The following is a 72089-nucleotide window of genomic DNA, read 5'->3' as shown; positions in this document are numbered from 1 at the left end:
TAGTCATTTTGTAGTACAGAACTTGAGTATTGCTGAAAAAGGACATTTTGTCGAAGCTTTTTTTTTGCACTTCTGTCTTACACCTTGGTATTCTTAACAATTGTCCTGATGAGTGCAAGATGAAAACCTTGGACAACATGTCTTTTTTTCAGCAATACTCAAATAATCCCAGACCCAGTAATTTCAGATTACGGACCACAGTTTGGCGATGAATACTTTAAAGAGTACGTTGCATTGTTATGGATTTGTTCACACTACCAGCTCTTGAAGATACCCTCAAGCAGCCGACAGTGAAGCTGGAAGAGGTGTGTATGGTGAAAGCATTGCTGGAGTAGAACGATGATGTGCAAATTACATTTCTGAGCTATTGTTCAATACTGCTCCAAAGTGGTTTAGCTCCATGTGAACCCCTAATGGGACAAAGGCTGAGAACTCAACTCCCTACCCTCACATGCACAGGGCAGGATTTTACATCCTGTGGGCGGGTGCAAGGCTGATCTGATCAGGAGTAAAACAGTGCACGATGATGCTGGGCGAGGGTCCCAACGTCATTGCGCATTCACATGGTATTTCAATCTGCCAGCGCTCATGAGAGTCAGCAGCGCGTCCACTGACAATTAAGAGGCTATTAAGGCCATTAAACTAGCAAGTAATTACACTTGGCAGGTGGGCAAATAGGCCAGGTGGCCTTTGTATGTTTGAGGAAATCTCATCCATGGGTGGGATGAGGTTTCCAACAGTAATTTAAAAACAAGTAAAAATTTTGGAACGTCATTTTTAGTGTTTCCTGTTCATGTGACTGAGTCACATTTGGGGATATGTTTCCCCTTATATGTAAAACCTTAAAATTTCATTTTAAAATTCCATAGCCCTCTGAGGCAGCTCTGTGCCTTCAGGGACCTTCCAGTGTGCCCTCCACCACACACATGCTGACTTTAGTGCTCACTCCCCCAACACTCCGCCAGCGCTGAGCCTCTCAGTGCGTGTTTCGTGCTGGCTGTTAATTGGCCAGCTAGCATGAAATCGCGGCTGGAGCCCAATCATGGGCGGCGGTCTGTTTTGCGGCCGTTCCCAGGCACGTCTGCTGTGCCCACCCAACGAGGGGAATATCCTGCCCGCACTCTCATGCCACACGTACAAACGGATGACTTGGACCAAGCCGGAGAGCAGGCGAATGAGTATTGTTCCAGCCAGATGTGGATCTATGACCAACATCACAAATCACACAACCTCCAACCAGGAATGCGAGTTTGGACTTGAGACCAAGCTCACTATGGACAAGTCATTTAGCAGACACCACATCCACAGTCTTACCTCGTCCAAGCAGAGTACAGTACAGTGAGACAGAACAGATGTGCTCTTGTTCCTATAGAGAAGGAGCCTCCTACCCCACAGAAGCAGTTAACCACTTAATCTAACCAATCTGAGGTGCTGCCTTCACCCACCATTCCAACTGAGAGGTAAACCTGAGTCATCTACCAATCCCCCTTCTGCCCAGCAGAGTCTGAGAGACCACGAGCAGGATTCTCACCAAAGGAGAAGGAAGACCTGTTCTGTTAGACTGGTGAAATCGCCACAGTGGTTGTTCATATCATAAGAACGCAGGAAAGAGAAAGACCTAAGGGTAGAAAACAAGATTAAGGACTGCAACACAGTCGGGTTTAAAGCTGTGGTTTATTAGATCCTCACTTTATAGACATGGGAATCAGAGACTTGGAGGGATGTAGGGTAATATGTTATTTTAGATATTGGGTTGTCAATGGGTTAATTCTAATTGTATAATATGCAAATCATAAACTGAGTACATTATCATATGAAATAACGCAACATCACATTATTGGGCATCTTATACAGCCTCGTGGAGGATGTAAGCCAGAGCAGTGAGATCTGTTCCAATAAAGCTCCTATCTACCTCTGCAGACTCATTAAGTATTTTTGTATCAGTCTAACAATACCAAGAATATTGTATCCAGAACAAAGGGATATAACCTAGGCCATTTCTGAGGGAGATTGGGAAGGTAGTGGAAATCCGGAATTCTCTCCTCCAAAATGTTTCCATCCTGAGAGACATAGATTATTGTTGGGAAGAGTTGTCACAGGGTCGGAAGGCGTCAGGACAGGAATGTATCACAGGACAGGAAGCAAATACAGGGAAATGGGATTCAGGTACAAATCAGCCACAGTCTAACTGTTTGTGTGAATCGGTTAAAGGGCTATGTGCTTTGCAGCCTGTTGCCCATACTGCAGCCAAGAAGTGTTTGGTGAGGATTGTGGGTGCATGAAATGGACAATGGAACACAGAGGCTTAATGCATCTTGATAAGCGCAGAAGAAAAAGAGATGAGACACACACATGAGGTTGGCTATGGGCCATACAGCCTGGAATCGGGGTTAATTTGCAGACTGACATGGTCATGTGGGGTAGTAAAATGTGACATTAATGTAAATATTAATGACCATTAAAAATTGAGAAGTCATTGGCATGTAGATTGTAATTTCATGGATCTTTCACCCTGGCCTCACAATCATTTGCAATTTTAAATGGGCAAGTTTTGGCATCATTTTATTATGAAGTAAATAATTTAATGGATGTTGGCACCTCACAAAACAGAAGAAGGCTCTTGGGAAGAGCTAGCCAATTAATCTCACTCAGCCCGCAAAATTCTCCTTTTTCACGCCTTCTCTGCTGAGGAGTGTTATTATTCCTGGGAAAAGGGTGATTTTACATGGTGGTGGCCGTGTGAGAATGCTAAGGTTGTCTCACTTCATGTTGAACAGAATCTATCTCAAATGATTACAGTCCTGTTACTCATTTTAACAGCAAAACAGCCAGACAAGGATATTAACTGGCCATCACCTTCAATATGACAGGTGTGACTGCAATGACTGCAGTGTGGATGAGAAAAAGTGTCAAAGAATACCAGCGCTTGGAAATTAATGGAATTCTAATCAATCGCTTTGCAGGCAAGAGAGCGTGAAGAGAAATCTAGTCTTCAAGTAAAACAGAGTGAGCCGACAAGGGAAAATTATACCAGTAAGGGGGACAGAATTAAACCCATATTTTAAAATTATACACTTCAGCTGCACTGGGCCCGAAGCTCTGGAATTCCCTCCCTAAATCTCTCTGCCTCACTTTCTCTCCTTTAAGTTGTTTTTTTCCACCCCACTTCCTTGACCAAACTATTGGTCATCGGTCCTAATATATCCTTAAGTGGCTTGGCATCAGTCGCTCCTGTGAAGCACCTTGAGATGTTTTATTATATTAAAGGTGCTGTATAAATACAAGCCCTTTTTTCTCCTTCTTTCTTGAGGTAGAAAGTGAGAAAAGAGGATTTATTTGAGGAGAAACCGAAAAATGAATTGTATGGAGTCAAACACTAGGAGGGGCTTCAGTACAAGGGGATTTGGCCCTCCACCTGTGTGGGATTGCTTTGTGCTTGATTTTGTTCTGTGTGTTTTCTGCTTTATTTCAGATAACTTCTGCTACAGGGACCGATCTAGTGAACAAATTTGTTTGCAGTCCAGTGCGTGATTTTAATGAAGTACAGCATCCTGCAGCCTGAAAGACAATTAGAAACTGAATGAAAAGGGAAGTGATATGTGGGTTGGAAAAAAGAACATTGTAAAATCGATAAGGGATCATCTTGTGGCGTAGCTGTGATCTAGAATGCAATTTCCCTTTAATTATGATATTAAATAACAGATGCTCTGCCCATTATCATGTTGCTGGGATCTTGCTGTGCACAAATTGGCTGCTGAGTTCCCTATTATAAGGCGCTATAGAAATGTAAACACTTTCATTCTTTATCTTTCAGCATGACTTGAGCTGCTGCTGATGTCTTCTGCCAGTTCTCCACCAGCTGTTGCCACATCTGGGGTGTATCCAGCTCCTGGCAGCACTCAGTAATAATCACAGTCATTTTCTCCACATCTCCTGGGCTGGACTTTGCCTGGGGCAGAGGGGTGGGGGTGTGACCCTGTGGAACTTGTGCTGGGAGCTGCTGAGGTCCCAACCTGCCATAGATACGGTGAACAGGAGCGGGTCCTTGGCTCAGTGCTGACAACCCCGTGCCTGAAGCAGGAGAGTCCAGGTTCCAAACCAGGCAATGGAGACTGGAGCTCCGGCACGAACTCTGAGTTAACATCCGACAGGGTTCCCTTATCCATCGGGTGCAGGAGAATGCCCTCATCATACAGTTAGTGGGAGCCCATGAAACCTTCCCACTGTATAGGATTTAACCCTCCTCCCAGAGACTCGGGAAGAGATAATCCCTGCCATAGAAGGAGTGTTCAGACTGTTAATCAGTCTGAGAATCCTTTCTCCACCACACACTGTTCTTTAAGGGTAAAGAGAAAGATACAAAAACAAGGCTAACACCATCTTGCCAGAATGTTAATCAGCCTCTGAGTCCTTCCACTGGAGATGAAGATACAGCAAAATAACAAAACCAAACTGAATAATGTGACCTAAATATACCAAACAAGGGTGCATTATTGAGTTAATCCAACATGCTGTTTGGTGATGTTTAAGCAAGACTCTGTTTACCTGTCTGACCACAAAATCTTATGCCAGGAGCCTCACCTCTGGTTCGAGTCCCACAGCAGCTCCTGTGAATTGGCATCAATCCATAATAGGCTAATTGCACAAAGGTTGAACTGGAATGGGTCCCATTCCATACTTCTGTGAATGGGTCTTTATTGACGCCTGTAACATACAGTTTGAAAAGGAGTGCAGTGCCCAGAACTACAGTCTCAGTAAAGTATCCCTTATAACCACTGGAAGGGAGGTCAGCAGAGCTAGTTAGTCTTTCCATGGAACATAGTGACAGTTTCACACGAGGGGACCTGTCATAAAAAATTTCACAACACTTTATTAGACTGTTTAAACGTAAATCTAACCTCCCCGAGGCACAGAGGTGCCTCAGAGAGATTTCTGCGCTCTTTCGTGGCCATGCGTGAAACAGCGGACTCCCAGCTCAGACAACACCCCCTCCCCCGCCTGCACAGGGAGCGTTCAGTGCTTCCGGGCATGCGTCACACTGGGCAGGCTATCATTAGGCCCGCCCTTGAAAATGGCAGCGCCAAGCCAAGCCGATCGGGGGCACCGATCAGCTCCATGCCTGCCCCCGCACAACCATAGAATGGTTAGAGAACAGAAGGAGGCCATTCAGTCCACTGTGTCAGTGCCAACTCTCGAGCAATTCAGCTAGTCCCACTCCCCCCACCCCCCCCACTTACTCCGTAGCCCTGCAAAATATTTCCTCCTCAAGTTAACTATCCAATTCCCTTTTGAAAGCCTCGATTGAATTTGCCTTCACCACTCTCTTGGGCATTGCACTGCAGATCCTAACCACTCACACCTGAGAGTGCCGGAGTTCAGCGCATCGGGAGTTAAGCGGAGGAAGGGAAAGAGGTGTTTGGTTGCTTTTGCCTAAATATTTTCAGCCTCCAGGAATTGATTCTTGCTCTACTACAGGAGAAGAAGCTGGTTAATTGGTGAGTATCTGGTAAGTGATTAAGGTTTATTCTATTCCTAAGGCTCAAAATCGTATATTTTGAGTGAGAGGTGAGTGGGAGAGGATAAAAGACGTGGATTGAGAGACCTACCTGCAGTGAGATCAGTGGCGGAGTGACATCACACACCACAACGTGATGCGAGTGCAGGGAAAGCAGCTGATTAGTGAGTAGGATTAGTGAGTATTTCTGGTCTTTAATGTAAAAGTCAGGCTTTTAGTTTGTGCTTAGGTCTCTGGTCTTTTTTTTCTCTCTTTTTCTTCAAAATAACTTGTTAAGTATAAGGTCAATACTGGTGTAAAAAAATTAATTACAATTAAGTGTAAAGAGCGGGGGAATCTTCAACTGTAAAGAGCAGGGGTACTAGTATAATTAATTAATTAATTAATTAAAATACGACAGTGATGGCAGGATGGGTGATGTGTTGCTGCTGCAGTATGTGGGAGCTGCTGGACACCAAGGTCACCTGGCGCTCTTCGGATCCGAGTTGAGGAGCTGGAGTCCGAGCTGCAGACATTGTGCTACATCAGGGAGGGGGAAGGTTACCTGGACACTTTTCTCCAGGAGGCAGTCAGACCCCGTAGATTAGGTCATTCAACTTTGGTCTGTGATCAGGGACAGGAGGGTGTGACTGCAGGTGAAGCAGGTACGGGGGCCCGGCGGGGGGGTGGGGGGTGGTGGGGGGTAGTGTTCAAGGAGCCTCGGCCCCTGCAACTGTCCAACAGTTACGAGGTTCTTGCAAGCTGTGTGGATGAGAGTGGGACTGCAGAGAGGATGAGCAAACTGATCACGGCATTCTGGTACAGGGGGGCATTCAAGTGGGGGGAGGAAATAGGAATGTAATAGTGGTAGGGGTCAGTATAATTAGGGGAATAGATGCGATTCTCTGCCGCTGTGAGCATGAGTCCCAAAGGCTGTGTTTCCTGTCCGGTGCCAGGGTTAAGGACATTTCCTCAGGGCTGGAGAGGAACTTGGAGTGGGAGGGGAGGGATCCAGTTGTCGTCCACATTGGTACCGACGACATTGATAGGACTAGAAAGGAGGTTCTGCTGAAAGAATTTGAACAGTTAGGAGCTAAATTAAAAAACAGAACCTCCAAGGTAATAATCTCAGGATTACTACCTGAGCCACGGTCAAACTGGCATAGGGTAAATAAAGTCAAGGAGTTAAATGCGTGGCTCAGAGATTGGTGTGGGAGTAATGGGTTTCAGTTCATGGGCCACTGGCACCAGTACTGGGGTAGAAGGGAGCTGTTCTGGTGGGATGGGTTTCACTTGAAACATGCTGGGACCAGTGTCCTGGTGAATTGAATAAATAGGACTGTAGAGAGGGCTTTAAACTAAATAGAGGGGTTGGGGGAGGGTTTTGGACAGGGGATAAGTAGACTTACAAAGCAAAATTAAATGCAGCATTGTAGGGCAGCTATTTAGGTAATAATGCCCACAGTGTGACAGGCAGGGACAGAGTGTACAAACATAAAAAAAAAGCAGTAGATAGGGTCAAAGGGGAGAAAAATGAGAAAAAAGGCAAAATTAATGCCTCTTTACTTAAATGTAAGTAGTATTCAGAACAAATAAAATAAATTAACGGCACAAATAGACGTTAATGGGTATGATCTTATAGCTTTACGGAGACATGGTTACAAGGAGACCAAAGCTGGGAACTAAATATTCCGGGGTATGTGACTTTTCGAAAGGACAGACAGGAAGGAAAGGGTGGTGGGGTGGCTTTGTTAGTACGAGATGGAATAAATACAATAGCAAGAAATGATCTTGGATCGGAAGATGTAGAATCCATATGGGTGGAGGAAAGAAATAACAAGAAGAAGAAGACACTGGTGGGAGCAGTCTCTAGCCCCCCTTAACAGTAGCTATACTGTCGGGCAGAGAATAAATCAGGAGATAATGAGGGCATGTCAAAAGGGCAGTACATTAATCATGGGTGACTTTAATCTTCAAGTAGAATGGGAACACCAAATTGGCAGAGGTAGCCACAATCAAGAATTCATAGGATATATTCAGGACAGTTTCATAGAACACTATGTTGTGGATCCAACCAGGGATCAGGCTATTTTTGATCTGGTAATGTGTAATGAGGCAGGTTCAATAAATGATCTCAGAGTAAAAGAACCCAAAGGAAACAGTGACTATAACAGGGTAGAATTTAACATTCAGTTTGAGAGTGAGAAACTTGATATGGAAACGTCTGCGCTAAACTTAACTAAGGGTAATTACAATGGAATGAGGGCAGAGTTGGCTGCAGTGGACTGGGAAAGGAGTTTAGCAGAAAAAAACAGTATGAACAATGGTAGATGTTTAAGAAAATAGTTCATGACTCACAACAAAGATATATCCCAGTGACAAAGAAGGATTCTAGGAAGGGGATGAACCAACCATGGTTTAAGCAAGAAATTAAAGGATAGAATCAAATGGAAAGAAAGAGCACACAATGTGGCAAAGATTAGTGGCAAGCTAGAGGATTGGGAAAGTTTTAAAAACCAACAAAAGATGACCAAAAATTAATGAAGAGGGAGAAAATAAACTTTGGGGGTAAACTATCAAGTAATATAAAATGGACAGTAAGAGCTTCTTCAAATATATAAAAAGGAAGAGAGAGACCAAAGTGAACATTGGCCCCTTAGAGAAGGAGGCTGTGGAAATAATAATGGGGAGCCGGAAATGGCAGAGGAGTCGAATAAATACTTTGCATCAGTCTTCACAGTAGAAGACACTAATAGCATCCCAAAAATACTAAATAATCAAGGAGCAAAAAGAGTGGAGGAAATAAATACAATAACTATCACCAGAGAAAAAGTACCAGGGAAACTAATGGGGCTAAAGGCCGATAAGTCCTCTGGACCTCATGGGTTGCATCCTAGGATATTAAAGGAAGTAGCTACAGAGATAGTGGATGCACTGGTAGTAATCTTCCAAGAATACTTAAATTCTGGAAAAGTCTCAGAGGATTGGAAAATTGCCAATGTAACACCCCTATTCAAAAAGGAGAGAGGCAAAAACAGGTAACTATAGGCCAGTTAGCTTAACATCCATCATCGGGCAAATGTTAGAGTCTATTATAAAGGATGTAAGAGCAGAGCATTTAGAAATACATAATATAATCAAACAAAGTCATCATGGCTTCTTAAACAGGAAATGATGCCTGACAAATTTATTAGAATTCTTTGAGATAGTAACAAGCAGGATAGATAAAGGGGAGCCAGTAGATGTAATATATTTTGATTTCTAAAAGGCGTTCGATAAGGTACCGCACATAAGGCTACTTATTAAGATAAGAGCCCATGGTGTTGGATGTAGTATATTAGCATGGATAGAGGATTGGCTAACTAATAGAAGACAAGAGATTTGGGATAAAGGGGACATTTTCAGGATGTCAACCTGTAACTAGTGGAGTGCCACAGGGATCAGTGCTGGGGCCACAATTATTTATAATATATATTAATGACTTGGATGAGGGAAGCGAATGTACTATCGTCAAGTTTGCAGGTGACACAAAAATAGATGGGAAGGCAAGTGGTGAGGGAAACACAGAAGCTAGGATTTTATGCCCCTCTCGTGGGGCAGGACCTGCTGTGGGCGAGACAGTGCCCAGCCAGAGGCCCATTGACTTGCGGTGGGATCGGAAGATCCCAGCAGTGGGCGGGTGTGGAAAATCTCACCCAAAGGGTCTACAGATGGACATAGAGAGGGTTAAGTGAGTGGACAAAAACTTGGCAGGTGGAACCATAATGTTGGAAAATGTGAGGTTATGCACTTTGGCAGGAAGAGTAGAGGAGCTGAATATTAAGTAAATGGAGAAAGACTGCAGAAAGCTGCAACACCGAAGGATTTGGGGATCCTCGTGCATAAATCACAAAAAGCTAGCATACAAGCTCAGCAGGTAATAAAGAAGGCAAATGGAATGTTGGCCTTTATTTCAAAGGGAATGGAGTATAAAAATAGGGAAGTCTTGCTAAAACTATTCAAGATACCTAGAGTACTGTGAACAGTTTTGGTCCCCTTAACTAAGGAAAAATATACTGGCATTGGAGGCAGTCCAGAGAATGTTCAATAGGTTGATCCCGGGTATGGAGGGATTTTCTTATGAGGGGAGGTTGAGTAGGTTGGGCCTGTACTCATTGGAGTTTAGAAGAATGAGAGGCAACCTAATTGAAACATATAAGATTCTTAGGGGGCTTGACAGGTTATATGCTGAGAGGTTGTTTCCCCTTGTGGGAGAGCCTAGGATCAGAGGGCATAATCTGAGAGTAAGGGGATGTTCGTTTAAAACAGAGATGAGGAGGAATTTCTTCTCTCAGGGGGTAGTGAATCTGCGGAATTCTTTACCACAGAGGGCTGTAGAGGCTGGGTCATTAAGTATATTCAAGGCTGAGATAGACAGATTTTTAATCAGTAGGGGAATCAAGGGTTATCAGGAGAAGGCAGGAAAGTGGAATTGAAGATTATCAGATCAGCCATGATCTCATTGAATGGTGGAGCAGAATCGATGGGCTGAATGGCCTACATCTACTTCTTTGTCTTATGGCGTTATGGTCACTGCGTGAAAAAGCTTTTCCTCATGACAGCTTTGGTTCTTTTGCCAATCACCTCAAATTGGCGTCCTCTGGTTCTCGACCCTTCCGACAATGGGGACAGTTTCTCTCTATCTACGCTATCCAGACCCCTCAGGATTTTGAATACGTCTATCAAAACTCATCTCAACCTTCTCTTCTCCAACGATAACAATCCTAACTTATCTCATCTATCTTTTCTGTATCCTCTCTATGCCAGTAGTATAGGAAATGAGGTGGAGATTATCTCAGCCCTTCACGATTTGCCTGAATCAGTGAGTGGGCTTTGCATCTGCTCGTGGGGGAAAAAAACCTCTCAACAGCAGTAACAACAACTTGCATTTTTAATGCATCTTTAATGCAGTAAAGTGGCCCTAGGCACTTCACGGGAACAATTATCAAACAGCAATTCACAGCAAGACAAAGGTAACATCAAGGCAGCTGATCAAAAGTTCAGAGAGGCGAAGACACGAAGGGATTTGAAGACAAAGATGTTTCGCTCCCTGAGTAGGGCGAAACCTTGGGGTGATGTGCTGAAGCCAGATTTGGTGAAGGGCGGCTAAGGCAGTTGTGTGCCAAGTCCACTCAAGTTTGTGTCCCTTGGGCTTGAGGGAGTGAAGGGACACTAATCCCTAACAGGGATTGATTGGGGGCTGTGAAGATTTCGCTGAGAGGATGAGGACATTGAAGGAATGATTGAGTAAATCAACGGGTGTCGAATATTGCGGTAAATGAAGGTCCGATGCATAGGCAGTTGAGAATTTTACGAGGTTGACTATTCTCACAAACTATCCCAATGCTCTTCCAGCTGACTTTACATCTTCCGCCCTCCATAAACTTCACATTATCCAAAACCCTGCTGCCTGTGTCCCAAATCCCGTTCGCCCACCATCGCTTGCTGACCCATATTGCCTCGCAGTCTGGCAATGTCCCGATTTTAAAATTTTCATCTTTGTTTTCAAATCCCCCGACCCCATGCCCTTGCCCCTCTGAGTAAGAGTGAATGTGGGTAAGATTGGGATCCAGATGCTAGAGGTGAAAGAGTCAAATGCTTTCAAGACATGGATAAAGAGTTGAAGGAATGAGTTAAAAATAATAGTTTTCAACTTACAAACAATACAGGACTCACTAGGTTCATTCCCTCTCCTTCAGGAACCATGACCACTCAATCTGGGCCATGGTGACAAAGAATCTTTGACAAAGAGGTTGAGCTATCTCCACAATCCCAATGCTTTCAGTGAACAGCCATGGCCCTGACAGGAGATTGAGCTACACAGACAGCAGTGGCTCACCAATCCAGCCTGCTACGACCATCACATCTCACTGGGTCTTTGACAATTGGATTTTCCCTTTGTATTTATAAAGGCAATTGTTATCAGACAATCACTCAATACAGAGGGAGGCTATTGGGCTCACTATTTCAACTCTTTGAAAGAGCTATCCATTAATCCCACTCTTCCTGCCCTTTCCTCATAGGCCTACAATGTTTTTCTTTAAGTATTTATCCAATTAACTTTAAAAAAGAGGAACTTGTATTTATATTGCAGCTTTCACAAATCTCCAAAGTGTCTTATAGTGAATTAAATGCTTTTTGAGGTGTAGTTGCTGTTATAATGCTGGAACTACAGCAGCCAATTTGTGCACAGCAAGCTCCCACAAAAGCCAATGACATCATGACCAGATGGTCTGTTTTAAATAATTAAAACATAATTAAAACAGTCTATCTGGTGACAGACTGTCCACCAATATCCATTACAAACCCACCGACTCCCACAGCTACCTCGACTACAGCTCCTCACACCCCGCTTCCTGTAAGGACTCCATCCCGTTCTCTCAGTTCCTTCGCCTCCGTCGCATCTGTTCCGATGATGCTACCTTCAAAAACAGTTCCTCTGACATGTCCTCCTTCTTCCTTAACCGAGGTTTTCCACCCACGGTCGTTGACAGGGCCCTCAACCGTGTCCGGCCCATCTCCCGCACATCTGCCCTCACGCCTTCTCCTCCCTCCCAGAAGCATGATAGGGTCCCCCTTGTCCTCACTTATCACCCCACCAGCCTCCGCATTCAAAGGATCACCGTCCGCCATTTCCGCCAACTCCAGCATGATGCCACTACCAAACGCATCTTCCCTTCACCCCCCTGATGGCATTCCATAGGGATCATTCCCTCCGGGACACCCTGGTCCACTCCTCCATCACCCCCTACTCCTCAACCCCCTCCTATGGCACCACCCCATGCCCATGCAAAAGATGTAACACCTGCCCCTTCACTTCCTCTCTCCTCATTGTCCAAGGGCCCAAACATTCCTTTCAAGTGAAGCAACTTGCATTTCCCCCAACTTAGTCTACTGCATTCGTTGCTCCCAATGCGGTTTCCTCTACATTGGAGAGACCAAACGTAAACTGGGCGACCGCTTTACAGAACACCTGCGGTCTGTCCGCAAGAATGCCCCAAACCTCCCTGTCGCTTGCCATTTCAACACTCCACCCTGGTCTCTTGCCCACATGTCTGTCCTTGGCTTGCTGCATTGTTCCAGTGAAGCCCAACGCAAACTGGAGGAACAACACCTCATCTTCCGACTAGGCACTTTACAGCCTTCCGGACTGAATATTGAATTCAACAACTTTAGGTCCTGAACTCCCTCCTCCATCCCCACCCCCTTTCTGTTTCTTCCCCCTTCCTTTTGTTTTTGTTCCAATAAATTATATAGATTTTTCTTTTTCCCACCTATTTCCATTATTTTAAAATATTTTTAATTCTTTTATGCTCCCCCCACCCCCACTAGAGCTATTCCTTGAGTGCCCTACCATCCATTCTTAATTAGCACATTCGTTTAGATAATATCACCAACTTCAACACCTATGTGTTCTTTTGTTCTGTTGTCTGTGACATATTTTGATGATCTGCTTCTATCACTGCTTGCTTGTCCCTACAACCACAACCCCCCTCCACTTCTCTCCCCCCACCCAACCCACAACACCCCCCCACACCCGACACACACACACCTTAAACCAGCTTATATTTCACCCCTTTCCTGTTTCTACTTAGTTCTACTTAGTTCTGTCGAAGGGGCATGAGGACTCGAAACATCAACTCTTTTCTTCTCCGCCGATGCTGCCAGACCTGCTGAGTTTTTCCAGATAATTCTGGTTTTGTTTTGGATTTCCAGCATCCGCAGTTTTTTTGTTTTTATCTCTGTTTTAAATAATGCTGGTTGGAGAACAAATATTGGCCATGACTCCAGGGAGAACTCCCCTGCTCTTATTGAAATAATGCCACGGGGTCATTTAATTCCACATGAAAGGACAGGTGGGGTCTCAGATTCACATCTCATCCAAGTAACAGCTCCTGCTCAGTACACTGTCAACCTAGATCTTGTGTTTATGTCTCTGTAGTAGGGACTTGAACACATGACATTCTCACACAGCGTTGACAGCGCTACCTGACTGAGACATTGCTGACCAATCCCTAAGGCTCTGATGTAGGGACAATAATCAGAGTCGGACTGCCATTCCGCTCCTGGTTATTCATCCTATTAAGAAGCTGCTCCTTTCTAGCCCAACCTTCCAACTCAGGCCGGGCGAGAATAGTGTAGCAGGTTCCCGAAGCCTTCCGTCAAGGGCAGCTGAGACAGAGGTAAGCAAGCCTCGCTCTCTTTTTTACAGCACTAGCTGCTGTAAAGCAGGTGGGTTTAAAGGTCCAGCCACTTTCAAAAGCCATGGAGAAGGTAAGTGTGTAAGGTAAGTGGGTAGGGTGGGGGGTGGGGGGGTGGTGGGGTGGTAGGGCTGGGTGGTCAGTTGGGGGGAGGTGGTCAGTGGGCAGGTTGGTCATTGGTTGGGGGAGTTGGGGATAGTCAAGGAGTGGGGAGGGCAATCAGGGGGGTGGGGTTGTAGTCAGGGGGTAGGAGAAGGCACTCAGGGAGCAGGGCATTGGGGTGAGGTAGGGCCGCACAGAGGGGATAGAGAGGGCAGTTGGGGGTTGGGGAGGGCAGAATCACAGAATTTTAATGGCACAGAAAGAGGTCATTTGGCCCATCATATGTGCACCAGCTCTCCAAATGATCATTATGACCTAGTGCCATTGCCCTGCCTTTTCCCCTGTACACCTGCACATTGTTTCTATTCAAGTAATCATCTAATGCCCTCATGAATGCCTCGATTGAAGCTGCCTCCACCACATTTCCAGGCAGTGCATTCCACTCTTGTGTGAAAAGGTTTTATCTCACGTCACATTTGCTACCTTTGCAAATCACTTTAAATCTGCGCCCTCGCGTTCTTGATCCTTTCATGAGCAGGAACAGTTTCTCCCTATCTACTCTATCCAGCCCCCTCACGATTTTGAACGTCTCTATCAAATCTCCTCTTAGCCTTCTCCTCGCCAAGGAGAACAGTCCCAACCTCTCCAATCTATCCTCATAGCTAAAGTTTCTCATCCTGGAACCATTCTTGTAAACCTCTTCTGCGCTCTCTCCAATGTGTTCACATCCTTCCTTTAATGTGGTGCCCAGGACTGTACACAATATTCTAGCTGAGGTCTAATATAAATTCAGCATAACCTCCCTGCTCTTGTGCTCTGTGCCCCTATTAAAAAAGCCCAGGAAATTATAACTCCTCTATCCAAGAAGGGAGGGAAGCAGAAAACAGGAAACTATAGGCCAGCTAGCTTGGCGTCTGTCATGGGGAAGTTGTTAGGGTCGATCATTGAGGAGGTTATAGCTGGGCACTTAGAGAAACTCAAGGTAATCAGGAGGAGCCAGCATGGTTTTGTGAAAGGAAAAACATGTTTATGCAACTTATTGGTGTTTTTTGAAGGAGTAACATAGACAGAGGATGAAGGGGAGCCTGTGGACCTGCTGTACTTGGATTTCCAGAAGGCATTTGATAAGGTGCCACATCAAAGGTTATTACTGAAAAAGAAGCACATGGTGTGGTGGGTAACATATTAGCATGGATAGTAGATTGGCTGGCTGGGAGAAAGCAGAGAGTATGCATAAATGGGTCTTTTTCTGACTGGCAAGATATGAAGAGTGGAGTCCCACAGGGGTCTGTGCTGGGGCCTCAACTTTTTACGATTTACACCAATGACTTAGATGAGGGGAGTGAAGACATGGTAGCTAAATTTGCAGATGACACAAAGACATGTAGGAAAGTGTGTTGTGAAGAGGGCATGAGGAGATTGCAGTTGGATATAGATAGGCTGAGTGAGTGGGGAAAGATCTGGAAAATAGAGTTTAATGTGGGAAAATGTGAAGTTGTTCACTTTGGCAGGAAGAACAAAAAAGCAGAGTATTACTTAAACAGAAAACAGCTGCAGAATTCTGAGGTGCAGAGGGATCTGGGTGTTCTAGTACATGAGTCACAAAAAGGTTAGTATGCAGATACAGCAAGTAATTAAGAAGGCTAATGGAAAGCTGTCCTTTATTATGTGAGGGGTTGAACATAAAAATAAGGATGTTATGCTTCAGTTATACAGGGCATTGGTGAGACTGCATCTCGAATACTGTGTGTAGTTTTGGTCTCCTTATTTAAGGAAGGATATAAATGTATTGGAGGTGGTTCAGAGGAGGTTTACTAGATTGATACCTGGAATGAGTGGGTTGTTTTATGAGGAAAGGTTGAACAGACTGGGCTTGTTTCCACTGGAGTTGAGAAGAGTGAGGGGTGATTTGATTGAAGTTTATAAGATCCTGAACGGCCTTGACAAGGTGGATGTGGAAAGGATGTTTCCTCTTGTGGGTGAGTCCAGAACTAGGGCGCACTGTTTTAAAATGAGGGGTCGCCCTTTTAGGACAGAGATGAGGAGAAATTTTTTTCTCTCAGAGGGTTGTGTGGCTTTGGAACTCTCTGCCTCAGAAGGTGGAGGAGGCGGGGTCATTGAATATTCAGTGGGGTGTATGATGGGTGAGCAATTAGATTGTGTCTGCTCCTGCTACTGAATTTCTATCACATTGTCATTATATTTTTTCTTCTTGCATGTTTTAGGAAAGAGCTCTGGAGCAGATGAATAGATGAATTGCTGAAAAAAGACATTTTGTCGAAGCTTTTCATCTTGCACTCATCAGGACAATCGCAAGGGGTAGCAACAATTTTACACTGTATGAGGAGGGAGATTGGTTGGTTAGTGGACTCAGTTTGGTAGAGGCATTGCCACGGAGAATGCATCAGTTAATGCTGACTGACAGTTAACTGCCAAGCGTTGTTTGAAATTTAAACCAAGCAGCTTGACTCTGATTGGTCAAGGCATTGCCCTGAGGAATGAACCACTGAATGGCTACCACTTATTTTATCTAGCTGAAACAGATACAATGTGTGTACATGTTCTTTCTGGGCTTAGGCTGATAAATGGCAAGTAACTACCTGGCACTTGTGTGGTGTGGCTATGACCATGTCCAACAAGATTGAATCTAACCATCTCCCCCTGATGTTCAATGCCCTTACCATCACTGAATCCCCCACTATTAACATTCTGGGGGTTACCATTGACCAGAAACTGAACAATCCTCCTTTTTCTATTGTGTAGTATCATTATTCTGTTTCTTTCATGACCTAGAGACATAGTGGACAGGTCTACACTTGTCATCTCTCTGCATTTGAAATAAAACTGCACCCAGATAATGCATCTGCTGCTGCCCTGCTTGGTAATTCTGGGTCAAAGTGTGCCAAAATTTCAGAAGCGATTAAAAGTTGTTTAATTCTTTCGAAAACATTTTGGTCCACATTCCAGTATCACTGTTGACACTGTCTCAACAACTGCCTCAAAGCCTTGCTGACCTCTGCTAAATGTGGTAGGAACTTGCCTATTTGGTTGACCATCCTGAGGAATCTCTGAAGCTTAGTTATGTTCCTGGGTTGTGGAAATTCTCTGATCACTGGTTTTTATTGTGGATCAACTGTGATTCCAGTGGTTTATACCATGTGACCTAGAAACTTGATCATAAATTTGGCAAATTTGCCTTTTTCATTCATTAGGCCTACATCCTGTAAGACCCTCAGGACTGCTCTGACTCTGCGATCATGCTCATCTCTCGTGGAGCCATATATAACTATATCGTCCATATGGCATATCACTCCTTCCATGCCTCTAGAGTGTGACACATTGTTTCCTGGAAAATTTCTGGAGTGGACACTATTCTAAAGGGCAAAACAATAATGACCGAATGGCATTATTAATGTGGTCAGCAAATTGGATTCTTTGTCCAGAGGCAACTACCAAAGTCCACTGTGCGCATCCAATTTGTTAAATAAAGTCCTTTTGGCTGGTTTGGCAAGGCTCTCATCCACTGAGGCCATCGAGTGGATCTCACATTCCACTGATTAGTTGAGTTAAATCCATACAGGTTCTTATGGAGCCGTTTGGTTTTGGGAACGTAAACATTCCTGAAGACCATTTTGTTGCCTTAATTACCAGTGAGATAACCCCTTGCTGCTGCATCTTTTCAATTTAAGTCTTGACTTTGTCCAAGAGTGGATGAGGTACTTTCCCCGGTGTGAAGAAGCAACCTGGTTTAGCGTCAGCTGGTAGGGTAATGTGCTACTCGGCCTTTAACTTCCTTGGGCATGTAAACAATTTTGGAAATTCATTTCAAAATATACGCCTGTAGTTCACATCAGCAACTCCACCCCTTTACAGATTCATTTCAAGTTTAGGCACATCTTTCTGCTTAGTCGAGAGCACTCACGGAGGGGTTTGAGGATTTCTCGGGCTTTATATTTCAGCTTTGCCATGAGTTGGACTTTCACTTTTAAAGCTCTCCTACCTGAACCTTGTAATTTGATAGATGTGGGTTGCAATGTAACCTGTTAGAACCATTTGACTTCATCTAATAAAACACAAACCCCTTGCTCCTGGGTTCAGTTTAAACTCTGTGGGGTGTCCATCCACTTTGGGTTTCATACTCTAATACTTGTTTTAAGCATCATTTACCTCCTCCAGGAAGGTCACTTCCTTTGCTTGTGGTTCTTCCGCTTCCTGTATGTCGCTCTGTTTTAAAATTTTCTCCCTCTTTTTACAAGTTATCAGCATTTTCGAGCAACAAACATTTTAAAGTGGCCTCCTTTTCCACAGTTATGGAATTCTGCCATCACCACCGTCCCCAACCATGCCCCCCACCCCCCCACCCAACCACACAGACCAATCCCAATGGACATCCTTCTCACTTGTGTGGTTTGTTCCTGCTACACTGAAGACATATTAAAATGCCAGGTTGGCATCTTTTTCACCATTTTGGCGGGCTTAGGCTTTGGTGCAGTTTCTCTCTTATGGCCAACAAACTGCTCTCACTTGACCTTCTCCATGTGACCTCTCCTTCCCTGCGAACAAACACACAATTCTGTTTCATTAATTCTGTTTGCCTTGCAATCCTCACTGCTTTTATTAGTTTTAAATCCTCCCTAGTCTGTAGGGCATCTGATAATGCTTCAACTCGGACCCTGACTACAAATCTGTCATGAAACAGCTCATCCTTTAAGGTTCCATAATCACAGTTTCCTGCCAGCCTTTAGAGATCATTGATGAACAAATACAGGCTTTTGCCTGGTCTTTGCTTTCTTTTATTAAATTTAGCCCTCTTGATTATTAAATTCTGATGGATGCTGGAATAAGAATCAAAACCTTGCTGCATTTCTTCTTAAGAAGTTGAAGTCTCAACAACCCGCTCCCTGCTTTGCTATCATGTCATCAGCAATAGATCCAACTGCATAAAGTAGTGTACTGACCTGGTCTTTTTTAAAATCTTTGTTTGTAATCCTTAAGCAGTTCTGTATCTTGTGAACCTTTTTCTCCATTTGTCCCAGTTCTGGGGCTGTTGCAAGCCTACTCCACTCTGAAATGGTTCCGGGCTCATAGGCCAGGATTTTTCAGTCAGTGTGCAGGGGTGGGCCCGACACACCAGTGCCTTAAATGATGTGCGATGATGTCAGGTGTGCGTCCCGACTTCATCGCGCTAACTCACCATGTTTTGTTCGGCGGGTGCGCACCAGAGTCAGCTGCACGCCTGTCGATATTTAGAAAGCCTATTAAGGTCATTAAGGAAGTAATTCAGGTCAACTTTGTGCTGCCCGTCCAACCTTACAGTCGGCGGAGGTGGGGTTGGTGGGGGGGGGTGCAGGGGAAAAGGCCAAGCAGCCTTCACGTTTTTTAGGAAACCTCATCCACGAGCAGGATGGGGTTTCCTAAAGCTTTTATGAATTAAATTATAAAAATTTCTGAAATACAAAATCATGTCCCATCTCATGTGACACAGTCACACGAGGGGACATGTTAAATTAACAATTTTTCCGTTCATTTATTTATTTCAAAAGTGCTTCAGTCTCCCTGACGCAGCTCGAAAGAGCATTGGCCCCGACTCTCCCTCCTCCCTACCCGCAACCCTCCCCCCCCACCCCCCACACCCCCACAACCCGCACAGGTAGTGCCGAGCGCTACCGCTCGTGTCTTACGTTGGGCGGGCCTTAGTTGGCCCACCCGGGTAAAATGGCGGTGCGGAGCCGATCACGGGTGGCGGTCGGTTCCGTGACCACTCCCACCCGCTCCCGCTGAGCTCGCCCGGCACGGGAATAATCCAGGCCGTAATGTGGATTCCATGCTTCCACTGAACACTGGAACTGTTCCCCTGTTCCCCCTGTGGCTCGCTGCTTCAGGTCTGTGTTCACTGCTGGTCTGCTCTCCGAATCTGTGTCTCAGCTTACATCTGCTCCTCACGCAATGCTCCAACATCTTGCTGAGTCATTTCCTTCTTATGTCCTTCTTTCAAGCATCGCTTTCCTTTAAAGTGCAAAATAGATTCACAAGGATGATACCAGAACAGAGAGGCTATACCCAATGGGAAAGACTAAACAGGCTGGGGCTCTTTTCTCTAGAAAAGAGAAGGCTAAGGGGTGACCTGACAGAGGTCTTCAAAATTATGAAGGGGGTTTGATGATGTTTCCACTTCTAGGGAAGACCCCTGGAGCCCCATACATATAAAACAGTCTCTGATAAATCCACTCGGGAATTCAGGAGAAACTTCTTCAGCCAGAGAGTGGTGAGTATGTGGAACTCACTCCCACAGGGAGCAGTTGAGGTGAATAGTGCAGATACATTTAAGGGGAAGCGAAGCAAGCCAATGAGAAAGGAATGGGTGGAAATGCTCATAGGGTGAGAAGAAGGGTGGGAGGAAGTTCATGTGGAGCTTAAACACCAGCATGGAGCAGCTGGGCCAAATGGCCTGTTTCTATGCTGTACATTCAAGGTAAATAAGGCACTATCACACTGATAAATAGTTTGATAGAAGGCAGGTGAAAAGGAGCTGTACTCCTGACATAATCAGTGTCACCCTCCTTAAGCTGCCGGGACAAGCAGCAAAGTAGCTTAACTCTATTCTTTTTCCACACAGCTTGGCTGTAAGTTTCACCAGCTCTATCAAAGGGAATAAAAGTTTAGCTAATTACAGAGGGTTTGCCGGCAGCCCTGTTAAATAGATTGTGCACCAATCAGGATCACAGTCTGACTATTTTGAAAGGGATCTCTTTCTTGATATTTTCTAATGATTTATTTACACTTTCCAGTCCAAACTAATTGAACATATATTGCTAACTTGGCATAGGTAAGAGATCACAGCAGATCATTTTATTTTGCTGCTACATCTACAGAATGAGAGGAAAATTTGGTTGCTTTTGAAGTTCACACATTTCTTCATGTATTTTATGCATGATTCTTTTGTGATTAATCGTTTAATGTCTTTCATCTCAGGGGAAAATGAACTCTTGTCCATTGAGGCTTTTCATGTGCATTGACTTGCCTCAAAAATTGAAAGATTGCTTGTGGAAAGAATCAGGAATATTTAGTTAGAAAAAATGGAAGAACAAAGTAACTCAAGCCATTTCCATTCCAAGTCATCAGTACAAACTGTTAATTTCTGAGATACACTGAGATCAAATCATCTCTCACACAGCAGAACTGCAAAAAAGGAGATAAATATCTATTTTTATTCACTCTCAGAATGGTGGTGAGCTGCCTTCTTGAACCACTGCAGTCGTGTTTTGTATTCAATACCTTTATTTATGAAGCTCAAGACCCCATATGCTTTGTTGACTACTCTTTCGATATTTCCATTGTCTACCATCCTGCAGTCTGAAAAATAACCATTGAACATGACTTGCTGTTTTCTGTCCTTAAACCAATTCTATATCTTAGCTGACACTGACTCTCCTATTCCACAAGCATCCATTTTATTAACCAGCCTTTTATGTGATACTTTGTCAAACGCTTCCTTAAATCCACATTCCATCCATCAATCTTCTTTGTTATTTCATCAAAACATTCAATTAGATTAGTGAAGCTAGATCAGCCTTTTACAAATCCATGCCAGCTCTCCTTAATTACCTCGAACGTCTCCAAGTGTCTGTTCATTCTTTTCTCTGATTATTGTTTCGAAAACATTACCAATCATTGATGTAAAAAATATATGGCTGTGATTGCTGGGACTATTCTTACACCTTTCCTTCAATAGGAGATGGGGGTGGTGGGGGTCACATTGGCCACTCTCAATCATCTGGCATTTCCCCAATTTCTAGGGAAGACTGGTAGATGAAGAGAAGAGCTCCCTCTATCTCCAGCCCCACCTTCCTTTAGCAATCTGGGATGTAAGCCACACTGACCAGGCGACTTATCCACTCTGCAGCACAGCCAACCTTTTCCAGTATATCCTGCCTCGCAAATTTCTCCCCATTTATTACCTCTCCATCTGCACTTCTACCAAGATTTTGTCAGACTCCTCTCCTTGGGTAATCACCGATACAGAGCAGACTAGGGAGCACTACGAAGAATACAAAGACAAATTTACAACGCGGGAATGTAAACACACAAACTCTGATGAATTGGGTTGGTGAGCTACCGGCACAGAGAGCAGCGTGGGAATATGTGGCAATAATGGAAAAGTGGCTTAAAAATGACTCCAGCTGCTCCTCAAGTGTGGAACTCCTGAGCTCGAGCAGCTGGAGTAATTTCCGAACGCTCAGCTCCCCATGGTACGTGAAGTATCCTGAAGTTCCCAGAAGGCACAGAAATTGTAAACAACAGTCTCAGGTGCCCATCCCATAATCTAAAAAACTCCCTCTGTTAGAATATAATTAATAACTTGTTTAAATATCCATTTTATTTAATGCCATTAGACCTGTTCCGTGCCAATACTCATTATTAATTCGCTTACTGTTATACTTACCCCAATTGAAATTTTTAACTTCCCAGCTCTTAGTTTAGGGGAGATTAAAAGATGAAAAAGTGAGAAGTACTCACTAAGTATTTACCTGCCTTCCTGTGGCATCACACTTTTGTTTTTGAACGCAGTCTGTCTGCTCCCAACCCTTGGAGGGGAACTTTCAGGTGGTGGTGTTCCAATGCATCTGCTGCCCTTGTCCTTCTAGTTAGTAGAGGTTGTGGGTTTGGAAGGTGCTGCCTAAGGAGCCTTGGTGAGATCCTGCAGTACATCTTGTATATGGTACACACTGCTGCCACTGTGCGTCGGTGGTGAAGGGAGTGAATGTTTGTGGATGGGGTGCCAATCAAGCGGGCTGCTTTGTCTATATGGTGTCAAGCTTCTTGAGTGTTGCTGGAGCTGCACTCATCCAGGCAAGTGGAGAGTATTCCATCACACTCCTGACTTGTTTAAGGTTTGAATCAATAATCAATTGTATCTTGATGTTCATTAATGATGAGTCTGTACATGACAAAAACTGACACATAAAAACTTCACACAACAAACACACTCATGCACCCTCTCACTCGCACACAGACACACTCGCACACACCCTCATACGCTGGCTGTCATGTACACATGCTCGCAAATTTCCACTGTGGGTTACTTCATGGAATTAATAAGGCATAAAAATAACAACTTAACCGGCTCCCAATTTTATGCCAGAATTTGCTAAGATAACCATTCATTTGATGTTATTACTTCAGCCAGCTTGGCTCCCTCCTGCTGAATCAGGTCCCACTCCAGTGAGAGTTTCACTGTCGAGGTGCAGCCTCTTGAATGAGGTGTTAAATCGACGTCCCATCTGCTCTCGTGTGGATTTAAATGATCCCAGGACCAAATAGGTAAATTTCTGTAAATCTCAATGTTAGGAATGTTAAAAAAGAGAAGCAAACAGAAATCAAACAGGAGAGTGAGAAAGAAAGAGGGCAAAATAAAAAGATAAAACAGAAAGAGGAAGAAACAAAGGAATGCAAGGAGGGAGGGGGATGGTGTAGTGGTATTGTCACTGGGCTAGTATTCCAGAGATGGCTGGCTAATGCTCTGGGAACCCAGGTTTGAATCCCACCACAGCAGATGGTGAAATTTGAATTCAATAAAAATCTGGAATTAAAATTCTGATGATGACCATGAAATCATTGCTGATTGTTGTAAAAACTCATCTGGTTCACTAACGTCCTTACCTGGTCCAGCCCACATGTGACTCCAGATCCATGGCAATGTGGTTGATCAGGGTCTCTGCAGTGGTTCAGGCTCTCTGATCAAGGGCAATAAATGTTGGCCTAGCCGGTGAAGCCCACATCCCATCAAAAAAATAAAGAGAAACAGAACGAGAGAGAGAAAAAAATTAGTGAGGAAAGATATATGAGGGAGAGAGCAAAAGAATTCTCTCAAGATTGTGATGGATTGTGGCTCGGTGCTATGTACAGCTTCAGGTTGGGTTTGACACCAACTTGAGGAATGCATTTGGCTCCATTTTACTCACAATAACATTAAGAAATGAGTTAAACATAATAATCTGTTGAATTCACAACACAAGCGGCCATTCAGAGTCACTAACTGGAGGAGAGAATGGAGGTCTCTGATGCTCATGGCTCCAGAACTTGTCCACTTGTCATAAAGCAGCCATTCATCCTTGAGGTTTAGCTTTGAACCTCAGAGCTGTTTACACACAACAATCCGAACAAAAGCATTTCCTGATTCAGAGGATAACTGTTTGCAACAGATGCCCAACCGCCATGAAGATTAGATATAAAAATACCGGATCGATCGCAGGGAAGAGAAGATGCTGGTAGCAAGTGGGATCAGCACACAAGTCGATGTCAGTTATAATTACTTTCTAACTCAACAGCATATCAGAAGCTGTAAGCTTTATCACAAATCTGTTTATAAAGAACCCCAGGTATAAGAGGAGCGGTGATAGACTGGACTAAAACTGGACCAGGAGCTTTGTTTAAAAAACAAACCAATTGTCAATGGACAAGATGATGTTATTCAACTATTGGAAGATATCAATGGCCTGAAACTCAGACATGGGGATGGGGGCTGGGGGCAAGAGTGGAGGGGCAGGGAGTGGAGGCATGCAGTGGGTAAGGGGTGCAGGGAGAGGTATAAAGGAGTGGAGAGCAGGCAGGCAGCAGGGTAGAGCAAGCAAGGAGGAGGATGGGAAACAGAGGGTATGCAGAAGGGTAGGGAACAGTGGGTCATGCAGAGTCTGGGGCACACAGGGAGAGGGAGGGGGAGGATGGGCACAGGGGATGGGCACTATTACCGCAGGTCAATGGGAGCCATTGCTGGCTTGCAAGCTTTGCAAAGAAGAATATGGACCCAGATATCATTTATTCATTCACAGGATGCGAGCGTCACTGGATGGACCAGCATTTATTTTCCATCTTGAACTGTCCTTGAGAAGGTGGTAGTGAGCTGCCTTCTTGAACCGCTGCAGTCCATGTGGTGTAGGTACACCCACAGTGCTGTTAGGGAGGGAGTTCCAGGATTTTGATCCAGTGACAGTGAAGGAACAGCCGATATATTTCCAAGTCAGAATGGTAAGTGACTTAGAGGGGAACTTCCAGGTGGTGGTGTTCCCATCTATCTGCTGCCCTTGACTTTCTAGATGGTAGAGGCCACAGGTTTGGAAGGTGCTGTCTAAGGAGCATTGGTGAGTTGCTGCAATGCATCCTGTAGATGGTACACATTGCTGCTAATGTGCATCGGTGGTGGAGGGAGTGAATGTTTGTGGATGGGGTGCCAATCAAGTGGGCTGCTTTATCCTGGATGGTGTCAAGCTTCTTGAGCGTTGTGGGAGCTGCACTCATCCAGGCAAGTGGGGAGTATTCAATCACACTCCTGACTTGTGCCTTGTAGATGGTAGACAGGCTTTGGGGAGTCAGGAGGTGAGTTACTCATTGCAAGATTCCCAGCCTCTGGCCTGGTCTTGTAGCCACAGTATTTATATGGCTAGTCCAGTTCAGTTTCTGGTCAATGGTAACCAGTGGGATGTTGAATGTATGGAGTTGATGATGGTAATGCTGAATGCAAATAATTGCCAAAAGAGCCAGAGGAGAAATAAGGTGAAATATGTTCAAACAGAGGGATATAGATGAGAGGATATTTCACCTCATGGGGGAATCTAGAGCTAAGGCGCACAGATTGAAAATAAGGGGTCTGTTGTTTAAGATGGAGATGGGGAGGGAGTTTCTTCTCTCAGAAGATTGTTAATCTTTGGAATGACCTTCTCCAGAGAGCAGCAGAGGCTGGGTCAGTCAATAGATACAAAGCTGAGTTAGACAGATTTTTCATTGACAAAGGATTCACGGATTATGGGGGACAGACAGGGAAGTGGAGTTCAGGCCATGATCTTATTGAACAGCGGGGCAGGCTCGAGGGGTCGAATGGCCTACTCCTGCTCCTAATTGCTATGTCCTTAAAGCCCATGTAACGGCCGGGATTTTCCAGTCCCATCTGTGGCGGGAATCATTGTGAGCCGGGCGGAAAATTTGCCAGACCAGCCAAAGGTCCATTCAGGTTCCACGTGGTATTCGAGGGTGAAGCTCTGAGGGGGTTTGTATAAGAAATCGGCTCCTTCAAGAAACACTGGGCCCTAATTCGAATAAATTATTTCCCGTGGTTTAGATGATTCGGTCCTGTGTTCCTGACACCCGCGGAGCTGCCTTCATCAATAGGACATGTTTCACGAGTGCATTTTCTGCCCCCATATTGGGACCTCAGCTGACCAATCACTGCCCGTTAAACAGGCACTGCATTGGCCAATTTCCAGGTCAGGAGAAGTTACCCTCCTGAGCTCATCCAAAACTCTGCTGCCCTTATGCCCACATCACTCTGGCCTATCCTGACTGGCTAATGGACTGCCAACAGCTCCGCCTGAAAATTCTCATCCTTATTTTCAAATCCTTCCATTGGGTCCCGCCCCTCCCCATCTCTGTAATCTCCTCCAGTCCCACACCCTCCGATATCTGCGCTCCTCCAAGGCTGGCCTCCAATTGCCCCACTATTGCTGGCTGTTGTTGTGGCTGAAGCTGCCTGGGTACTAATCCCTAAAACTTTCTCCCCAGACCTCTCATCGGAAGGAGGCCATTTGGCTCATTAAGTCTGCACTGGCTCTTACGAAAAGCAATCCAGTTGGTCATATTGCCCCAATCCTTCCCCACACCCGCATAACTTTTCCTCCTTCAAGTATTTATCTCATTTCCTAATGAGGGCTGCTATTCAATCACTTCCACGCAGTGAATTCCAAACTCTGACAACGTGAAGACATTTTTCCTTCGGTCACCAGTTTTTGTTTTGCAAATCGCTTTAAGTCTGTGCCCCCTGGGATTGACTCTCCAGCCACTGGAAACAGTTTATCCAAACCCTTCATGATGGATGAGTTAAGGATGTGCATTGACACGTGGAATTGTGATATAGTAGCCATCACTGAGATGTGGTTGAGGAAGCGGCAGGATTGGCAGCTCAACATTCCGGGATATAGAATCTTCAGGCGAGACAGGGGAGGGGGTAAAAGAGGAGGAGGTGTTGCATTATTAGTTAAGGAGTCTGTTACTGCAGTAAGGAGAGATGATATCTTGGAGGGGGCATTGAATGAAGCTTTGTGGGTAGAGCATAGGAATAAAAAAGGGGCAGCCACATTGTTAGGTGTTTATTATAGACCCCCAGATAGTCAGTGGGAAATTGAAGAGCAAATATGTGTACAATTCGCGGAGGTGTGTAAAAACAATAACAGCATAATTATATTAGGTGATTTCAACTTTCCCAACATTAATTGGGATAGACATAATATTAAGGGCTTGGATGGAGTGGATTTCTTGAAATATGTACAGGAGAACCTTTTAGGTCAATATGTAGAGGGTCCAACAAGGGACGGTGCTTTGCTGGACCTAATTCTGGGGAATGAAGCCAGACAGGTGGCTGAGGGGATGGTGGGAGAGCATTTTAGTGATAGTGACCACAACATGGTACAGTTTAAGTTTGTTATGGATAAAGAAATAGACAAGTTGCAAAAAAATGTTTTGGATTGGGGGAGAGTGGATTTTAGTAAAATAAGGCAGGATCTGGCCAAGGTAGACTGGGAACAGTTACTTGTGGGGAAATCTACAGAGGAGCAGTGGAGGGAGTTCAAAAAGGAAATGGGGAGGGTACAGGCTCAACATGTTCCCTCTAGGGTGATAGGAAGGAGTCACAAGCCCAGAGAACCATGGATGACCAGAGATATTCAGGTTACGATGAGAAGGAAAAGAGAGGCTTTTAGCAGATACAAGGGGAACAAATCAGCAGAGGTATTAGTGGAGTACAGACAGTGCAGGATGGAGCTTAAGAAGGCAATTAGGAGAGCAAAGAGGGGATATGAGAAAGCTCTGGCTGGTAAAAGTAGGGAAAATCCCAATATATTCTATAAGTATATCAATGGGAAGAGGGTAACCAGGGAACGAGTAGGGCCCATAAGGGACCAAAGGGGCAATCTTTGGGTGGAGCCAGAGGACATCGCTAGAGTGTTGAATGAATCCTTCACATCCGTCTTCACCCAAGAGAATGAGGATGAAGGTATCAAACTCGGGAAGAGAGACTGTGAGGTTCTTAAGCAAACTGATATAGGGAGTGACAAGGTGGAAGTGTTGGCAGGCTTAAAAGTGGATAAATCTCCCGGTCCAGATGATTTGTGCCCCAGACTGCTGAGGGAGGCAAGGGAGGAGATCACAGTGGCTCTGACCCAAATGTTTAATTCCTCTCTGGCCAAGGGGGAGGTGCCAGAGGACTGGAGAACAGCTAATGTGGTTCCACTATTTAAGAAGGGTTGTAGAGATAAGCCAGGGAACTACAGGCCAGTGAGTCTCACGTCAGTGGTAGGGAAACTATTGGAGAAAGTTCTGAAGGAGAGTATCTATCTCCACTTGGAGAGGCAAGGTTTGATCAGGGATAGTCAGCATGGCTTTGTCAGAGGGAGGTCATGCCTAACAAATTTGATTGAATTTTATGAGGAGGTGACCAGGTGTGTAGATGAGGGTAGTGCGGTTGATGTAGTTTATATGGATTTCAGCAGAGCCTTTGACAGGTTCCCACATGGGAGACTTATAAAGAAGGCAAATGCACATGGGATACAGGGTAATTTGATAAGGTGGATTCAAAATTGGCTTAGTTGTAAGAGACAGAGGGTGATGACAGAAGGATGCTTTAGTGACTGGAAGCCAGTGTCCAGCAGCGTACCACAGGGATCTGTGCTGGGTCCCCTATTATTTGTCATTTATATAAACAAAATAGATGACTATGTGGGGGGAGGATTAGTAAGTTTGCAGATGACACAAAGATTGGCCGGTTGGTTAACAGTGAGGTTGAGTGTCTTGGGCTACAGGAAGATATAGACGGGATGGTCAAATGGGCAGATAAGTGGCAGATGGAATTTAACCCTGAAAAGTGTGAGGTGATACACTTTGGAAGGAGTAATTTGACAAGGAAGTATTCAATGAACGGCATGACACTAGGAAGTTCTGAAGAACAAAGGGACCTTGGCGTGTGTGTCCATAGATCTCTGAAGGCAGAGGGGAATGTTAGTGAGGTGGTGAAAAAGGCATATGGGACACTTGCCTTTATCAATCAAGGCATAGATTACAAAAGTAGGGAGGTCAAGTTGGAGTTGGTGAGGCCACAGCTGGAGCACTGTGTGCAGTTCTGGTCACCACATTATAGGAAGGATGTGATTGCACTGGAGGGGGTGCAGAGGAGATTCACCAGGATGTTGCCTGGGATGAAACATTTAAGTTATGAAGAGAGGTTGGATAGACTTGGGTTGTTTTCATTGGAGCAGAGAAGACTGAGGGGCGACCTGATCGTACAAGATTATGAGGGGCATGGACAGGGTGGATAGGGAGCAGCTGTTCCCCTTAGTTGTAGGGTCAGTCACGAGGGGGCATAAGTTCAAGGTGAGGGGCAGGAGGTTTAGGGGGGATGTGAGGAAAATCTTTTTTACCCAGAGGGTGGTGACGGTCTGGAATGCGCTGCCTGGGAGGGTGGTGGAGGTTGCCTCACATCCTTTAAAAAGTACCTGGATGAGCACTTGGCACATCATAACATTCAAGGCTATGGGCCAAGTGCTGGTAAATGGGATTAGGTAGGTAGGTCAGGCGTTTCTATGTTTCAATAAGATCACCTCTTATTTTCCTAAAGTTCAATGAGTGAAGACCCAACCTGTTTAACCTCTCTTCATAAGATAACCCCCTCATCCAGGGAATGAGTCGCGTGAACCTTCTCTGAACTGCTTCTAACACAATTATATCCTTTTTCAAATAAGGAGACCTAAACTGTACCCAGTATTCTAGGTGTGGTCTCACTAAGGATCTGTACAGCTGCAGTAAGACTTCCCTACTTTTATATTCCATCCCCTGGCAATAAACACCAACATTCCAATCGCGTTCCTAATCACCTGCTGAACACCCAGATCTCACCGAGTTCTGCAATCTCTCTCCATTTAAATAGTATGTTGCTTCTCTACTCTTCTAGCCAAAGTGAACAAGTTCACATTTAACCACATTATACTCCATCTGCCAGATTTTATCCTGTCTATATCCCTTTACAGACTGTCTACATCCTCTTGACTACTTTCCTGCCCATCTTGGTGTTATAAGACCATATGAACTAGGAGCAGGAGTAGGCAATTCAGCCCCTCGAGCCTGCCCCACCAGTCAATACGATCATGGCTGATCTCATTTCGGCCTCAACTCCTATTTCCCGCCCTCTCCCATAACCTTTCAACCCGTTACTAATTAAAAATCTGTCTTTCTCCTCCTTAAATTTATTCAGCGTCGCAGCATCCACTGCACTCCGAGGTAGTGAATTCCACAGATTCACGACCCTTTGAAAAAAGTAATTCCTCCTCATCTCTGATTTAAATCTACCACCCCTTAGCCTAAAACTATGGCCTCTTGTTCTGGAATGCCCCACAAGGGGAAACATCTGCTCCACGTCTACTTTGTCTATCCCCCTTAGCATCTTATATATCTCAATTTTTTCTCCTCTCATCCTTCTAAACTCCAGCGAGTATAGGCCTAAACTGTTCAATCTCTCCTCATAAGACAAGCCCCACATCTCTGGAATCAACCTAGTGAACCTTCGCTGAACCGCCTCCAGTGCAACTACATCCTTCCTCAAGTAAGGGGACCAAAACTGTGCACAGTACTCCAGGTGGGCAAATTTAGCTCCCGTACATTCAGTCCCTTCATTCAAGTCATTGATATAAGTTGTAAATAGTTGAGGACCCAGCATTAATCCCTGTTGCACTCCACTAGTAATAGTTTGCCTCCCTGAAAAGGATCCACTTATCCCTAATCTCTGCTTCCTGTTAGCTAACCAATCCCCTCTATCCATGCTAATATGTTACTCCCTACACCATGAGCTCTTATTTTGTATAGTAACCTTTGATGTGGCACCTTGTCAAATGCCTCTTGAAAATCTAAGTACGCCACATCTACAGATTCCCCTTGATCCATCTTGCTTGCTATTTCCTCAAAGAACCCTAAGTAATTAGTTAAATATGATTTCCCTTTCACAAAGCCATGTTGACTCTGGCTCGCATTATATTTTTCTAAGTATCCTGCTATAACATCTTTAATAATGGCCTCTAGCAATTTCCCTATGACAGATGTTAGGCTAACCGGCCTGCAATTCTCTGCTTTCTGTCCCCCTCCTTTCTTGAATGAAGATGTTACATTTGCTATTTTCTAATCCGCTGGGACCCTTCCAGAATCTAAGGAATTTTGGCAGATTATAACCAATGCATCTACTATCTCTGCAGTCACTTCTTTTAAGACCCTAGGGTGCAGGCCATCTGGTCCTGGGGACTTGTCAGCCTTTGGGTTGAATAGTTTTCCCAGCACCGTTTCCAGAGTGATGGTGATTGTTTTCAGTTCCACCTTCCCTTTCACCTCTTGATTTTTGAGTGGCTTTAGGAAGTTTTTTAAGACTTCTACAGTGAAGACAGGCACAAAATATCTGTTCAACACCTCCATTTCCTTTTCTCCATTATTAATTCCCTAGACTCACTCTCTAGAGGACTAACATTAGCTTTAGTTACTCTTTTCCTTTTTAAATACTTGTGGACACTCTTACTACCTGGTTTTATAATTCTAGCTAACTTTACCTCATACTCTAATTTCTGCCTCTTGGTTTTTTTTTAGTTATTCTTTGCTGGTTCTTAAAATCTGTCCAATCTTCTGATGACCAATAACCTTTGCAGAATTTTAATGTTTCTTTCAATCTGATACTATTCTTAACTTCCTTTTTCAGCCACAAATGACGATCCTTCTCAAAGTCTTTCTTTCTCACTGGGATAAATCTTCGCTAAAAGTTATTACATATTTCTTCAAGGTTTGCCACTTCATCTCTACTGCCTACCTTTTAACCTAGTTTCCAAGTTCACTTTAGCCAACTCTGCCTTCCTACCCTTAAAATTATCTTTATTTAGGTTTCAAACACTAGTCTTAGACCCACACTTCTCACCTTCAAACTGAATATGAAATTTTATTCTATTATGATTGCTGTTACCTAGGGCTCCTTTACCATGAATAATTGATTAATACTGTCTCGTTGCATATTACCAGATCTAGTATAGCCTGCTCCCTGGTTGGTGCTAGAACGTTCTGCTCTAAGAAATTGTCCCAAATTCAGTCTATCAACTCATTTTCCAAGCTACATTTTCCAATCTGACTCATCCAATCTACACATAGATTATAGTTACCCATGATTACTGCAATATCTTTCCAACACACTTCATTTATTTCTTCCTGTGTACTCTGTCCTATAGCGTAACTACAGTTAGGGAGCCAATAAATTACTCCCGTAAGTGACCTCTTAACTTTCCTATTTCTTATCTCTACTCAAACTGATTCTACACCTTGCTCTTTCAAGCTAAGGTATCTCTCACTACTTTATTAATGTGATCCTTAATTAACAGAGCTACCCCACCACTTTTTCATAGCTTCCTGTCTTTCCAAAATGTGAAATCCCCTTCAATATTCAGGTCCCATCCTTGGTCACCTTACAATCATATATCTGTAATCGCTATCAGATCATACATATTTATTTCGATATGTGCTAACAATTCATCCATTTTGTTACGCATGCTGCTTGCAGATACAGAGCCGTTAATTCTGTCTTTTTACCATTTTTGCAATCTCTGGCCTTCTCTGCTGATGCATTCTCAAGTTTGTACTCTCTGTCCCTTCCTGCCACACTCTGATTATCTTTACCCAAATCGCTACTTTGCTCTGGTACCTTGTTATTCCCCTATGATTTACCACATCTCCTCTCACATGATCCCTTCCCCACACTATTTAATTTAAAGCCCTCTCTCCTGCCCTAGTTACATAACTCACCAGAACACCGGTCCCAGCACAGTTCAGGTGTAGACATCCCAACGATATAGCCCCCCACTTTCCCCAGTACTGGTGTTGGTCCCCCATGAATTTCTCCCTCATCTTATTTACCCTTGCCAATTTAATAATTATTGCCTTTGAGGTTCTGCTTTTAAATTTAGCCCCATAATCCTGAAGCAGAACCTCTTTCGCAGTCCTATTTGTCGTTGGTACTTACACGACCACTGGATCCTGACCCTCCCACTGGAAGTCTTTCTCCAGCCCAGAGCAGCTGTCCCAAACTCTGGCACCGGGCAGGCAACACACTCTTGACTGCAGTGAACTGTGTTTATCCCTCTCACTATACTGTCACGTACTGCCACTTCATTCCTATTAATTCCCCAGCAGCTTGGGTGGCTTCCTGTACCACATTCCGGTGCCATGGTCAGTGCGTTCATCCACCCTGCACCCCCACTCTCGTTCATACAAACTGCGAGAACCTCAGACCTGTTGGACAATTGCAACTGCCCTCAACTACCCTCTGTTACCTCATCAAAAAAAACTCAATCAACTTAGTCAAAGACAACTTGTCCGAACAAATCCATGCTGGCTCTCCTTTATTGCTCCATGCTTATCCTAGTGGCTCTTAATTTTCTCCTAGATTATTGTTTCTAAAATCTTCTCCACTAACCGGTGTTAAACTGACTGCCCTGTAATCCCCAGATATATTCTTCTCCCCTTTATTGAATAACGGTATAACATTTGCAGTTCTCCAGCTCTCTGTTGCCATTCCTGTGTCTAAAGAGAATCGGAAGATTGTGGCCACATTCTTTGTCATTTCTACATTTACTTCCCTCAGGAACCTATGGTGCATTCCATCTGCTCCTATTGATTTTTTCACTAAGCACATCGAGCCTTTCTAGCACTTCAACTTTATCACTAATGTCAGCCATTATCCCGACAATCACCTTGTTTACCGTAGCTTTGGCAAGGTCCTCTTCCTTGTCAAAATGCAATGTAATAATTCAGTATCTCAGGTTGGTATCTGTCATACACTCTTTTTCTGTTTTATCCTACTCACCTTCACCATCATACAGGTAACTGTAGCTTTGGTTGTCCTTCATTTCTCCCCGGTGGGAATGTACCTTGATTCTACCAAACCATCTCATCTTTACAGGTTGCCCCTTTCTGCTTGCTAATCTTTGACTCCAATTTACTTGGGCCAGATCCCTCTTCAATTCACTGTAATGAATCCTTCTCCAGTTGAGGTTTGTTATTCTCTCCACCTTTAAACCTTTGGCCAAACTATTGGTCACTTATCTTAATATCCCCTTCTGTGTCTCGGAGCCAAATTTTATTTGATGGCACTCATGTGAAGCACTTTGGGACATTTTACTACACTAAAAACACTAGATAAGCACAGTTGTTGTTTACATTGATAGACCATAATCACGCTATTAATGGAGAGGGCTTTTGTCTGGTTTCAAATTTGGCTTTCTTCCCAACCTCTATCTCTGTCTCTCAGCACACCGCCAATCTCAACCTGTAATTTAAATCGAAATAAAATGACCAGATCATAACACATTACAAAGAGGAGCGAGTACTTCACCTGTGTATGTGACAGTCATTTATTTATCAGCCACAGATTCTGTATGATGTGTTCACAAAGCACACTCCAACATAATAGCTTTCTTCATGACAAAACAGTTTGAATTCTGCAAGGAAGGTTATTGCATTCACTACCCATCAGAGAAGGTTAACAGGTTGTAACAGGAGCGTGGTATTAGCACGCACAGTCAGGCACTGGTTTTGAACAAAAGCAGGTAAACAAGTTTAAAGGAAAGATTAATTTCTCTTTAGTTTTTCTGCTCTACATTATTGCCTGTTCTGTGATTCCCTAGAGCGAGTGCTCACTATTTGTGGGTGGGTCTAGACTTGGAGGAGAGGGGTTTTTAACCTTTCCCGCCCAGCAAACTACCCACTTTCCCTATTGATGAAGTCCCTGATACCTTCCATCCCCACTCCTTGCCACTCCCATTTCCATGCTCGCCATGATGCTCACGTACATAAGATACAGGAACAGGAGTCCTGCTTGACAAATTAAGAAGGTCATGGGTGATCTACATCTATTGCACTTTCCCAATCAATCCCCATATCCCTTCAATTCCTTAGATTTTTCAGCACTGTCGATTTCAGTCTTGAATATAAATCATCGACTAAAGCATCCACAATGCTGTAGGGTCGAGAATTCCATAGATTCCCACTCAATAACTAACGAAGTTTCTCATCATCTCAGTCATAAATGGTCAACCCCTTATTCCGAGTCTACAACCCTTTACTCTGGACTCTCCAGCCAGGGGAAACAATCTCTCAGCATCTACCCGGTCAAGCCCTCTAAGAATCTTATTGGTTTCAAGAGATCACCTCTCATTCTTCTAAACTCCAGAGAATATTGGGCCTGTTCTACTCAACCTCTCCTCATGGGATAGTCTCTCATTCCAGGAATAAGTCTGGTGAACTTTGGTTTCACTCCCTCTAAGGCAAATATAGCCTTTCTCAGGTACAGGGACTAAAACTATACACAGTATTCCAGATGTGGTCTAACCAAGGCTCTATGTAATTGCAGTAAGGCTTGCTTACTCCAACCCTCTTTGCCTTCCTAATTGCTTGATACCTGCATGTTAATTTTCTGAGGTTTGTGTGCAATTCCCTCCGAATACAGCTCAGAACTGCCTGAGTTTCTGAAGGAATGCAACTATTTACCCCCATCCCCCACCTCCACTAACCCCCACCCAACGCAGCACTCCCACCCCCATTAACCCCCCACCCAACGCAGCACTCCCACCCTCATTAACCCCCCACCCAACGCAGCACTCCCACCCCCATTAACCCCCCACCCAACGCAGCACTCCCACCCCCATTAACCCCCCACCCAACGCAGCACTCCCACCCCCATTAACCCCTCACCCAACTCAACACTCCCACCCCCATTACCCCACACCCGGCCCCACCCCCCCCACCCCCCCATCGAACTCAGCACCTCCACACCACACCCCCACTACTTCCCACCCTTCTTCCTGGCCAATCCAAGTGCCAAGGGGAGTTTGCTGTTAGCAACATGTTGAGACCTACCAATTAAAATCAGGTGGCAAGAATCCCACAGAAATCAAAATGCAAAATCTCCCTACCGCACCCCCTGCCCCTCCCCCAACCGCCCGCCCCCCTGCCCTGCCCCTCCCCCCGCCCCCCACCCCCTGCCCTGCTCCTCCCCACCCCCTCCCACACTTGACACCCAGTTTGAATCACTGGACAGCACCAGGGCCAGGAAGCTTTAGCTGATTTCCTGTCGACCAAGCCAAGGGTTGCCTGAGGCCAGTTTATCGCACCCCTCCCCCCACCCACGTTGCACCTTCCTCCTTAATCTGGTTTAATTCCACACTCTGGTTAAACTCATCAAACTGCCAGAGAATTCCAGAGAGGAGACCCAATCTTAAACCAGGTGGATTTTCAACCCAGGGGAGAGATTTGACCATTTTGAGCAGGAAGGGACAGGAAAATGGGAATCTGTTGCTGAGATAAATTCACCTCTTAACACAGAAAAAACTGCAAATACCAGAAAGATATAAAAAAAAACTTCAGTCTTTGACCTGTGTCACAATAAAATGATATATATATTCCAACTGAGCACACATAAATTCTTATAATTCCCTCTCACCCCACAACACATGCATCGAAGGAACAAACATCATCATTTAACACAATGTATTTAGCTTAAAGTTACAGTACACCTTTATACGTGCTTGTCATAATGGTTTGAGAACTCATAAAATAAACCCCTACACAAAAGGGGTGAACGATACACTCACATTAAACACAGGATGGTACAGACCGCACTAAGCATTTCTCCATCAGGAAGCCGGCTTTCAGACTTGATGATTGCTGCAGAGTTAATCCTACTTTCCTGTAACGAGTTTCACCTCGAGACAGACACTAGCCCTCGTATAATAAATACTTCCAAGTTCGCAGTTTCTTTCCTTTGAGTTTAGAAGAGAGGAATAAGTAAACTTCTGTTCCTGCTCACATCTGGTTTGTTGGGTGTTGTTAGGTTTTCTGAGGGAAGCCCGGATGAGACTCGGACTGTGGGTCAGGAAGGAGGTCACACTGCGGACAGGTCCATTCGATTACCAAACTCTGTGCTCTTTTCCCAGGTGTTTAGCTTTGTGGGGGTAGTGATGGCTCGATTTCCATTCATCTACAGGGTTGAGAGGAAAGGAACATCATTTCCGAGTAGCGGGCACAAGGTGTTTTCTCTTCCACCTGTTATCCCTTTTTTCCGTGACCTCCTCCAGCCCTCTGGGAACTCTGTGTTCCCCTAATTCTGACCTCCTCCACACCCACTTTCTCAGTTCATCATAAAGCTCTGCTCTCTGAACAACCAAGTCCCATTCCCCCAACGCCTCCTGCACTCGCTGACCTACAATAGCCCCTGCTCTGGCAATACCTCGGCTTCAAAACTCTCATGCTTGTATTCAAACCCCTCCCTAACTCTGTAACCTCCTCTGGCACTGCTACCCTCCAAAGAGTTCAACGCTCCTCCGTCTCTGGACTCTTGTACATCCTCGATTTAAATCATTCCCCCATTGGCGGCCACAGTTTCAGTTGCCTGGACCCTAAGCTCTGCAGTTCACTCCCTAAACCTCTCCCTCCCCCACTTTAAAATTCTCCTTAAAGTCTAGCCGTTTGACCAAGTGTTTAGTTACCTGTCCTCATATCTCTTTATATGGATCTGTGTCAAATTCTGTTTGATAGTTGCTCCTGTGAAGCCCTTTCGTTTTACTGCATTAAAGGAGGTATATAAATGATAGCTGTTGCTGTCGGAGATTCTATAAGGTTTTCTGTTTCTGTTGCAAATAAATTCACATTTTGTTGTAAGACAATCCAGTGAGAATAGGACCGTTTAAAAGTAAACAAAGGCTTGTCGACAGATAGAAATAGGAAAGTGAGGCAGCCATTCAGTTCTTCAAGGTTGTTTCAGGTTAATTTAACCATTCACCATTCTGTCAGGTTATAGTTGATCGTTAGCTCAAACCCAGCTATCAGCCTTGGTTCCATGTGCCATCAGCTCTCTCTCAGACAAGCACCTACATCTCTAGCCACTGTTATTGATGGGAAGACTTGAGAAGTCTTTGAACGCTTCCCATTTCTCAATAGCTGCTTTTCTCAAAAGGTTACCAGAGGAAATCCAACGTACAATCGGCTGTGATTCTGGTCACAGGTGTTCAGCTTTGTGTGATGGATCGATTTCCATTCAGAGCCTTCCACAAACTGTGCAGCTGGGTTTCTGACAACAGAGATCTCCAGAACAGGACAAAAGCTTTAGTCTACAATGCTGTTATTACCAGCCTTCTAGCTGGCACTGAGGCTTGGAGACTTTCCACTAGAGGTGGCTCCACCGGATACTCAAAGTCAAGTGAGAAGACAGGTGAACAGACGCAAGCATCCTCCGTCAAACCAAGGTCCCCAGTATCACAGCCGTGATCATGTGACATCAGCTCAGCTGCTCTGGATACAGCGTCCGCCTGCCACAAATCAGCTCCTGTAGCAGATCCTCTTTCCACAACTTAAGGGATGGCACCCGGTCACAAGGAGGACAGGGAAACCGTTTCACAGATGCTCTGAAGGCCTCACTGAAAAGGGGGAAAGATTGACATTGGTGCACGTCAGGAACTTGCTATAAAGCGTGTCATGTGGTGGCACCTAGTGCTTAAGCTGCAACACAGTCAGAAACCAACCGCATTAACCCTGCTGCAGAGAAGCAACAGAAGTAGAAGGAGAGAGAGAGCAAAACCCCAGCTCGAGAATCCCCCTTTCCTCAGGGCAACTCTTGCTCTCTCTGCCCGATGACCTGTGGCTCCAGGCTTGGCCAGCTGAATCACCTGAGCACATAAAGACATCATCCTCATTTCAATGAACTGATGACAACGATGACCAGATGCCTTGCCATCTTGATTTACTACCCATTAAAAATCTATCAATCTCAGCCCTGAAACTTCCAGTTGGGCCCCCCAGCATCCATAACCTTTTGGGGGAAGAGGTTCCAGATTTCCACTCCCCTTTGGGTGAAGAAGTGGCTCCTGATTTCACTCCCGATTGGCCTGGCTCGAATTTTGAGATGCTACCTCCAACTCACACATTCCTTAGGATTTTCTCACCAGGGGAAATTAATTTGCCTTATTCGTAGGCGGATAAATGACAAATTATGACATTTAGGTTTCCTGTACAACACTTATGCAGAGCCATCACAAGCTCCCTTATGGCACTAGGCTGCTCAATGTCCACCCTTTCTTGAGAAGATTATAGCTTTCACTGAGTGCAGGGGATTAGAAAGATTAACCTCTGACAATGTGAGATGTGCTAACATAGCTTTCTATTTCGATGTCAGTAGTCTGAGGGGGTATGACTAAAAATCTAGGTCGAGAAATAATTTACCTCAACGTTTAACATTCAAGCCACCATTAATACTCTCAGGGTCGAGGTTACTTGCATAAACAGCTGAGAGATATTGGAACCTTTTTAATATTAATGAAGATAATAAACATTTGAAAAATAATGGGAAGGTTGAAGGGTGAGGCAGTTAAGATAAACCTCGTTAGGGGTCAAAATATAAAATTCTGATGAGCTGGCAGGGTAGATGCTGAGAAGCTGTCTCCTCTGGCTGGAGATTGAGTCGAGCGCTTGGCGGGCAGATCATTGTTTCCGAATAAAGGCTCAGCAATTTAGGACAGAGATGAAGAGAAATTTCTTCACTCAAATGGTTGTCAACATTTTTAATTCTCTTCCCCAGAGACTGTCAATGCTCAGTATTTGAGTATTCTGAGGGCTCAGGTCAATAGGTTGTTGGTCAGTAAGGGAATCAAGGGATACAGGGATCAGGTGGGGAAGTTGGTTTGTGGTAAAGGTCAGTCATGATCGTATTGAATGGTGGAACAAGCTCAAGGGGCCGAATGGTCTACTCCAGCTCCTATTTCTTAGGTTCTTATAAAATACAGGCCTCAGTGGGAGAATTGTGTCCAATTCCAGACACCGGTTTGAGGGAGGATGTCAGGTGTCCCAGTGCATGGGGACACAAACACTTTTTTTGTTCATTCATGGGATGTGGGCTTTGCTGGCTATCCCAGCATTTATTACCCTCCCTAGTTGCCCTTGAGAAGGTGGTAGTGAGCTGCCTTCTTGAACCGCTGCAGTCCATGTGGTGTAGGTACACCCACAGTGCTGTTAGGGAGGGACTTCCAGGATTTTGACCCAGCGACAGTGAAGGAACGGTGATATATTTCCAATTCAGGATGGTCTTGAGGTTCTTTCAGGCAAGTGGAGAGTATTCCTCCACACTCCAGACTTGTGCCCTGTAAATGGTGGACAAGCTTTGGGGAGTCAGGAGGTGAGTAACTCACTGGCAAATCCCCAAACCTCTGACCTGCCCTTGTCACCACAGTATTCATATGATTAAAAGCATCAATCCAACCACAGACGAAAATGTTCAGTCTGTTCCAGTCACCCCAGGTTTAAACACTTCCGACCAGCTCACCTGTTAGGAGCCCAGACTAAGGGATCAGAACCTTAAAATTAACACGCAAAGGGGGAGAGGAATCTGGAACTCTCTACCCGAGAAAGCTGTAGATGTTGGGGTCAGTTTGAGCTTTCAGAGCTGAGATAAGGTTATTGAGAAAGACGGAGCAAAGCGAAGTCAATGGAATCGAGTTACAGGTCAGTCATGTGAACCTAAGTGAATTGAGGAACAGCACCTCATCTTTCCATCAGGTACTTTGTGCCTCCCCAGATTCAACACTGACTTCAACCATTTCAGATCAAAACCACTGCCCCCAGTTTATTGGACAGTGGGTGTTGGTGGTGATTCTGCTATTGTCATTTACACCTCCTCTAGACCCATCTTTCGTTTCCTTACTTGTCCCATTACCGCTTCCTTTTGCCTTGCACCAAGATCCCTTTTGTTATTTAATCTCCCCTTCCCTCCACCCTACCTGAGACCTTCCCTTTTGTTTTCTTCCTCTTTCCCTGCAGCCGTGCTTGTTTCAAACCTCTTACAGCTCGAGCTTTTCCCGGTCCTGACAAAAGGTCATTGACCGGAAACGTTTGGCGGGATTTTCTACACCCGCCCACCGCCACCATCTTCCAGTCCCACCGTAAGCCAATGGGCTTCTGGCTGGGGGGGGTCCACCTCACCCACGGCGGGTCCCGCCCGCAATAGGGCTGGAAAATCCTGGCTGTTAACTCTGCTTTTCTCTCCACAGACGTTGCCTGACTTTGCTGAGTCATTCCAGCATGTTCTGTTTTTAATTTTATAATCGAATGGTGCAGCGGGTTCAAGGAGCAGAACGGCCTCCTGCTCTTCCTATGCACCGAGTAAAGTACCATCGCTGTGAGAAGCTATGTTCCTTCCTTCTAGGAGATCAGTGTCTTTACACAAGGAACCAGTCATTCAACAAGCATATGGCCTTGCAAGATGTACTCATCTCCAAGTCAGTAAATCCTTGCCAAGTTCTTCCAGCTCTTAACTGAGTCACTGCAGGGTAGAAAGCCAAACACACAGCTGTTTCGCAAACGTTGGCAGACACAATCTAGTTAAATTGACTCTTAGAGAATTTTTGTGTAGCCAGGTGGGACAATGCAGAACACAAGAGCTTAAGGTCTAGGGATGTGGGACAAGTCAGAAAAGAGTACTGATGAAAATCATTTTTAAGATGTGCTTTGTGCTCTTAAAGCACAACTGACGGGGGCTGAGTTCATTGGTCTTTATTGAACAGTTTTACAATGATTGTTCTGTGTTTCTTCCACCTTCTCTAGATCAATGCAAGATAGCCCAATCCCTTTTTCATTTTTATTCCAAAACTGAATCATAGAATCTCTACAGTGCAGAAGGCCATTCAGCCCATCGAGTCTGCACTGGCTCTCGGAAAGAGCATTCTACTTAGTCCCACTCTCCTGCCTTATCCCCGTAACTTTGCACACTCTCTCTTTTCAGGTAGTAATCCAATTCCCTTTTGAATACCTCGATCGAACCTGCCTCCACCACCCTCTCAGGAAGTTTGTTCCAGACTCCGACCGTCCTCTGGGTGAAAACATTTTTCCTCACATCACTTTTACTCCTTTTGCCAATTATTTTGAATCCGTGCCCTCTAGTTCTTGATGCTCTCTTGAATGGGAACAGTTTCTCACCATTTACCCTGTCCATACCCCTCAGGATCTTGAATGCCTCTATCAAGTCTCCTCTCAGCCTTCTTTTCTCCAAGAAAAACAGTCCCAACCTCTCCAATCTATGCTCACAGCTACAGTTCTTCATCTCGGGAATAATTCTTGTCAAACTCCTCTGTACTCTCTCCTATGCCTTCACACCTTTCCTCAACTGATAGGGCTTCTACAGTCTTGAGGTAGTGTTATGTATTGGCAATTAAGACAAGACAAGATGAGTGGCTTGTACTTACAATATCTGAATTAAAAGGTTTCACATTGATGTTACGCATTGAGCTACTGTTGAGGGACCAGACCTTAGTTTTGTGTTTAAGAGCAGCTCTGACCTAAAAAGATTTTAAAAAGAAACAAGACATTAGCACAGGTTGAAAGGACGACACAAATAAGACCATTAATCTTCTGCTAGACCAGTAATATTCCACTAAATTGCAAAATTCTCAAAACCGCTTGCAGAAATCCTCCTTCGTTACCTTCGGAGCACATTCCAACTTCAACATAATTCCTGTTTTCCCCAGATTCCATTTCAAAGAAGTGTACAAGACAATTTGAATCTCAACACAATTGTACTCTGCCATTTTAATGATGCTCAGTTTTTGAAATACTGCCTCCCTGAAGTTGTCTCCTTAATACTGAGCGAGACCTTTGAGAGTGAGATCTAAATCTTAAACCATAACTTCTTTGGGTGGACTTAGGCTGGGTGTCTGCTTCCCAGCTAATCCAGTTCCAGATCTTTGAACATAATGACAGTGGCTTAGAGTCTCTCTCAGCAAGATGAACTGAGTTCAGTTCAATTCCCTTGGATATTAGTCAGTGAACTCCAAATCTAGCTCCAACTGACCCTAGGAACGATCAAAGCTCATCTGCTAGTGTTCATTTCAAATGAGTTTCTTCAACTCAAGGTTAACATCTGGCAAATGCCTCACTAACCATTTTGCACATGGTTACAAATTTCCCCTCATCACTTGCAAGTTTGAAATGTTGGCCTCGATTTAAAGGTAGCACTCTCTCTCTCTCGCTTCTCAGTCAAAAGGCTGTAGGTTCAACTTTCACTCCAGGGACATGAGCGTGAAATCCAGGCTGACGCTCACAGTTCAGTACTCAGGGAATGCGGTACTCAGGGAATGCTGCACTGTTGGGAGCATTGTCTTTCAGATGAGACATTAAACTAAGGTCCCATCTGCTCTCTCAGGTGGATGTAAAATATCCCATTGCATTGCTGAAAGCTAAGCTTCCAATGATAATTAACCCCTTAACCATCAAATGTTTCCTGCAGGCTGGTTTCAGGGTTGCCAACTCTGGTTGGCTGCATTCTCAGAGCTTTCATCATGTGATTTCCAATTGCTCCACCCCTACAGCTCCACTATTGGTCAGCCAACACAGCCATCCATCCCACAGCCAATCGGAAAAGAAAAGGACTCTCCTTTACCTGTTTGGGTGATTCATGACTGTTGATCACATCCTTTCCTCAAATTATTTTTATTAATAAACAGTAACATTGAAAGAAAATTAAAAAAAAAAACAATTTTTTCGACACCCCAATGATTTTCTCCTGGGTTTTGCTCACAGATTAATCTCCAATTCCTGGAGACTTCTCCAGGCCAATCCTGGAGGGTTGGCAATCCCCTGATTTTTGTTATATTTCATCCTGGCCTGCAGTGCAAGCCAGTTTTTCTCGCCTCACATATTTACAGTCATGCGAGCAGATAAAAAAAACACAACAAATCGATGAAACAAAACACTTTTATCTGCATCAAATGTCCTCGCATAAAAGACCACACCTTCTAATCTCAGGATCTCTTGCTGTGACCTCCTACTACCTAAGGGCCCACGTTGAGTGAGTGACGCGTCACTCTGCAACTTAACTGCTTCAGAGAAGTCCAGAGTCCCGTTTCCTTGCGACGGACTCCATCCTCTTCCTGGCAGTTGCCTGAGGTTGAATCACACTGTCCACGGCCTCGATTACATATTTGACTGCAGGATAAGCTTTCAGCTGCAAATCCACACCATCGCTAAGGCCAACTATTTCCACCTCCGTAACAGCGCCTAACTCCATCCCTGGACCGGATACTTGCTACAGAGGCAAGTAGCTTGAGTTGGGAAATTTCCCCACTTGGCAGACCCACGTCTGTTTAAATAGAGCCAGTTTTCACGCCAAGGAGGAGGAGACGGGAGAGAGTTAGGCTCACTGACCCAGAAGCAGACCCTAGGTGGGTGAGTGCCAAGGAGGGCTGGTTAGAAGGCAGTTCTCTGGGACTCTGTCCCAGATGTTTTAGAAGCTGTTACACCCTCTAGCCCTCACCCATCACCTATCCCACCCACCCCTCACCCCCGTGTCTCCAGGTGGATATGAAAATAAAACTTCTAACAATCTAATACAGCTCTCACTCATGCACACTTGATAGTGAAAAAACTCCCATTCATGAAAGCCATTCAATCTCGAGTGTCTAATCTCTTACATAAACAAACAAATTTCCATTCCTACAGTAAATCAAACTGTAAACTCAGAACCCCCAGGAGATAATTTCAGCTTTTGAAACTCAAGCAAGCATTCATAATAACATTGGGAAATGTCAACAAAGACCTCTTTGAAACTGTACAAACAGATAGTAATGTTTTGTTCTTACCTACACTAGATGACCTGTCAATCAAAGCAGTCCAGCAAAGGGTTTTTTTTTTAACCCTTACTGACAGCTTCAGCCTGTTTATTTCATGTTAAAAGAGTAGGAGTTTTAAAAAAATATAGATCATGACACTTAAACAGACCTTATCTGCCCTCCAAGGGCATTTGCATCTATCAACTCCATCAATTCGTGACTGTGTATTAAGGCCCTTAGACCAGCCAAAATGGGCTTATCTAAACTCATCACTAATTTCAAATTGCCCTGCAGCATTTGGAGTCCCCTCCTGTGTGAGTCACATCTCTCCGTCTTCCCCCTGCCGGAAAAGATCAGATTTTTCGGAAATGGAGTGGGGTTTCCACATTTGGGATCCACTGCCATTTTTAAAGATCTGTAGAGTTGGGCCAACTCCATGAAAATCCAGCCCCCAGCCTCAGTTTATCTACTGCTGAAATCCTCATTCATGCCTTCCTTGCCTTCAGATTCGTCTATTCCAACACATTCCTGGCTGATGTCCCACATTCCAACCTCCATAAACTTGAGCTCATCCAAAATTCTGCTGTCCATGTCCTAACTCGCACCAAGTCCCCTTCACCTCTTTATTCAAGTACGTCCTGAATACTACAAAACTACAATGGAATCATATTCAATGGAATATCTAAAATGAATTGAAATCAAAAATGTTTCTTCTGGAAAAGTGGCCAGCAAGTGTCACATTCTCATCCGATGAACAGAGTCAGCACCCTCAGAGAAACTGACTCTCATGGTTTTGTAACTGGGATAAGGGAGCTGAGTTTGGTAATGCAAATATCGGGAGGGGTGGGGTGATGGGTGAGGAGGGGGGCCCCAGCTTGCAGGCACTGGTGGGGGGGGCTCTCCTGAATCATGAACTAAACAAGCCCTGGTGTGAAACCAATCGCCACCCTTTTAGGGCCCCTAAGGGTGGGCCTTGCCAACAACACCCACCATCCAACGTACAGCCTTACAGCTAGAGCCCAGTGTGAACACAACACATGGATTGGCGAGTTGATGGCCTAAAATGGTTCAGCCTGATTGGCTCCCAATTTAATTCAGTCGCATGCCCATCTCAGGTTGCTGTCCAGGACACTTAGCCTCAGGACCCTGCTAAAATGGACAAGGAGGTAAGTGTTTCAGGGTGTTGACACCTTGGGATGTATTTTACAGGGGGGCAGGGGTGAGTATTGTTCATGCCCCCCCACCACCCCCCACCTCCCACACACAAACCCCCCCCCCAACCCCCCCAGCCGCCAGTAGAAAAGTCAGTCGTAACTCGCCGACTTTAGCGCTAATATGCCGGAGGGCAGTCCTAGCGAGGTGAGACAGGGACTTCCACCCCTCGGAAGGCCTGCCCACCAGAGCTGCCAGCCAATCAGACCAGCCAGCAGCGGAGTAGTCCCTGCAGCGCTGGAACACAGTCATGGGCGCTGCTGGGACTGCAAGGGGAGCCCCAAGAAGCCAAACATGGATGCCGGAAAGGTAAGTCCAGGGCTTTTGGTCAGGGAGGGATTGGGAACCCCAGCGAGCGGGGGAAATGGGGTGGGGTGTTGGGGTGGAAGGGGCATATCATCTTGGGAGGGGGCAGGGAGATCCCCAATGGCTACAGGGGACCCCCAAAGGAGGTATTCCCCTTCCTTCGCACCTCTGATCCTGAGTTGGGAAAGTGGTGGGGCTGACGCTTTCTTTCTACCTGCCCCTGCCCACCGTATTATGGCAGTGGAGGCGGAAAAAGACTCTTAAGTGGTCTTTAATTGGCAACTTAAGGGCCTCAATGGGCCTAAGGGCTGACGCCTTATTTGCCTGCCACCCCGTAATATGGGGCATAGTTCAGGGGTGGGTGGGAAGGCAGTGGACTAATCACCTGTTTTATTTTATGTGCCCTCCTCCCCTGCCAGCTTCATATACACTGGGTTGGGGAAGTGGGGGGGGGGGGGGGGGGGGGGGGGGGGGGGTGGGGGGGGTGGTGGGGGGGGGGAGGTGGAGGCGTTAAATATCCGCCCTCGATTCTGGTGGGTGGGAGGATCCAAAACTGAGGCTGCTGCAGGGCAAGTGATGTATGTGAAATAATCCGAGCAGCTCAGTGGTGGGGTTTCTTGCCGCTGTGGTAGTGAGCGCTCAGTCCCTCCTGCATCATTTCATTAATTACTAATTAATAAACTGGAGTCCTGGCTCGAATTATGAACAAGGGAAGAGGCTGGTAACAGATGTTGGGGAGGATATAATCCAATGGAAATCAGTTCTCTGAACAAACAGCCTGTTTTACACAGCGATGCATCAGCCAATTATAATGTTTTGTTTCAGCAGTTATATATTTTCCTTCCCACATAATATAATGCCCTAATTTTAAATTAAACCAGTCTCAAATGATAGCAGAGCACTTCCATCGTAATAAAACAACTGAACTCAATGGTCTGTGACCAAAATGGATGAGTTTGGCTCATTCTAATGCGTTCGATATCAAGTGCGAGGCCAAGTTACAAAGACAATATTCGGATGGGAAATCATCACAGCTGAGGGCGAATTTGCAATGTGTGCAGCGCAGAAAGCAAGTTATTTTTAAGGCTGCTGCTGGTATCAGAGAGCCTGCCTTCTAATAGGGTCAGGGTTCGAAAGCACCAACTGCTGAGTCCTTAGCTGTCAAGATCCCAGTGTGATCGGATGTTAGATTGTTAATCGAACTCCGGTTTACAAACTAACGTTAAATTATTGCAGTGAACGGCGCCCAAAAAAATACAGCACAGTTACCGAATCAGGCCATTCAGCCCTACCAGGCCAGGTCAGTGTTTACCCCTTCCCCGGGAGTACACAGTTCCAGTGCTCACCCCTGCGCTCGCTGAGCCACATTGGCTCCCAGTCAAGCAGTGTCTTGATTTTAAAATTCTCATCCTTGTTTTCAAATCCCTCCCTGGTCTCACCTCTCCCCTGTCTCTGTAATCACTTCCGGCCGTACAGCCCTCTGAGATCTCCTCGTTTCTCCAATTCCAGCCTCATGAGCATCCTCCGATTTCCAACTCTCCACCAGTGGCAGTCGTCCTTCAGCTGCCAATGTTCTGGAATCCCCTCCCCAAACCTCTCCTGTCGGCTGCCTTGGGACATTTTACAACATTACAGACACGCTATATAAATGTAATTTGTTTTGCTGATGTTGATTCAATTCCACTAGCTACAAATTCCTGCAAATTGTCCATTTTTAGTCTATAATTAAGCTTTGAGTATGGCTGAAAAAAGACATTTTGTTAAAGCTTTGTGTCTTGCACTCATCAGGACAATCGCAAGAATACCAATGTCAGGGGGAATTTGTCTGTACCCAACCAGCCTGTGTTTGCCAAACTCAAAACACAGTGTCCAACGTGAGATGTGATTCTGAGATTGGACAACGTTTGGGAAATAATTCCCAATTGTGCTAAAAATTACACTGACAACCAACTTAAGATTGTCAGTTGGGCTCGCAGTGTGACACATTTACCTGTACTGGAAGCTCCATATATCAATACACGGGTCCCTGTTCTTTGCAGACAGAAAGAACATGTACACACATTGCGCCTGTTTCAGCCAAACAAGTGACCACAATTCGCTGGCTCATTCCTCAGGGCAATGCATTGACCAATAAGAGTCAAGCTGCCTGGTTTATGTTTCAAACAATGCTTGGCAGTTAACTGTCCGTCACGTTCTCCATGGCAGCACCTCCACCAATTGGAGTCCACTTGCCAACCAATCAGCACTCTCTTCTCAAGCAGTATAAAGTTGTCGCTTCCCCTGACAAGGGTATTCTTGCCATTGTCCTGATGAGTGCAAGATGAAAAGTTTCAACAAAATGTATTTTCTCAGCAATACTCAAGTCCTGTAATACCAAACAACGAATTAAGTTTCGGTGCGTGCAGGACATGGAGTAGTAGGTGATAGTTTTTATGTGTAGTTTGTGAGAGTATCTTGTTGAGAGCTTTGACCCATTGGCCACAACAACTCTCCAATGGAGACCAGTCATTTCCTGCAATCACTCACCTCTGAATTCAGAAGGCAATGGAAGAGAAAGATAAAAAACCCCTAAACAGGAGAGAAAAAAAAGACAGTTAATCAGAAGTGTTAAGTTACCGACAAAAGAATTACACTGAAATGTTTTTCAAGCTGCCTGAAATATGGACGGTTGGTGATAGAAAATTGGGGGAGGCAGCTGTTTACATATGCAAATTATGGTCCTAACTATGCTTCACTTGTTTGTATAAGGTGATGGGCAGTCTTTAATGGGCACACCGCTGCAGCACCCAGGTGGCAGATGCCCTCTTTGGCAAGATTGGACAACATATCAGATTCACGCTGGTGGGGCATCGCAGGCTTGGAGCACTGGGTCTGGTGGAGCACTGGGTCTGGTGGAGCACTGGGTCTGGTGGAGCACTGGGTCTGGCGGAGCATTGGGTCTGGTGGAGCACTGGGTCTGGTGGAGCACTGGGTCTGGCGGAGCATTGGGTCTGGTGGAGCACTGGGTCTGGCGGAGCACTGGGTCTGGTGAAGCATTGGGTCTGGTGGAACACTGGGTCTGGTGGAGCACTGGGTCTGGTGGAGCACTGGGTCTGGTGGAGCACTGGGTCTGGTGGAGCACTGGGTCTGGTGGAACACTGGGTCTGGTGGAGCACTGGGTCTGGTGGAACACTGGGTCTGGTGGAGCACTGGGTCTGGTGGAGCACTGGGTCTGGTGGAGCACTGGGTCTGGTGGAACACTGGGTCTGGTGGAGCACTGGGTCTGGCGGAGCACTGGGTCTGGTAGAGCACTGGGCCTGGTGGAGCACTGGGTCTGGTGGAGCACTGGGTCTGGTGGAACACTGGGTCTGGCGGAGCACTGGGTCTGGCGGAGCATTGGGTCTGGTGGAGCACTGGGTCTGGTGGAACACTGGGTCTGGTGGAGCACTGGGTCTGGTGGAACACTGGGTCTGGTGGAGCACTGGGTCTGGTGGAGCACTGGGTCTGGTGGAACACTGGGTCTGGTGGAGCACTGGGTCTGGTGGAACACTGGGTCTGGTGGAACACTGGGTCTGGTGGAGCACTGGGTCTGGTGGAGCACTGGGTCTGGTGGAACACTGGGTCTGGTGGAGCACTGGGTCTGGTGGAACACTGGGTCTGGTGGAGCACTGGGTCTGGTGGAGCACTGGGTCTGGTGGAGCACTGGGTCTGGTGGAACACTGGGTCTGGTGGAGCACTGGGTCTGGTGGAACACTGGGTCTGGTGGAGCACTGGGTCTGGTGGAGCACTGGGTCTGGTGGAGCACTGGGTCTGGTGGAGCACCATAATACCCTCCTGCCAGAGTCTCTGTCATTGTGCTGGTGTGCTACACTCTCCTTAACATGACCCTCCAAAGAGGTATGCACCTTGAGGATGCGGAGGTCCCAGATGGGGACAGCTTATTGGGGGAAGATCAGGAGGCAAGAGAGGAGGAGGAATTGGAGACAGAGGGAGATGACGCTGAACCAGGAGCTGCCTTTCCTACACGACCCCCTGCCAGCACCCACTGGATTAATAGCCCAATGACATAACCACTAGGCCACTGCCTTCCATGTGCACCTGCTACATTATGAGGTGGCCGGCCTCCTGTCACCATCTGGTATGATATCCCTCCTCTCCCTCATGGATGTCTGACCTCTCTTTCCTGTGACATCTCGCTTCTCTGTAGTACAGAGGATGGCTTTGTCACAAACTCTTCCCTCAGAACATCCAACAGCCTCGGTTGCCGGGGGTATCTCAGTGAGTCCAACACTTACCCGACCTGCCTCCATTCCTGCCCCTGCTGGCCCTATTTGGACAGGAAACCCATCGATATCGCTCATCCCACGAACATCTGAATTTTTGTCAGTTTCTCTCCAGAGTGGGGTTTCTGACAAAGAAATGGACCCAACTTCTGATTTCCACCCTCTGTGGCGAAAACCTAGCTCCTTAGGATCCACGGGGAATTTCGAAATGGAGACTGACAGATTTTTGTTGGGTAAGGGTATTAAAGATCACAGGACCTGATGGGTAGACGGAGTTAAGGTACAGATCAGTCATGGTCCAACTGAAAGGCGGATCAGGCTTCAGGGACTGAATGACCTCCTCCTGTTTCTATATCCCTAACTCCTACCCAGAGGCAAGTGATTGTGCTTTCATGAGGTAGAGTTCAAAATTCAAGATGAAATAGTTAGAGGGCGGAAAAGACATTATTTCACCCAGGATGTCTTGTTAACTTTATTTAACCTTTCAATCCACTTCAGGCTAACATCTCTCACTGCACTTACCTGTAATGAGTTGAATACTGCGAAGATATATTGAAACATTATGGCATAGTTATTGACAGCCAGCACTCCACAAGCCCATGATATTCCCAAGATCGGGAGCAGTACTGCCACTGCTTTGGCCGTCAGCCTGGAAAGAAAAGCAAAACCGTTTATAAACCAAACATCCAACCAAACTTCACCCTTATGAAGGAGTGCCGCACTGTCGGAGGGTCAGTACTGAGGGAGTGCTGCAATGTTGGAGGGTCAGTACTGAGGGAGCGCTGCACTGTTGGAGGGTCAGTACTGAGGGAGTGCTGAACTGTCGGAGGGTCAGTACTGAGGGAGTGCTGCACTGTCGGAGGGTCAGTACTGAGGGAGCGCCACACTGTTGGAGGGTCAGCACTGAGGGAGTGCTGCACTGTCAGAGGGTCAGGACTGAGGGAGCGCCACACTGTTGGAGGGTCAGCACTGAGGGAGTGCTGCACTGTCAGAGGGTCAGTACTGAGGGAGTGGGCACTGTTGGAGGTTCTACCTTTCAGGGAGGCATTAACCTAACACCCTGTCTTCACTGTCAGGTGGATGTAAAGACCCCACGATATTATTTCAGAGAAGAGCAGGGAAATTCTCTCTTATCTCCTGGACAACTTTTATCTCCTAATCAACATCACTGAAACAGATTATCTGCTCATTATCATATTGCTATTTGTGGGATCTTGCTGTGTATGGATTTGCTGTCTTGTTTCTTACATAAGCAGTGATCTCAGTTTGAAAATGCTGCATTGACTGTGATATCCTTTGTGACAACGTGGTATCGTGAGGAGTGTTGTGTCGATGCAAGTCTCTCTGTTCATTTCCCTCTCTTACCAAATGGAGATCTGGGCGAGCGCCAAGCTCTCAACTCAAGACCTTGGATCAGTTACATTTCACTGAAACTCCTTTCAGACAAACTCCCGCTGCTCAGATCCCTGACTTAGCACCAGTTCCAATGACTGTTAGAACGTGGGTCTTGCCGGGGAAAGAGTCACGCTGAAGCTTTTCATCTTGCACTCATCAGGACACTTTGCAAGAATGCCAATATAAGGCGAGAACAACAATTTATACTGCCTGAGAAGAGTGTGCTGATTGGATGGCAAGTGGACTCTGATTGGTTGAGGTGTTGACATGGAGAATGCACCAGTGATGGTGACTGACAGTTAACTGCCAAGCATTGTTTGAAATTTAAACCAGGCAGCTTGACCCTAATTGGTGTTGCTGGAAGTATGCTTGGGCCTCACAGGTCTAAGCGAATACATCAGCAGTGTTAGGTTATAAGCCGAGGCCTAGTAGGAAAAGCCTGAGCTTTCACTCATTAGGCTGGAACAGGTCCACAGCTCTTCTGCTTCACTAATGTCCTTCAGGGAAGGAAATCTGCCATCCTTACCCGGTCTGGCCTATATGTGACTCCAGACCCACAGCAACGTGGTTTACTCTTAATTGCCCTTTGAAGTGGCCTAGAAAGCCACACCGGTTCAAGGGTAATTAGGGATGGGCGACTAAAGCTGGCCTTGCCAGCGACATGCACGTCCCCATCAAAGAATAAAAGAGGGCCAAGGGGAGGCTGTTCAATAAGTCAAAATTTTTCTTTTGTGGAATGCAGAGGAGCAGGAGAATAAAATTGAGGATTCACCTCCCCCCCCCACCCACTCCAAGCACCTGCCCCACATTCCTTTGGACAGGTCCATCCTGAAGCCCCTTACTCTCTCAGCACAGCCACCAGAGTCTCCATTCTGGCCTACACAGCAAGCAGCCATTTTCCACCTCTTTCGGCCAGACCGTTGATTGGTGAGAATAGCCTCGGCCCAGGAGTTAAGGCCTGAATTCTGGAATTCTGGGCTAGTGCAACATTCACCCATGACCAACATCTAATTCTACCCACCCGCAGCTAGCTGGCCGTAAATTGGCTTCGAGTGTTTTTGATGTTTGACGAATAGCTGTTCAAATCCTTCGAGCTGCCAATCTCACCAGTTCTGGACCGATTGTTGATAAAGACGTGACTGTAAGATCAGAACATTGCCGCTTTCAGGGATTGACAGATACCTTTGGGGCATTTGCTACGTCAAAGGCTCTATATAAATGCATGTTGTTGTTGATCTCCACTGCAAGGGGCGGGGGGGGGAGTTAAAGGTTTCATTTGGCTTTGAGGAAGAGTGGAGAGAAAAGAGAGAAAGCTGCCACTCCTGTATCTGCTGAAAGGTACAGGCAGGTGAATAGTGTCTGAGGTAAGGGTTAGCTTCACTAAGGCTAGAAGGGGCTTGACTGCCTTTCCTAAAGAGACTGGGAGGTGATGGTCAACAGTTCCCATGGGCTGAGGATTTACGTTAAATCCTGCCCAAAGGAAGGTGGGGCTGGTGGTTGGAAAGGGTTTTTTGGGAGGGGGTGGGTGGGGTGGAGGTGAATCCTCAGAACATGTGGATTCGAATCTGCACCTGAAGTGCTGTAACCTGCAAGGCTACGGATCAGGTACTGGAAGGAGGGATTAGAATGGGCGGCTAGTTTTACCAGCCAGAGCAGACGCGACGGGCTGAATGGCCTCTTTCTGTGCCGTTACTTTCCTAAGGTTCCATGGAGTTAACCAAAGAGCTACCCGAATCGTTACCCCGGTCTCCTGTATCTTTGAGTTCTACAGCTCAGATCAAAGATAAAGAACTCATCATTTAATATTTAAATTTTCTTTAATATGGGATTCACGTCCCGGTCTTTTGCTGCATTTTGTGTACTTTCCAACTTTGAATCCATTAATTTACTTAGAATTTACAGCACAGAAACTGGCCATTCAACCCAGCTGCTCCATGCTGGGGTTTATGCTCCACACAAACCTCCTCCCACCCCCACCCTCCCTCTTCATCTCACCCCATCAGTCTATCTTCTACTCCTTTCTCCCTCATGCGCCTATCCAGCCTCCCCTGAAATGCACCAGGGATGAGTCTGGATTTACATTCCGTATTTCCTTTCAGAGCGCACCCAATCCATTATCTTCCCTGCTTTTTCCTGCCAGTTTGGCTTTTCCATCATTTCCTAATTATTCCATTTATACCGGGTGAAGGCTCAATCTGTCCATTTGTTTTTTTGCAGGATCTCATTTATGTTTTTCTCTTTCTGCTCCTTTAGCTGTTTTGCCGGTGTCCTTCAGATAATTTATGCACAAGATGTTGGTTAGATTTTCTAAACCTGCCTCGTTATTTCCAATGTTTTGCTCCACAGCTTACCCCCAGCTGCCTATTCCACTCAGTCTCCGCTGCTGGGTCAAAATGAGTCCGAATTGCAGTTTGCACCTTCTGCCTCCAAAGACGAAACAATTGGAACTTGTTCCGGCTCAAGACGTTCTGTCATCCTGGAAATTAGCCCAATTATCATTACAATGACCCTCAGGGCCAACATTTGTAGACCCATGTCCTCCAATTGACTCATTTGTTCCATGCACAGCGGGACAGGAATATTAGCTGGGCAAGATGTACTGTCTGGATGTATGACAATGCCCCTCGTACCTTTCCCTGCTCGCTGGTCACGTAATCTGTCAGCGTCTGGATTTCGGAGGACGCGTCTCTACGAATGTTGGCCCTGGCGGCCATTGTAATGATAATTGGGCCAATTTCCAGGATGACTGAATGTCTTGAGCAGGAACAAGTCCCAATTGTTTCGTCTTTGAAGGCAGAAGGTGCAAATGGCAATTCGGACTCATTTTGACCCAGCAGCAGAGGCTGAGTGGAATAGGCAGCTGGGGGTAAACTGTGGAGCAGGAGATTGGAAATAACGAGGCAGGTTTAGAAAATCTAACCAAAACGGTGTGCATAAATTATCTGAAGGACACCGGCAAAACAGCTAAAGAATGGGAATGTTCTGTACTGATAGCACCCAAACCTCAAACTCATTACCTTATTGGGGGATGTGCAAGTTGAGCTTAGCGAAGTAAGAAACTTCAGGCAAACCCATGCAGTTTACAGGGAGGTACAGTCATGTTCCTTGGCAGAATGAGCTACCCCCTTGAGTTGTCTTGCACATTTATAAAGAAAGAAATTGCATTTCTATAGCGCCTTTCACAGCCTCAGGATGTCTCAAAAGCATTTTACAACCAATGAAGTACTGTTTGAAGTGTAGTTCCTGTTGCAATGTAGCCAAATTTCACACAGCAAGATCCCACAAACAGTAGTGTGATAATTACTAGATAATCTTTTTTTGGTGATGATGTTCAGGGGTAACTATTGGCCAGAACTCCCTTCCCTTTCTTTGAAATAGAGGCCACAGGGTCTGAGGGGGCAGGTGGAGACTCGTTTAAAATCTCATCTGGAAGACAGCACTTCCAACAGTGCAGCACTCCCTCCGTAATGCTCAAGTCTCTGGAGTGGGGCTTGAACCCACAACCTTCTGACTTAAAGATGGGAATGTTACACACTGAGCCAGGACAATGGACAGCAACAAGTGAATGCGACCATGTGTGTGACCTGTCATCACCACAAACCTCAGAAGAGATGCACCACCTGGAATTGTGAGAATTTAGGGATTGTGTCAGAAGCAAACTACACAACCCGTCAGAATTTGATCCTAATACTGATGTAGGGGCAGAGATTGAAAGTTGCAGCCAAAGTTTAAAGTTGATTTTAAAGGGTCGCATAGCACTATCTGATTACAATAATTAGACCTAATAATTGACAGAATTATCAGCCCAGTGCTCTTCATCAAATCAGGGGATTGGAACTGAAAGAGGCTAAGTTACAGAAATAGGGATGTACAAGTCCATGGAGAGATGTACAAGTCCATGGAGAGATGTACAAGTCCATGGAGAGATGTACAAGTCCATGGAAAGATGTGTGAGTCCATGGAGGGATCTGAAGAAAGGGTTTGGAATTAAGTGTTTCATTCAGGTTCTCAAATGGCACCTTTCTCCAGGCTTTAGGATTGAGTCCAGTTTGATATTGCTGCTTTGAGGAGGTTATTACTTCAATTGAAAGGAGCAGGTTTACAGCCTAGGAGCTGTCTCTCTGTTCTGTTCCAGCAGCACTGTGAGCTGGGAGGTATCACAATGCTGAGTTAGAGGAGAGGTGTGGAACCCGGGACCTCAGCCCAACAGGAACACATTCCATCCTTCCATTCCATAGAATTTAAAGCATCAAAACAGGTCATCAGCACAATCCCAGTCATTGCACAGTGTTCAGTTCCATTCACAGCTTCTCCATTAATGACCTAGGCTGAGACTATATGTAGCAAGACCTGGACAACACTCAGTCTCAAACTGATGAGTGGCAGTTACTGTTCACATCACACAGGTATCAAGCAATAATCATCTCAAATAAGAGAGAATCTAACCGTCTCCCCATCACATTCAATGGCATTACCATCGCTGAATCCCCCACTGTGAACATCCTAGGAGTTACCTTTAACCAGAAACTGAACTGCACTAGCAAGAAATACTGTGGACACAAGAGCAGGTCAGAGGCTGGGAGTTCCACAGCAAGTAACTCACCTCCTGACTCCCCAAAGCCTGTCCACCATCGACAAGGCACAAGTCAGGAGTGTGATGGAATACTCCCCACTTACCTGGATGAATGCAGCTCCCAGAACACTCTAGAAGCTTGACACCGTCCAAGATAAAGCAGCCCACTTGATTGGAAGCCCATCCCCAAACATTCACTCCCTCTACCACCAATGCACAGTAGCAGCAGTGTGTGTACCATCTACAAGACACACATCCGGAACTCACCAAGGCTCCTTCGACAGCACCTTCCAAATCCATGACCACTACCATCCAGAAGGACAAGGGCAGCAGATACATGGGAACCACCACTACCAGGAAGTTCCCCTCCAAGTCACTCACCATCCTGACTTGGAAATATATCACCGTTCCTTCACTGTCGCTGGGTCAAAATCCTGGAACTCCCTCCCTAACAGCACTGTGGGTGTACCTACACCACGTGGACTGCAGCGGTTCAAGAGAGCAGCTCACCACCACCTTCTCAAGGGCAATTAGGGATGGGCAATAAATGCTGGCCCAGCCAGCGACGCCTGTGAATGATAAATTTAAAAAACGTTCAATTTTCTTGGCTCAGAATTCAATCTTCTGATTTCATTTAGTTTCAATTATAATTTTGAGCCATTATCTCTCACCAAGAGCAAGGTCACTCTCAATACCGGTGTCACATCCAATCAAAAGACAGGTCTGGCACTGCTGGCGAGCTGTGCAGTATCTTAATAAAGTGGATTAGAAAGGCTTTAATCAGGCAGACCTTACACATGACATTGTGGCATTAGGTTATTAACACGCTCTCCAGACATGTTTGGGTACAACTGCGCCTTGAGATCCAAAGCAGTCACAGACTAACACACACCCATGAGAAACCCCTGCAGTCAGATGTGTCCACATTCTCCCTTGGTCAAGGGAGCATTTGGGGGCTTATTTGCTTCAATGAACGAAGCAGCAGAATTAAAACTGTGGCGGGCGTAATGTAAAATGTTGAGATGATGGAGTCACACTGTGTACATGATATTGGATAAGGTTACACTTCTATTTATGGAGGCAGGCTGAGTTAATGGAATGACTTGCGGACAGGCGCTTTTGGAGATGTTAATTGGGTGTGACATTGGGTGTAATTGCTGTTTTTTGCAGACTGATTGCCAAGTGTGACTGAACGGGTTGATGACAGAGAAATGATAAAGGAAAGAAACATTTCTTTCAGGTTGTTCACAACCTCAGGGTAACCCAAAACACGTTGCAGCCAATCGAGTGACTTCTAAAGTCTATTAACAGCTGAAATGTACAAAACACAGCAGCCAATTTCTGCACAGCAAGCTCCCACAGACAGTAACAATCAGAAAAAATGCTTTACTGGTGCTTAGTTGAGGAATAAATATTGGCCAGGTTGTCATGGAGATCTGCACTCCACTACTTGGAAATAGAGGTTCGGGGATCTGTTAAAACAACCAGAGAGTAGCTGGGGCCTTGGTTTAATGTCTCATTTGAAAGACAGCAACTCTGACACTGCAGTATTGTCTCAGTACTGACCCTCCAATAGTGCAGTGCTCCCTCAGTACTGAGACTCTGACAGTGCAGCACTCTCTCAGTACTGACCCTCCGACAGTGCAGCACCCCCTCAGTACTGACCCTCCAATAGTACAGCACTCAATCAGTACTGACCATCCAATAGTGCAGTGCTCCCTTAGTACTGGCCCTCTGACAGTGCTGCACTCACTCAGTACTGACCCTCTGACAGTGCAGCACACCCTCAGTACTGCCCCTCTGACAGTGCAGCACTCCCTCAGTACTGACCCTCTGACAGTGCAGCACTCCCTCAGTACTGACCCTCTGACAGTGCAGCAGTCCTCAGTAATGACCCCCCAACAGTACAGCAATCCCTCAGTACTGACCCTCCGACAGTGAAGTACTCCCTCACTACTGACCTGCCGGCAGTGGGGCACTCACTCAGTACTGACCCTCTGACAGTGCAGCACTCCCTCAATACTCACGCTCTGAGAGTGCAGCACTCCCTCAGTACTAACCCTCCGACAGTACAGCAATCCCTCAGTACTGACCCTACGAAAGTGCAGCACTCCCTCAGTACATACACCCCGACAGTGCAGCACTCCCTCACTACTGACCCTCTGGCAGTGCGGCACTACCTCAGAACTGACCCTCTGACAATGCGGCATTCCCTCAGTACTGACCCTATGACAGTGCAGCACTCCCTCAGTACTGACACTCCGTCAGTGCAGCATTCCCTCAGTACTGGCCCTCTGACAGTGCAGCACTCCCTCAGTACTGGCCCTCTGACAGTGCAGCACTCCCTCAGTGCTGAGCCTCTGACAGTGCAGCACTCCCTCAATACTGACCCTCTGACAGTGCAGCACTTCCTCAGTACTGACCCTCTCAAAGTGCCGCATTCCCTCAGTGCTTACCTTCTGACAGTGCAACACTCCCTCAGTACTGACCCTCTGACAGTGCAGCACTCCCTGATGACAGACCCTCGGACAGTGCAGCACTCCCTCAATACTGACCCTCCGACAATGCAGCACTCCCTAAGTACTGACTCCCTGACATTGCAGCACTACCTCAGTATTGACCCTCTGACAGTGCAGCACTCCCTCAGTACTGACCCTCTGAAAGTGCAGCACTCCCTCAGTACTGACCCTCTGACAGTGCCACACTCCCTCAGTACTGACCCTCTGACAGTGCAGCACTCCCTCAGTACTGACGCTCTGATAGTGCAGCACTCCATCAGTACTGACGCTCCGATAGTGCCGCACTCCCTCAGTACTGACCCTCCGACATTTCAGCGCTCCCTCAGTACTGACCCTCTGACAGTGCCACAATCCCTCAGTACTGACCCTCCGACATTGCAGCACTCCCTCAGTACTGACCCTCTGACAGTGCCACAATCCCTCAGTACTGACCCTCCGACATTGAAGCACTCCCTCAGTACTGACCCGCTGACAGTGCAGCACTCCCTCAGTACTGACCCTCTGACAGTGCAGCACTCCCTCAGTACTCAACCTCTGACAGTGAAGCACTCCCACAGTACTGACCCTCTGACAGTGCAGCACTCCCTCAGTACTGACCCTCTGACAGTGCCGCAGTCCCTCAGTACTGAATCTCTGACAGCGCAGCACTCCCTCAGTACTGATCCTCTGACAGTGCCGCACTCCTTCAGTTCTGATCCTCTGATGTGCAGCACTCCCTCAGTACTGACCCTGTGACAGTGCAGCACACCCTCAGTACTGACCCTGTGACAGTGCCGCACTCCCTCAGTACTGACCCTCTGACAATGCAGCACTCCCGCTGTACTGACCCTCTGACAGTGCCGCACTCCCTCAGTACAGACGCTCTGACAGTACGGCACTCCCTCACTACTGACCCTCTGACAGTGCCGCACTCCCTCAGTACTGATCATCTGACAGTGTGGCACTCCCTCAGTACTGACCCTCTGACAGTGCAGCACTCCCTCCGTACTGACCCTCTGAAAGTGCGACATTCACTCAGAACTGACCCTCTGAGAGTGCGGCATTCCCTCATTACTGACCATCCGACAGTGCAGCACTCCCTCAGTACTGATCCTCTGACAGTGCAGCACTCCCTCAGTACTGATTCTCTGACAGTGCAGCACTCCCTCAGTACTGACCCTCTGGCAGTGCAGCACTCCCTCAGTACTGACCCTCCGACAGTGCCACACTCCCTCATTACTGACCCTCTGACAGTGCCACACTCCCTCAGTACTGACCCTTCGACTTTGCAGCACTCCCTTAGTACTGACCCTCTGACAGTGCAGCACTTCCTCAGTACTGAACCTCTGACAGTGCCGCAAGCCCTCAGTGCTGACCCTCTGACAGTGCAACACTTCCTCAGTACTGACCCTCTGAAAGTGCAGCACTCCCTGATTACTGACCCTCGGACAGTGCAGCACTCCCTCAATACTGACCCTCCGACAATGCAGCACTCCCTCAGTACAGACTCTCTGAAATTGCAGCACTCCCTCAGTACTGACTCTCCGATATTGCAGCACTACCTCAGTATTGACCGTCTGACAGTGCGGCACTCCCTCAGTCATGACCCTCTGACAGTGCAGCAGTCCTTTATTACTGACCATCTGACAGTGCAGAACTCCCTCAGTACTGAACCTCTAACAGTGCAGCATTCACTCAGTACTGACCTTCTGACAGTGCGGCACTCCCTCAGTACTGACCCTCTGACAGTGCAGCACAACCTCAGTACTGACCCTCTGACAGTGCTGCACTCCCTCAGTGCTGCCTCTCTGACAGTGCCGCACTCCCTCAGTACTGACCCTCTGACAGTGCGACATTCACTCAGTACTGACCCTCTGACAGTGCGGCACTCCCTCAGTACTGACCCTCTGACAGTGCAGCACACCCTCAGTACTGATCCTATGACAGTGCAGCACACCCTCAGTACTGACCCTCTGACAGTGCAGCACTCCCTCAGTACTGACCTTCTGACAAGGCTGCACTTACTCAGTACTGACCCTCTGAGAGTGCAGCACTCCCTGATTACTGACCCTCGGACAGTGCAGCACTCCCTCAATACTGACCCTGCAACAATGCAGCAATCCCTCAGTACAGACTCTCTGAAATTGCAGCACTCCCTCAGTATTGACCGTCTGACAGTGCGGCACTCCCTCAGTCATGAACCTCTGACAGTGCAGCAGTCCTTCATTACTGACCATCTGACAGTGCAGAACTCCCTCAGTAATGACCCTCTAACAGTGCAGCACACCCTCCGTACTGACCCTCTGAAAGAGCGACATTCACTCAGAACTGACCCTCTGACAGTGCGGCATTCCCTCATTACTGACCATCCGACAGTGCAGCACTCCCTCAGTAGTGATCCTCTGACAGTGCAGCACTCCCTCAGTACTGATTCTCTGACAGTGCAGCACTCCCTCAGTACTGACCCTCTGACAGTGCAGCACTCCCTCAGTACTGACCCTCCGACAGTGCCACACTCCCTCATTACTGACCCTCTGACAGTGCCACACTCCCTCAGTACTGACCCTCCAGCTTTGCAGCACTCCCTCAGTACTGATCCTCCGACAGTGCAGCACTCCCTCAGTGCTGACCCTCTGAAAGTGCCGCATTCCCTCAGTACTGACCCTCTGACAGTGCAGCACTCCCTCAGTACTGATCCTCTGACAGTGCCGCACTCCCTCAGTACTGAATCTCTGACAGTGCAGCACTCCCTCAGTACTGATCCTCTGACAGTGCCGCACTCCCTCAGTACTGACATTCTGACAGTGCAGCACTCCCTCAGTGCTGACCCTCCGAAAGTGCCGCACTCCCTCAGTACTGACCCTCTGACAGTGCAGCACTTCCTCAGTACTGAACCTCTGACAGTGCCGCAAGCCCTCAGTGCTGACCCTCTGACAGTGCAACACTTCCTCAGTATTGACCTCTGAAAGTGCAGCACTCCCTGATTACTGACCCTCGGACAGTGCAGCACTCCCTCAATACTGACCCTCCGACAATGCAGCACTCCCTCAGTACTGACTCTCCGATATTGCAGCACTACCTCAGTATTGACCGTCTGACAGTGCAGCACTCCCTCAGTGCTGACCCTCTGACAGTGCAGCAGTCCTTCATTACTGACCCTCTGACAGTGCAGAACTCCCTCAGTAATGACCCTCTAACAGTGCAGCATTCACTCAGTACTGACCTTCTGACAGTGCGGCACTCCCTCAGTACTGACCCTCTGACAGTGCAGCACAACCTCAGTACTGACCCTCTGACAGTGCCGCATTCCCTCAGTGCTGCCTCTCTGACAGTGCCGCACTCCCTCAGTACTGACCCTCTGACAGTGCCGCACTCCCTCAGTTCTGATCCTCTGAAGTGCAGCACTCCCTCAGTACTGACCCTGTGACAGTGCAGCACACCCTCAGTACTGACCCTGTGACAGTGCCGCACTCCCTCAGTACTGACCCTCTGACAATGCAGCACTCCCGCTGTACTGACCCTCTGACAGTGCCGCACTCCCTCAGTACAGACGCTCTGACAGTACGGCACTCCCTCACTACTGACCCTCTGACAGTGCCGCACTCCCTCAGTACTGATCATCTGACAGTGTGGCACTCCCTCAGTACTGACCCTCTGACAGTGCAGCACTCCCTCCGTACTGACCCTCTGAAAGTGCGACATTCACTCAGAACTGACCCTCTGAGAGTGCGGCATTCCCTCATTACTGACCATCCGACAGTGCAGCACTCCCTCAGTAGTGATCCTCTGACAGTGCAGCACTCCCTCAGTACTGATTCTCTGACAGTGCAGCACTCCCTCAGTACTGACCCTCTGGCAGTGCAGCACTCCCTCAGTACTGACCCTCCGACAGTGCCACACTCCCTCATTACTGACCCTCTGACAGTGCCACACTCCCTCAGTACTGACCCTTCGACTTTGCAGCACTCCCTTAGTACTGACCCTCTGACAGTGCAGCACTTCCTCAGTACTGAACCTCTGACAGTGCCGCAAGCCCTCAGTGCTGACCCTCTGACAGTGCAACACTTCCTCAGTACTGACCCTCTGAAAGTGCAGCACTCCCTGATTACTGACCCTCGGACAGTGCCGCAAGCCCTCAGTGCTGACCCTCTGACAGTGCAACACTTCCTCAGTACTGACCCTCTGAAAGTGCAGCACTTCCTGATTACTGACCCTCGGACAGTGCAGCACTCCCTCAATACTGACCCTCCGACAATGCAGCACTCCCTCAGTACAGACTCTCTGAAATTGCAGCACTCCCTCAGTACTGACTCTCCGATATTGCAGCACTACCTCAGTATTGACCGTCTGACAGTGCGGCACTCCCTCAGTCATGACCCTCTGACAGTGCAGCAGTCCTTTATTACTGACCATCTGACAGTGCAGAACTCCCTCAGTACTGAACCTCTAACAGTGCAGCATTCACTCAGTACTGACCTTCTGACAGTGCGGCACTCCCTCAGTACTGACCCTCTGACAGTGCAGCACAACCTCAGTACTGACCCTCTGACAGTGCCGCACTCCCTCAGTGCTGCCTCTCTGACAGTGCCGCACTCCCTCAGTACTGACCCTCTGACAGTGCCGCACTCCCTCAGTGGTGCCTCTCTGACAGTGCAGCACTCCCTCATTACTGACCCTCTGACAGTGCGACATTCACTCAGTACTGACCCTCTGACAGTGCGGCACTCCCTCAGTACTGACCCTCTGACAGTGCAGCACACCCTCAGTACTGATCCTATGACAGTGCAGCACACCCTCAGTACTGACCCTCTGACAGTGCAGCACTCCCTCAGTACTGACCTTCTGACAAGGCTGCACTTACTCAGTATTGACCTCTGAAAGTGCAGCACTCCCTGATTACTGACCCTCGGACAGTGCAGCAGTCCTTCATTACTGACCCTCTGACAGTGCAGAACTCCCTCAGTAATGACCCTCTAACAGTGCAGCATTCACTCAGTACTGACCTTCTGACAGTGCGGCACTCCCTCAGTACTGACCCTCTGACAGTGCAGCACAACCTCAGTACTGACCCTCTGACAGTGCCGCATTCCCTCAGTGCTGCCTCTCTGACAGTGCCGCAATCCCTCAGTACTGACCCTCTGACAGTGCCGCACTCCCTCAGTGCTGCCTCTCTGACAGTGCAGCACTCCCTCATTATTGACCCTCTGACAGTGCGGCACTCCCTCAGTACTGACCAACTGACAGTGCAGCACACCCTCAGTACTGATCCTCTGACAGTGCAGCACTCCCTCAGTACTGACCCTCTGACAGTGCAGCACTCCCTCAGTACTGACCCTCCGACAGTGCCGAATTCCCTCATTACTGACCCTCTGACAGTGCAGCACTCCCTCAGTACTGACCCTCCGACAGTGCCACACTCCCTCATTACTGACCCTCTGACAGTGCCACACTCCCTCAGTACTGACCCTCTGACTTTGCAGCACTCCCTCAGTACTGACCCTCTGACAGTGCAGCACTCCCTCAGTACTGACCCTCTGACAGTGCCACACTCCCTCAGTACTGACCCTCTGACAGTGCAGCACTTCCTCAGTACTGACCCTCTGAAAGTGCAGCACTCCCTGATTACTGACCCTCGGACAGTGCAGCACTCCCTCAATACTGACCCTCCGACAATGCAGCAATCCCTCAGTACAGACTCTCTGAAATTGCAGCACTCCCTCAGTACTGACCGTCTGACAGTGCGGCACTCCCTCAGTCATGACCCTCTGACAGTGCAGCACTCCCTCAGTAATGACCCTCTAACAGTGCAGCACTCCCTCCGTACTGACCCTCTGAAAGTGCGACATTCACTCAGAACTGAACCTCTGACAGTGCGGCATTCCCTCATTACTGACCATCCGACAGTGCAGCACTCCCTCAGTACCTACCCTCCGACAGTGCCACACTCCCTCATTACTGACCCTCTGACAGTGCCACACTCCCTCAGTACTGACCCTCCAACTTTGCAGCACTCCCTCAGTACTGATCCTCTGACAGTGCAGCACTCCCTCAGTGCTGACCCTCTGAAAGTGCCGCATTCCCTCAGTACTGACCCTCTGACAGTGCAGCACTCCCTCAGTACTGATCCTCTGACAGTGCCGCACTCCCTCAGTACTGAATCTCTGACAGTGCAGCACTCCCTCAGTACTGATCCTCTGACAGTGCCGCACTCCCTTAGTACTGACCCTCTGACAGTGCAGCACTCCCTCAGTACTGACCCTGTGACAGTGCAGCACATCCTCAGTACTGACCCTGTGACAGTGCCGCACTCCCTCAGTACTGACCCTCTGACAATGCCGCACTCCCTCAGTACTGACCCTCTGACAGTGCCGCACTCCCTCAGTGCTGCCTCTCTGACAGTGCAGCACTCCCTCATTACTGACCCTCTGACAGTGCGACATTCACTCAGTACTGACCCTCTGACAGTGCGGCACTCCCTCAGTACTGACCCTCTGACAGTGCAGCACACCCTCAGTACTGATCCTATGACAGTGCAGCACACCCTCAGTACTGACCCTCTGACAGTGCAGCACTCCCTCAGTACTGACCTTCTGACAAGGCTGCACTTACTCAGTATTGACCTCTGAAAGTGCAGCACTCCCTGATTACTGACCCTCGGACAGTGCAGCAGTCCTTCATTACTGACCCTCTGACAGTGCAGAACTCCCTCAGTAATGACCCTCTAACAGTGCAGCATTCACTCAGTACTGACCTTCTGACAGTGCGGCACTCCCTCAGTACTGACCCTCTGACAGTGCAGCACAACCTCAGTACTGACCCTCTGACAGTGCCGCATTCCCTCAGTGCTGCCTCTCTGACAGTGCCGCAATCCCTCAGTACTGACCCTCTGACAGTGCCGCACTCCCTCAGTGCTGCCTCTCTGACAGTGCAGCACTCCCTCATTATTGACCCTCTGACAGTGCGGCACTCCCTCAGTACTGACCAACTGACAGTGCAGCACACCCTCAGTACTGATCCTCTGACAGTGCAGCACTCCCTCAGTACTGACCCTCTGACAGTGCAGCACTCCCTCAGTACTGACCCTCCGACAGTGCCGAATTCCCTCATTACTGACCCTCTGACAGTGCAGCACTCCCTCAGTACTGACCCTCCGACAGTGCCACACTCCCTCATTACTGACCCTCTGACAGTGCCACACTCCCTCAGTACTGACCCTCTGACTTTGCAGCACTCCCTCAGTACTGACCCTCTGACAGTGCAGCACTCCCTCCGTACTGACCCTCTGAAAGTGCGACATTCACTCAGAACTGAACCTCTGACAGTGCGGCATTCCCTCATTACTGACCATCCGACAGTGCAGCACTCCCTCAGTACCTACCCTCCGACAGTGCCACACTCCCTCATTACTGACCCTCTGACAGTGCCACACTCCCTCAGTACTGACCCTCCAACTTTGCAGCACTCCCTCAGTACTGATCCTCTGACAGTGCAGCACTCCCTCAGTGCTGACCCTCTGAAAGTGCCGCATTCCCTCAGTACTGACCCTCTGACAGTGCAGCACTCCCTCAGTACTGATCCTCTGACAGTGCCGCACTCCCTCAGTACTGAATCTCTGACAGTGCAGCACTCCCTCAGTACTGATCCTCTGACAGTGCCGCACTCCCTTAGTACTGACCCTCTGACAGTGCAGCACTCCCTCAGTACTGACCCTGTGACAGTGCAGCACATCCTCAGTACTGACCCTGTGACAGTGCCGCATTCCCTCAGTACTGACCCTCTGAAAGTGCAGCACTCCCTGATTACTGACCCTCGGACAGTGCCGCAAGCCCTCAGTGCTGACCCTCTGACAGTGCAACACTTCCTCAGTACTGACCCTCTGAAAGTGCAGCACTTCCTGATTACTGACCCTCGGACAGTGCAGCACTCCCTCAATACTGACCCTCCGACAATGCAGCACTCCCTCAGTACAGACTCTCTGAAATTGCAGCACTCCCTCAGTACTGACTCTCCGATATTGCAGCACTACCTCAGTATTGACCGTCTGACAGTGCGGCACTCCCTCAGTCATGACCCTCTGACAGTGCAGCAGTCCTTTATTACTGACCATCTGACAGTGCAGAACTCCCTCAGTACTGAACCTCTAACAGTGCAGCATTCACTCAGTACTGACCTTCTGACAGTGCGGCACTCCCTCAGTACTGACCCTCTGACAGTGCAGCACAACCTCAGTACTGACCCTCTGACAGTGCCGCACTCCCTCAGTGCTGCCTCTCTGACAGTGCCGCACTCCCTCAGTACTGACCCTCTGACAGTGCCGCACTCCCTCAGTGGTGCCTCTCTGACAGTGCAGCACTCCCTCATTACTGACCCTCTGACAGTGCGACATTCACTCAGTACTGACCCTCTGACAGTGCGGCACTCCCTCAGTACTGACCCTCTGACAGTGCAGCACACCCTCAGTACTGATCCTATGACAGTGCAGCACACCCTCAGTACTGACCCTCTGACAGTGCAGCACTCCCTCAGTACTGACCTTCTGACAAGGCTGCACTTACTCAGTATTGACCTCTGAAAGTGCAGCACTCCCTGATTACTGACCCTCGGACAGTGCAGCAGTCCTTCATTACTGACCCTCTGACAGTGCAGAACTCCCTCAGTAATGACCCTCTAACAGTGCAGCATTCACTCAGTACTGACCTTCTGACAGTGCGGCACTCCCTCAGTACTGACCCTCTGACAGTGCAGCACAACCTCAGTACTGACCCTCTGACAGTGCCGCATTCCCTCAGTGCTGCCTCTCTGACAGTGCCGCAATCCCTCAGTACTGACCCTCTGACAGTGCCGCACTCCCTCAGTGCTGCCTCTCTGACAGTGCAGCACTCCCTCATTATTGACCCTCTGACAGTGCGGCACTCCCTCAGTACTGACCAACTGACAGTGCAGCACACCCTCAGTACTGATCCTCTGACAGTGCAGCACTCCCTCAGTACTGACCCTCTGACAGTGCAGCACTCCCTCAGTACTGACCCTCCGACAGTGCCGAATTCCCTCATTACTGACCCTCTGACAGTGCAGCACTCCCTCAGTACTGACCCTCCGACAGTGCCACACTCCCTCATTACTGACCCTCTGACAGTGCCACACTCCCTCAGTACTGACCCTCTGACTTTGCAGCACTCCCTCAGTACTGACCCTCTGACAGTGCAGCACTCCCTCAGTACTGACCCTCTGACAGTGCCACACTCCCTCAGTACTGACCCTCTGACAGTGCAGCACTTCCTCAGTACTGACCCTCTGAAAGTGCAGCACTCCCTGATTACTGACCCTCGGACAGTGCAGCACTCCCTCAATACTGACCCTCCGACAATGCAGCAATCCCTCAGTACAGACTCTCTGAAATTGCAGCACTCCCTCAGTACTGACCGTCTGACAGTGCGGCACTCCCTCAGTCATGACCCTCTGACAGTGCAGCACTCCCTCAGTAATGACCCTCTAACAGTGCAGCACTCCCTCCGTACTGACCCTCTGAAAGTGCGACATTCACTCAGAACTGAACCTCTGACAGTGCGGCATTCCCTCATTACTGACCATCCGACAGTGCAGCACTCCCTCAGTACCTACCCTCCGACAGTGCCACACTCCCTCATTACTGACCCTCTGACAGTGCCACACTCCCTCAGTACTGACCCTCCAACTTTGCAGCACTCCCTCAGTACTGATCCTCTGACAGTGCAGCACTCCCTCAGTGCTGACCCTCTGAAAGTGCCGCATTCCCTCAGTACTGACCCTCTGACAGTGCAGCACTCCCTCAGTACTGATCCTCTGACAGTGCCGCACTCCCTCAGTACTGAATCTCTGACAGTGCAGCACTCCCTCAGTACTGATCCTCTGACAGTGCCGCACTCCCTTAGTACTGACCCTCTGACAGTGCAGCACTCCCTCAGTACTGACCCTGTGACAGTGCAGCACATCCTCAGTACTGACCCTGTGACAGTGCCGCACTCCCTCAGTACTGACCCTCTGACAATGCCGCACTCCCTCAGTACTGACCCTCTGACAGTGCCGCACTCCCTCAGTGCTGCCTCTCTGACAGTGCAGCACTCCCTCATTACTGACCCTCTGACAGTGCGACATTCACTCAGTACTGACCCTCTGACAGTGCGGCACTCCCTCAGTACTGACCCTCTGACAGTGCAGCACACCCTCAGTACTGATCCTATGACAGTGCAGCACACCCTCAGTACTGACCCTCTGACAGTGCAGCACTCCCTCAGTACTGACCTTCTGACAAGGCTGCACTTACTCAGTATTGACCTCTGAAAGTGCAGCACTCCCTGATTACTGACCCTCGGACAGTGCAGCAGTCCTTCATTACTGACCCTCTGACAGTGCAGAACTCCCTCAGTAATGACCCTCTAACAGTGCAGCATTCACTCAGTACTGACCTTCTGACAGTGCGGCACTCCCTCAGTACTGACCCTCTGACAGTGCAGCACAACCTCAGTACTGACCCTCTGACAGTGCCGCATTCCCTCAGTGCTGCCTCTCTGACAGTGCCGCAATCCCTCAGTACTGACCCTCTGACAGTGCCGCACTCCCTCAGTGCTGCCTCTCTGACAGTGCAGCACTCCCTCATTATTGACCCTCTGACAGTGCGGCACTCCCTCAGTACTGACCAACTGACAGTGCAGCACACCCTCAGTACTGATCCTCTGACACTGCAGTATTGTCTCAGTACTGACCCTCCAATAGTGCAGTGCTCCCTCAGTACTGAGACTCTGACAGTGCAGCACTCTCTCAGTACTGACCCTCCGACAGTGCAGCACCCCCTCAGTACTGACCCTCCAATAGTACAGCACTCAATCAGTACTGACCATCCAATAGTGCAGTGCTCCCTTAGTACTGGCCCTCTGACAGTGCTGCACTCACTCAGTACTGACCCTCTGACAGTGCAGCACACCCTCAGTACTGCCCCTCTGACAGTGCAGCACTCCCTCAGTACTGACCCTCTGACAGTGCAGCACTCCCTCAGTACTGACCCTCTGACAGTGCAGCAGTCCTCAGTAATGACCCCCCAACAGTACAGCAATCCCTCAGTACTGACCCTCCGACAGTGAAGTACTCCCTCACTACTGACCCGCCGGCAGTGGGGCACTCACTCAGTACTGACCCTCTGACAGTGCAGCACTCCCTCAATACTCACGCTCTGAGAGTGCAGCACTCCCTCAGTACTAACCCTCCGACAGTACAGCAATCCCTCAGTACTGACCCTACGAAAGTGCAGCACTCCCTCAGTACATACACCCCGACAGTGCAGCACTCCCTCACTACTGACCCTCTGGCAGTGCGGCACTACCTCAGAACTGACCCTCTGACAATGCGGCATTCCCTCAGTACTGACCCTATGACAGTGCAGCACTCCCTCAGTACTGACACTCCGTCAGTGCAGCATTCCCTCAGTACTGGCCCTCTGACAGTGCAGCACTCCCTCAGTACTGGCCCTCTGACAGTGCAGCACTCCCTCAGTGCTGAGCCTCTGACAGTGCAGCACTCCCTCAATACTGACCCTCTGACAGTGCAGCACTTCCTCAGTACTGACCCTCTCAAAGTGCCGCATTCCCTCAGTGCTTACCTTCTGACAGTTCAACACTCCCTCAGTACTGACCCTCTGACAGTGCAGCACTCCCTGATGACAGACCCTCGGACAGTGCAGCACTCCCTCAATACTGACCCTCCGACAATGCAGCACTCCCTAAGTACTGACTCCCTGACATTGCAGCACTACCTCAGTATTGACCCTCTGACAGTGCAGCACTCCCTCAGTACTGACCCTCTGAAAGTGCAGCACTCCCTCAGTACTGACCCTCTGACAGTGCCACACTCCCTCAGTACTGACCCTCTGACAGTGCAGCACTCCCTCAGTACTGACGCTCTGATAGTGCAGCACTCCATCAGTACTGACGCTCCGATAGTGCCGCACTCCCTCAGTACTGACCCTCCGACATTTCAGCGCTCCCTCAGTACTGACCCTCTGACAGTGCCACAATCCCTCAGTACTGACCCTCCGACATTGCAGCACTCCCTCAGTACTGACCCTCTGACAGTGCCACAATCCCTCAGTACTGACCCTCCGACATTGAAGCACTCCCTCAGTACTGACCCGCTGACAGTGCAGCACTCCCTCAGTACTGACCCTCTGACAGTGCAGCACTCCCTCAGTACTCAACCTCTGACAGTGAAGCACTCCCACAGTACTGACCCTCTGACAGTGCAGCACTCCCTCAGTACTGACCCTCTGACAGTGCCGCAGTCCCTCAGTACTGAATCTCTGACAGCGCAGCACTCCCTCAGTACTGATCCTCTGACAGTGCCGCACTCCTTCAGTTCTGATCCTCTGATGTGCAGCACTCCCTCAGTACTGACCCTGTGACAGTGCAGCACACCCTCAGTACTGACCCTGTGACAGTGCCGCACTCCCTCAGTACTGACCCTCTGACAATGCAGCACTCCCGCTGTACTGACCCTCTGACAGTGCCGCACTCCCTCAGTACAGACGCTCTGACAGTACGGCACTCCCTCACTACTGACCCTCTGACAGTGCCGCACTCCCTCAGTACTGATCATCTGACAGTGTGGCACTCCCTCAGTACTGACCCTCTGACAGTGCAGCACTCCCTCCGTACTGACCCTCTGAAAGTGCGACATTCACTCAGAACTGACCCTCTGAGAGTGCGGCATTCCCTCATTACTGACCATCCGACAGTGCAGCACTCCCTCAGTACTGATCCTCTGACAGTGCAGCACTCCCTCAGTACTGATTCTCTGACAGTGCAGCACTCCCTCAGTACTGACCCTCTGGCAGTGCAGCACTCCCTCAGTACTGACCCTCCGACAGTGCCACACTCCCTCATTACTGACCCTCTGACAGTGCCACACTCCCTCAGTACTGACCCTTCGACTTTGCAGCACTCCCTTAGTACTGACCCTCTGACAGTGCAGCACTTCCTCAGTACTGAACCTCTGACAGTGCCTCAAGCCCTCAGTGCTGACCCTCTGACAGTGCAACACTTCCTCAGTACTGACCCTCTGAAAGTGCAGCACTCCCTGATTACTGACCCTCGGACAGTGCAGCACTCCCTCAATACTGACCCTCCGACAATGCAGCACTCCCTCAGTACAGACTCTCTGAAATTGCAGCACTCCCTCAGTACTGACTCTCCGATATTGCAGCACTACCTCAGTATTGACCGTCTGACAGTGCGGCACTCCCTCAGTCATGACCCTCTGACAGTGCAGCAGTCCTTTATTA

The 72089-nt window shown here is 47.4% G+C and overlaps 1 protein-coding gene across 1 annotated transcript; it reads right to left on the bottom strand.

Moving 5' to 3' along the window:
- Positions 1 to 35956: 35956 nt before the first annotated feature.
- Positions 35957 to 54423, bottom strand: LOC121273408 (adhesion G-protein coupled receptor D1-like). Its single transcript, XM_041180591.1, has 7 exons — positions 54340 to 54423; positions 53354 to 53474; positions 52090 to 52093; positions 50837 to 50963; positions 48579 to 48620; positions 42174 to 42266; positions 35957 to 36925 (listed from the first exon to the last, which is right to left on the bottom strand). The coding sequence occupies exons 1-7, from the start codon at positions 54421 to 54423 to the stop codon at positions 36830 to 36832; spliced, it is 567 nt and encodes a 188-aa protein (XP_041036525.1). The 3' UTR covers positions 35957 to 36829.
- Between the last annotated feature and the right edge of the window lie 17666 nt (positions 54424 to 72089).

The sequence above is a fragment of the Carcharodon carcharias genome, assembly GCF_017639515.1.
Source record: "Carcharodon carcharias isolate sCarCar2 chromosome 13 unlocalized genomic scaffold, sCarCar2.pri SUPER_13_unloc_4, whole genome shotgun sequence".
In the NCBI taxonomy this organism is placed as follows: Eukaryota; Metazoa; Chordata; class Chondrichthyes; order Lamniformes; family Lamnidae; genus Carcharodon; species Carcharodon carcharias.
This window is presented reverse-complemented; position numbering and strand designations above follow the sequence as displayed.

Coding starts and splice junctions, on each gene's coding strand:
- LOC121273408 (XM_041180591.1), bottom strand. CDS start 54,423: ATGGCCGCCAGGGCCAACATTCGTAGAGACGCGTCCTCCGAAATCCAG. Junction 48,621..50,836: donor CAGTATTCAACTCATTACAG/GTAAGTGCAGTG, acceptor TCTCCTGTTTAG/GGGTTTTTTATCTTTCTCTT. Junction 36,926..42,173: donor AACCTTTTAATTCAGATATT/GTAAGTACAAGC, acceptor TCAACCCTGTAG/ATGAATGGAAATCGAGCCAT.